Genomic DNA, 72,089 nt, shown 5'->3' with positions numbered 1-72,089 from the left:
GGTAATAATATTGACATTTATATGAGATTATTGTAGGATTGACTAATATAAATCACAAGGTTGATGAAGAAAGATAGGCCATCATTTTGTTGAGATCGCTCCCAATCGCATATCAAGAAATCAAAGCTGTTATCAAGCATAGCAGGGACATGATTGCATTGGAGGATGTTCTTGTTGTTGGGTTTTATGCCCTAAATAAAACTCTTTACAATCTGATTAGTTATCAATATAAGAAATTTGAAGTGATTGATGTTTGCATGAATTTTACATGCTAATGGTTTAATATGTTTATTACATTCACACACACAAAATCAGTTAAATCCAGATCATATGTTTATTCACAATTATAGTATCGTCAACACAGTGGAACGTGATTGTGATCATATGAATCAAAAGACTTGGTCCCTGTTTCATCAGTGTTATTGGATTTACACTAATGTGATAATCAGCGATGATGTGTACTTACACTTGGAGTAAGTATTATGTTCTTTCCAGGACATTAGTAAAGTATACTAGTTTCGAATGTATGGAGTATACATTGGACTGGACCGATATTGCAACTAAGTTAAGATATTACAAACTTACCGTTATATATATATATCTTTCCAAGTCAATATGAGTAGTTGATCTTAAGATTAAAAGAATCTAAATCCTGATATGCTTAGGCTCAACTCAGGAGTGCTATTCATGTTCTTTGATTTATTAGTTAAGCCTACTTTTAGGTCAGGGTGATACGTATATTTTGGGAACATGATAGTATGATTGAGTGGGAGTGCTAAACATAAATATGGAATCTATAGCTTCTACTGGTGTATAGAAGTCAAGTGATGATTCCCTTCGAGCTTAGCAAATAGAAGTAAATGGATGAGCTCTTGTTTAACTGACTAATTATTAGATCACTAAACACCATTTACAGGTAGCTAAGTGTTTTAAGGGGCAAAATACATTGAGGGGTGAGAACGGTAAAGAAATCCTATCTCGATGTAGATCATCTATATAGAGGATCTTTAAATCACAATAAGATTATAACAATGGTTAAATGAGATAGCATATTGAGATCGTGGAACATATAATATGCTTTATATAAGTCTGAGAGTGCAATTCTAAGTTCTAAGAGTGGATTCAACGAAGAATTAATAAGTAGGAATTTACTTGGTAAATTTGGTTCCTTTATTGGAAGCTCAGCATATAGATCCATGGTCCCCATTCTAGTTGAGAACATTCTGCTTGTAAGACTCATTAATTGATTCGTGATTGATCAATCATAATTCTAAAGTTAGACTATGTCTAATTTTATGAATTTTCACTAAGTAGGGGTGAAATTGTAAAGAAAAGAGATTCTAGGTTTATTTATTTATTAATGAAATTTATATGTCTAGTTAATAATTAAATTAAATAACAATATTATTTAATAATCTATTTTAGTTATTAAATAATTAGTTTTGGCATTTAAAAGGTTAGAATTAGAAAATTGGCATTTTTGAGAAAATAGAAATAAAATTTGATAAAACTGCAAAATCAAGTGGGGTCCACTAACACACCATGGCCGACCACTATTTGTGGAGTTTCAAATTGATTTTTTCATTATTTTAATGCCAAATAATTCCTAACCTAAACCTAGTAGTTGCCTATAAATAGAAAGTGATGGCTCAGTCAAAATACATGCTTTCATTAGTTATCTGACAGAAATTTCTCTCTTCAGAAAAACTGAGCCTTCCCCACTTTCTATACCTGGCCGAAATCATTCTTTTCTTTTTCCTTTCATCAATTTCGAACCCTAGTGAAAGAGTAAGTGCCCACACACAGCAAGCAGTAACTCAATCATAGATTGGAAGACTGTGAAGGATCAAACTTGAAGAAGAAGGACATTCAGGCTCAGATCTTGATTATACTCTGCTACATAAAGGATACAAGGGTTAGAAATTTGAGCGGAAGGAGACATTAATTCCGCTGCATCAATGTAAGGTTTTCTTAACTTTATACGTGTTTAATTTATCGTTTTAGAAAGTTCATATTTAGGGTGTTTAAACAACATACTTGTGAGTAGATCTAAGATCCTGGTAAAATAAATTCCAACAACTGGCCTCAGAGCCATGGTAATTAATTTACTTGCATGAAATTTGAAATTTAAAACGATTGTTTGTTATTTGTATAGTTTCATGTTGTATTGAGTGTTATATGATGATTGATTGATGTTTGTGAATTTTCGTGAAACATAATTGAAATTTTGTTTCTGTAATTATTTTTATTGGATAGTATGGAAAAAGTTAAGCAAGTTACTTTTTTACAGAGCTCAATTTCGATTTAATTTGAATTAGTTATGATTTTTTGAAGATTCGAAAAAGATAAAGGGGCTGTGCACACTCACGCGCATGCGGATTCAGACAAGCTTGCTATCTGAACCCTTCATGCGCGCGCGGATCTCATGTCTGAAGCCTCACTACGCGCGCGCAAGAGGCTGCAACCTCCCCTGTTCCGCCGAGGTTTCTCAGCTGTCACCCAGGGATGCGCGCGCGGACAATATGCTTGACATACTGTCCTTACAGCTCCAAAAATTTTCGTTTTTCTTCGTTTTTTCATGCTTTTTCATGGAATTAACTTCCGATTTTTTGTGTAGTTTTGTATTTATAGATTTACTATTCCTAATTCAACTCTAATTATCATAATGAATTAATTTATTTTTTTTAAATTTAATTCATGATATTAGTGTAATTTGAATTTGAAATTAGTAAATATCTATTTTTTTGCTTAATTGTTTTTCTTATTTTTAAATTTGATTATATCTTATCTTATTTTTAAATTTAAGGTCAGATAATAAATTTTTTAAATTAATTTTTTTAAAATATTTTGACCTTATTTAAATTTAAAATAAGTTAACTATAATCATGTAATTTTAAATAGATGTAAGATATTTTGCTAACTTTTAAATTTTGTTATTTTATTTATTTAAATTAAATTTAAAATCTGAAAAAGATATTTTATTTATCTTTTCTAATTTTTATTTATAAAATAACATTTAATTTTTAAAAGTAGTTAGCAAATTTTGAAATGATATTTAGGTTAGTTGAAAACTAATTTTTTAAAATTGTAGGTTTAATTTTCAATATTTTTTTTAATAATTTCAAAATTTAAAATAATAATATATATATATTTTTTTTAATTTTCAAAAATAAATATTTTTTTAATTTTTTTTTTAAAATTAAATATTTATTTTATTTATTTATTTAATTATTTATTTTTCGAAATTTATTTATTTAAAATTAAATAAATCCTACTTCCAACTATCCAGCTAACCTTGTTGCAAGAGTATATGATTTTAGCTTGTGTGTAAGTTTTCAAAACCTATTATTACTTGATTGCAAATAGCCATGGTTAACTTGTTGACAGATCCAATGATCTGATTTTAACTCATGGCTCCCTTGGTCAAGTTAATAATTTGTAACAGGTAAATTTTACAATCTTCTTTCATCTGTGTATGACCTAGCAACATGATAGGATCCATCCAAGTGTGTACGTACCTGTGTGAGCCTATGTGTTTATTTTATTATATAGATGCATATAGGTTGTTGCTAAATAAAATGTCACACCATGATAGATTTTATTTAGGTCCATTTAGTTATTGGACCTATTCAATTAATAACAGTTATTTATTTTAAGGTTAAATTTCTCTCTTTTGGGCCTTGTGTGAGAGTTGGGAGCCATAGAAGTGGGTTCGACATACTGAACCCAGCACCCCCTCACATGGACTACCCCAATTGTGAAGGTATATTTGCCTGATTTAAGTAACTGTACTAGGTTAATTATATTAGTTTGACCTAATAAAATTGAATTAGCAACACAATTAACTTTTAAAATATATGAAATTTATTTTCATTTTAATATTTTAAAGTTAATTTTAAGAAAAACACTTTTAGTTTAGATATTATTTCTAGATAAACTATTTGTATTTTTCTTGTATTTAATTAAATATAGAATTTTAACTAACTAGGTTCTTTCTGGAGCTTATTTAATTAAATATTCCTATTTAAGTTATAAATCAGTTATATCAAGTGATTTTTCTTATCTAACTTAAATTTGAATATTTTATTTAAATTTTAAACTAAGTTGAGGAATCCTAGGCATTAAAGATTCTTAAGATATTTTTTAAGTTAATATCTTTTCGAATATTAACTTAAAATGGAATATTTTAGATATTTTTTAGGTTAATACCTTTTCGAATATTAACTTAAAAAGATATCTTCAAATTAAGTGGTTATAACTTAATTTTTGATATTTAATTAAATCTAAATTTGAAATTATTTAAGTTTCAGATTTTTTCTATATAACTTAAATTAGATATTTTTCAAATTTTTGTTGAAAAAATATTTAGTCAAATAAGATATTTTCTAGATAGTTATTTCTAGACTACTTATTATTTCTAATATTTAAATAGGAAAATATTATAAATTGTGAGTGTTGCCCCTGGTTTTGCCCAATATACGTGGACCAACCGGACAAGGACACGTGGATCAAATAGCTTAACGTTTAAATTATTTGCTAAGTCTTTATGTAAATAAAGCAGCATCCGGGACATGCCTCCCAGAGAAGACATAGGGAGCCCCATACGCTCCCGGAAGCCCAAGTAATACTAAGGCGTCTCCGCGGGGTGTTAGGCTTCCCCTGAGCAATCAAGTCGCATTTAATGCCGCATGGGAGGAAACGTGTTGGAACTGCTACACGCAATAAAGTCTGACGGCACAACCCCCAATCTCCAGCTACAAAGTAATGATCATTTAAGTCTATCGACGGCTACACTGTGAAGAGTCACATCAGTCAAAAGACAATAAGGACATTCCACATAAAAGCCCTACAGCACCTAGGGATTTGACCATGCACTACTCATGGTATATTCATTGGGAATGCCCAACTTTATAGATACTTACAGATATACTTGTACAATAATTCTGGGGATTACCCCACCAAAAATACTATAAATACCCCCTCAAAGCTCATTAATGGGGGTCGAGAATCTTGGGTTGCATAAGAGCAAGAAGAGTAAATACTCACCAAGAACATTCTCTGTATTTATAAGGGTGAAACACTCACCAAATACATTCTCTGTATTAAATACATCCATAAATACGATAGACTTGTGGACTAAGGCTCATTAACGCCCGAACCACGTAAAAATCCTTCTCTAATTTTCTTACAGCTCTATCATCTTATAATATTTTATTGGTTGCTGAAAACCTCGGTCAACATTTTGGTGCTTTCATTGAGAGCTGAAGAAAGCTTCTGCAAACATACACTTCACTATACAAAAATGGTGGAGACTAGAAGTACTCGTCAACCTCGCTCACTAGAGGATGCTCAAGATCCAAATGAGGAGGATGTAGCCTCAAGAGCAGCCGAGGGTTCTAAAGGAGAAGAAGGAATTCTTGATGACGAATACGAGGGAAACCTCGATGAGTATGCCTACAACGAAGGTAGCTACTCGGAGTTGGTGCTTTTAAGGCAAAAAGCTATCGATTACGAAGCCGAGATCAAAGCCCAAAAAGTACAAAACCAAAAAATGCAAGAAGTGATGCTGGCCATGAAAAAAGCCATGGAGGCGGCTGGTATTCACGTGCATCCCAAGGCAGTGACTGCTGGACTCGGCAAGGAACCAGAGGAATCCTCGCCTAGCACCCAACAGCAAAAGTCTAGGGAGCCTAGCCCCATAAGGTATCGCACTGAAGGGAACCAATAGAAAACCCTACCTCTACCCCTGGGCGAAAGAAAAAGGCACAGGACCCGCGAAAGGTCCGCTCAGATTTCCCTAAAGGGAAAGGTCCGCAGAGGGGCAAGCTCCAAAAAGGGAGTCTTGGCCCTCAAGATCGAGAGGACCGAAAAATCGTTTCCGTGCACCAGGAGCCTGGAGGTAGAGGAAGAAGAGGACAAAGATGTCCTTCTATTGATTTGAGAAATCAAATCAATGGAAATCAAGGTGACCTCTGGGATCACCTTGACCAAAAAAGATATGGGCCCGCGGTCTCCACGAGTACGTTAAATGAAGGAATCATGGCGGAACTCACCATACTCCGAAAAGATATCGCCCGAGTCTCCCGGAGACAAAAAGGGGATGACTCTGAGTCAGACTGTGAGGACCGGGAGCCATGTGCTAAGCACATCCTGGAGGTCGAGCTCCAAGAACTTTAAGATGCCCGAAATGGCAGCTTATACCGGGAACTCCGATCCAAGCGACCACTTGTCGCGGTTTAACCGTGTCATGACGGTCATGAGAGTCAGCAATGATGCAAAATGTCTGTGCTTCCCGCTTATTCTAAGTGGGTCCGCGGAGGAATGGTTCAAGAAGCTGGAACCAGGATCCGTGGGCTGTTGGAACAAGTTACAGACCAACTTCCGGAGACAGTTTGTCGCCGCAAGAAAGGTCAACCTGGAGGTCAGTGCCTTGACTAACATCAAGCAACTGCCCACCGAGACCTTGAAAAACTATATAAAGAGGTTCCGAGAGGAAGCCTCAAAGACCAAGAAAGTTGATGACGGACAACAACTTGCCATTCTCCAGGCAGGCATCCATACAGGGACTCCCTTCTGGAACGTACGACAACAAGAGGGGGCTGCTAGCCTTCAGGACTTCCAGAAGAGAGTCCAAAAATATATCGACCTTGAAGAGGCCCAAATATTGGCCTATGGAGGATACTATCCCACCGGAATAGCAGGGTACATGCCCGCAGCACCGCCCTCGGGTACTGTCTCGACTGCGGCTCCGCCGATGAGCGGCATACAGTTCTCTGCCACTCCCGGATATAGTCAGGGCTAGGCCTTGGCGCCCGCATCATCCCATTTTGGAAATCCCTCAGGGATAAATGGACAAGCTCCCTCACACTTCGCTCTAACCGCTAGCCTCGCAGGCCCTTCCCAGGGCTCGAGGAGTAAAAGATCTTCCAAAGGCAGCACCCGGACGGGGGAGAAACGTCAGAAAAGGGGGTACACTCCCCAATACACCCAGTACACAGAGCTGACGGACTCCCAAGAGCGTGTGTACTTTGCTACTAGGCAAAATACGCACTACTGGAGACCACATCCTTTGTACAAGGACAGCTCCCGGAGGGATCCAAGCAAAAGATGCGAGTACCACAACGATATTGGTCATAGCACCAACGAATGCAAGAATCTCAAAGACGAGATTGAAAACCTGATCCGATTGGGCCACCTCTATGAGTGGATCAAGAATCGGATGCCTCACCTCAATCCGGGCCAGGCGACAGGGGTTGTGCCCCAGGGAACACCGGGCGGTGCAGCAGGAGTATTGGCTCTAGTTGCTCCCGCGGGCGATGCCCAGCACATCCCCGGTCTGCCGCCCAGACCTAACGGGAGGGTAGCCATGATCTCCGGAGGACCACATATTGGATGAACCACCCGCAAAGAGCTAAAGCGCTATGCTGGGGCTGTAAAGCACAATGAGGTTTGGGAGGTTACTCAACTCCCAGCTCAAAGGCCCCGGCTGATGGATCAACCCATCACATTCACGGAAGAAGACGCCAAGGCGGTGCGCTTTCCTCACCATGATCCGTTGGTCATCGAGACCCCCATCGCTAATAAAGTGGTGGCTAGAGTCTTGATTGAAAACGGAAGTTCTGTGAATCTACTCTTCAAGGAGGCCTTCACTGCAATAGGCCTAACGGACCGAGACCTCTCACCCAGTGGTTCCCAACTCACGGGGTTTAATGGAACGATGCTTATCCCAATGGGAAAAGTGAGACGTCCAGTCACCTTGTGCCTGGACACCCCCTAGAGCACATTCAAGTACTGCACCTTTGTGGTGGTAGACTGCCCGACCGCTTACAACGCGATCCTCGGCCGACCGGCCCTGGTAGACTTTGGCGCAGTCACATCCATTCGGCACTTGTGCTTAAAGTTCCCTACCCAGGAAGCTGGAATAGGGACGGTGAGAGGAAATCAGGGGGAGGCAAGGCAATGTTACAATGTTGCAACCCACCTGCCCGTAGTGATGGTCCGGGAAACCATTGAGCCAGAAATGGCTGAAAAAGATGAGTTGGATCCCCGAGTGGGGTCTGAAAAAATTGTGGAACCAATGGAGGATGTCGAGGAAATATCAGTGTGCGACCTCGACTCCACCAAAGTACGCCGGCTGGGAAAGAGCCTAGATCCGGAGGAAAAAGAAAAAATAATAAAAACACTGAAGGGCACCATCGACATTTTTGCATGGCGCCAAGAGGACATGACTGGCAGAAGTCCCCACGTCATCACCCACGTCCTCAACGTCAACCCGGACATGCAACCAGTCCAACAAAAGCGACGCCCTCTCGACTCGGTAAAAGCCGAGGCTCTAGAGAAAGAGGTGGATAAGCTTGTGACTAACAGCATGATCCGCGACGTATACTATCCGGAATGGCTATCCAATCCGGTCCTGGTGCCCAAGCCGAACGGAACTTGGCGAGTTTGTATAGATTTGATTGATCTAAACAAAGCTTGTCCGAAGGACTGCTTCCCGCTACCCAGGATCGACCAGATGGTAGATGCCACTTCCGGATTCAAATTACTATCCTTCATGTACGCCTACGCCGGGTATAACCAAATAAAGATGCACACGGCGGACTAAGAGTGCACTAGTTTCAGGACCGATAAGGGGGTATACTGCTACCTAGTCATGCCTTTCGGACTGAAGAACGCTAGAGCGACCTACCAAAGAATGGTCAACCGGATGTTCAAAGGCCTCTTGGGGCGAAACATGGAGGTATACGTGGACGATATGCTCGTCAAGTCCAAAGCATGCAATAGCCATGCGGACGACTTAGAGGAGTGTTTTGAAGTAGTCCGGAGATACGGCATGAAGCTCAACCCAAAGAAATGCACCTTTGGGGTCAACTCAGGGAAGTTCCTAGGCTTCACCGTCAGCCAGAGGGGGATTGAGGCAAACCCAGAAAAAATCCAAGCTCTCCTGAGCATGCCATCCCCCAAAAAGCATAAAGACGTGCAGAGCCTAACCGGAAAGGTTGCTGCCCTGAGCCGTTTCATCTCCCGGACTACAGACAAGTGCATCCCCTTCTTCAACATACTGAAGAAGTGTCAAAAGTTTGAGTGGTCGGACGAGTGCATGGAGGCATTCAAAAAACTGAAAGAGCATATGGCCAAGCCTCCTATCCTATCAAAACCTGTTCTCGGAGAGGACCTATTTCTATATTTGGCTGTCTCCGAGCACGCGGTCAGCGCTGCCCTAGTCCGGGAAGAAGAGAAAACTCAACATCCTGTGTACTATGTTAGTAAGCGCATGATAGGGGCGGAAACAAGGTACCCCATCATCGAGAAACTGGTTTTCTGCCTCCTGATGGCCTCAAGAAAATTAAGGCTATATTTCCAAGCACATCCGATCAAGGTACTGACCAACCACCCGCTCCGGCAGGTCCTCCAAAAACCCGAAGCATCCGGAAGGCTCCTCAAGTGGGCAATGGAGTTAAGTCAGTTCGACTTACACTACGTTCCCCGAATCTCCATAAAAGGCCAAGCCTTGGCAGACTTCATTACTGAATGCAATGAAGCCGAGGCAACCGCAAACGCGCCAACACCATCGGTCCCCACATGGAGAGTATTTGTGGATGGGGCCTCCAATGAAAATGGATCCGGAGCAGAGGTAGCAATGATATCCCCGACCGGACTACGACTCCAGGCAGCCCTACGGTTCGACTTCTCAGCTTCAAACAACGAGGCCGAATACGAGGCCTTGATAGTAGGACTGAGGCTAGCAAAAGCCGTAGGGGCCAAAAGAGTGGAAGTCTACAGTGACTCCCAGTTGGTCGTAAATCAGATATCGGGAGAGTACCAAACACGCGACGAGCGAATGGCTGCGTATGTAACAATAGTCCGAGAGCTGCTCCACGAGTTCACGGACTACAAAGTAGAAAGAATCCCCCGGGAAAAGAACGCTCACGCAGACAGTCTGGCTAAGTTAGCTTCAGATAGTGAAATCGAAGGGCTGGGGGTAGTACCAGTGGAACGCTTGGCAGAGCCAAGCATCAAAGTAAAAGAGGCCATGACAACGGTTGGGCAAGAACCCAGCTGGATGGTCCCCATCATAGAATACATAACAAAAGGTGAGTTGCCCCAAGAAAGGGCACTGTCTCGAAAGATTCAGTATCAGGCTCATCGTTATGTAATGATGGATCAAATTCTCTACCGAAGAGGACTCAGCATGCCTTATTTAAGGTGTGTATCGGACCCTGAAGCTAGACAAATCATGCTAGAGGTCCACGAAGGGTTCTGTGGAGATCATACAGGAGGACCCAGTCTCTCAAAGAAAATATTGAGACAGGGATACTTCTGGCCAACAATGAAAAAAGATTGCATAGACTACGTACAAAAGTGTGATTCGTGCCAAAGGTTCGCGAACATACCGAGAGCTCCTCCCAATGAAATTACTCTCATGACTAGTCCCTGACCCTTCGCGGTTTGGGGAATAGATCTTATTGGGTCCCTGCCAACAGGAAAGGGAGGAGTAAAGTATGCAATAGTAGCAGTAGACTACTTCACCAAATGGACGGAGGCTGAGCCCATGAAGACTATAACTGCTAAAAAAGCACTAGACTTTGTTATCAAAAACATAGTGTGTCGATATGGCCTGCCTCACAAAATAGTCTCTGACAATGGAAAGCAATTTGATTGCGAAGAATTTACTGACTTCTGCAACCAGCACGGAGTAGTGAAAAGCTTCTCCGCGGTGGCAAGGCACCAAACAAACGGTCAAGCAGAAGCAGTCAATAAAATCCTAAAGGTCACCCTAAAGAAAAAGCTGTTGGCCTGCAAAAACAACTGTCCCAAAGAGTTGCCAAGAGTGTTATGGGCCTACCGGACGACCCCTAGAACCACGACTGGCCACTCACCTTTTTCAATGGCGTACGGTTGCGAAGCGATGGTCCCGGTAGAAACGTTATTCCCGTCCCACAGGAGAACGACTTACGATCCAGCCACGAATCAAGCTTTACTTCAAGAAGCTCTGGATCAAGTTGAAGAACTCCGGGACGAGTCTCAAATACGGATGGCAGCTTATCAAAAGAAGGTGACCAAATATTTTAACTCCAAAGTTAAAAACAGAAAATTTGCTATTGGGGATATGGTCTTAAGAAGAGTCTTCCCAGCCACCCAAGAACCCGGAGTGGGGGTACTTGGGCCAAATTGGGAAGGACCATATGAAATCGAGGACGAAATCGGTTCAGGCACTTACAAGCTAAAAAGGATGGACGGAACCATTGTGCCAAGGGCCTGGAACGCCGATCACCTCAGAAAATATTACCAATAGCCAAAAATGTAACTTAGACTTTGTTTAAAGAGTTTGTACCGTCTAAGTGTATACAGCCTCCGCATGTTAAATAAAACTGAGTGCCTTAAAAACAAAGTTTCTATGCCCCTCAGGGGGGTACTAAGGTATACCACACGGACAGACAAAGAACAGGCTAAGTAAAATATCCTGCCCAAAGGGCAGGTCGAAAAGCTAAGTAAAATATATTGACCCAAAGGGCAGGTCAAAAAAGAAATATGCACAAAAAAGAAAAAAAAAAGCATATGTATAAACATCCTGACCCAAAGGGCAGGTCCAAAAGAAAGATATGTGCATCAAAAAAGATCACATATAAATAAAAATCCTAGCCCTAAGGGCAGGTCAAAAATATATACAAAGGGCCCGGGGACAGGCCTTAAATATTGTCTCCCCTTTAATAAAAACAGCTATGTAAATAGAAATTGTCTCAAATACAAGATAATTGGCTGTAATAAAAAAAAAAGAAAAAGAGAGTGAAATGCTGGTTGTAATGGGTTGAACTCAGAGCGGCCTAGTCAATGCGAGGAGGAAGGCGAGGACCAATGCGCGCCTCCAGCATGGGATAGAGCTTCTTCTTATTCTCCTGGAATTTTGCAATCATCTCTGCGGGTTTGGGGTAGAAGTTAAGCTTGATATTATGGTCATTTGTAGACCAGGCCATGTAGACGCCATCGTCGAAACACTTGACGCACCGACTGCAGGAAACGGGAGAAAAGAGCTCATCTCTCTTTGCCTTCTTCAAGGCTTGGTCTTTGAAGTCCTTAAGCTCCTTCAGCTCCACGACCAGGTTGGCATTAGACTCCAAGTCTGCCTGGTGAACTTCCTCTAAGGACTTCACCTTGGCAGCCATTTCATCCAAGGCTTCCCTAGCCTCCCGAAGCTCACGCTTGGCCTTAGCAGCACCCTCGCCCTCTGCCCTTAGCTCCTCCTGGTGCCTGGCCTCTACCCTATCCCTCCGAAGGGCCTCCTCCCGGATCATCGCCTCCGCTTGTGCCTCCCTCCGCCTGGCCTCTTCCTCACTGGCCTTGACAAGGGCCTCCCGGCGCTCGGCATCCTCCTGATAAAGCCGCCTTTCAGCAGTCAAATCCTGAAGGATCTTCATGACTTCGTCCATGCCCCCAAAGTCGGACAAGATGAAGCCATGGTTGATTAGGTTCTTGGAAAGGAGGCCAGCCTCAACATCAAGCTGGAAAATGATACAAGTATGAGTGAAAGTCCTTAAGAGAAAATCTTGAGGAAAAAAGCAAACTACGAAATACTTACCACAGTGAGAGAGTGGCTGAGATCCTGAGCTTGGAAGATGGAGTTCAAGGATGCACAAGCATTGAACCGCTTAGGTGCACACCGGGTAAGTTGAGATGCAAACTCGCCAGTCATCTCCGCGGCAAAGGGAGCTAAGGTGGGCCCGAGGAAACGACCGAACCAATCCGACAGGGGGTCCAAGTTGAGATCCCACGGATTCTGGTAGTTCAGATCGTTAAGGGTATTTTGCATTTCAACTCGCAAAACCCTCCTCAAAGCCTCCACGTCAGCATGCCCCCGGGAGTATTCATCCATGGCGTAGTTGTGCTTAGCTATCCGGAGTTCCTGTCTCGCCTCATCTCCAGGAACCGGAGTCAGCACAATGTTGGAAGGGGCTGTGTGTTCCTCCATCTCGGGAGAGATCCCGCCATCAAGACCAGGGGCCGGAGTATCAGCTCTCCGCTGCCGTTTGGGCTCTTCCTGGGCAACCATCTTGCCCTTGCGCTTGCGAATTAGAGCAACTTCTTGCTCTTCTTCACTTTCTTCAACTTCCTCAGGAATAGCACGTTGCTCTTCTTTACCTCCTTCAACTTCCTTAGAAAAGCCCCATTGCTTTTCTTGACCTTCTTCCGGAAGCGCCTCCTCCTCATCCACTAAGTCAATAGTGTCTGGAGGGGCACTGGAAGAAGCTTTCAAGGGGGTGGCCATCTGGGACGAAGTTAAAGGAAGGGGAGCATCAGGAGTGTGAGCCCCGGCAAGCTCGGCCAAAATGGCATCCATGGAAGTACCTGCTACAATAAAAGAAAAAAAGGCAAGTGTTAGAATATCCATGGAAAACAGTAACACTTGAATAAAGCAATCAAGCTAGTCCTACCCTGACTCTCTAATTCGGCCCTAGCAAAGTTCGGATCTTAAGGCTGGCAGCATCGTCTCCGAGATAGCTGTCCGAAGGCCGGAACCAACTGGAAGAAATGTAAGTCGAAGGGTCTAAGGGAACGGGCTCCAGAGGACCAGAACCCATCCGGGACCGACCTAAGAAATCTCCTAAGTTGGAAAAATAATATTCGTTCATATGGTCTCCCCACCGGGTCGAGGGCATCCTAAACCTATGGAGACGCTCATCGAACCCTACAGGCCTAAGACTGGCATATTTGCCAACAGAAGGAACGTAATGTACTGCTAAAGGAGACTTACCAGAGCCGGAAGTGCTGGCGCCAGTAGCCCCAGTGTTCGGCACCTGAATCGAAGGTTCTGGCCTGGGAGCCCTCCTCTCAGCCGAGTCCCCAATGCGAAGGGGCTTCCCAGCGATCGCCTGGCTTCTCCTCTCGACCGGGCTCCCCACGCGAAGTGGCCTCTCGGAAGCAGCTTGAGCCTTGGAATAAGCCTTCTCCTGGGCCTTCCGGTAAAGATATTCCTGGTACTTCTTCTCGGCGGTGGCAATGACTTCGTCTCGGAAGGTCTTCTCCGCGGCGGGAACCCTCACATTTGGATAGATAACCTTAGAAAGGTTAGAGTCCTCCACTGATTGGTGCGGCAGGATGAGCTTGGCCTTCCGGCAATGCTCCGTCGTGACTAGGCCCCCGACGTCAAGTTTCGCCCGGTCATAAGTTGCAAAGACCTGGGCCCTCCGGAGAAAGACCTGAGTAGGCGCGGTCCGCTCATAGGGGGGAATCCTGACCCACTCTGTGAGAAGCTCCGGGTGCTCTACTGCTCGGAACCCGGAGGAGAAGAAGAAACGGTGGCGATACTCCTTAACATGAGTTTGCCTATTATAAGGGACCACCCCATCATTGGAAGGGTGGGACCGGAATCCGTAAAAACCATCTTTAAATTTGTCCCCCTTCTTGGGGATAGAAACGAGTTCATAAAATACAAAATCTCTGTCGGAGTGGGAGAGCCCCATCCCCGGGCGGAGTAAAAAATAAATAAGCCTGACAGCCGGCGGTATGCTTGTGGAATCAGTTGGTATGGCGCAAGGCCGAAAAAAACTAAAAAATTAATAAAGTAGTCTTGAAGAGGAAGCATGGCCCCGGCCATCAGGTGCGTCTGGCTCCAAGCCGCGAAGCCGCCATAGTTGTGGTTGGGCGTCTCCGCATCTCGGGGCGGCCGGTGATATGTCCCGGATGTTGAGGGTTTGATTCCAGCCACCTCTAAGATGTTCTCCAGCTGGTGGGGGCAGGTTAGGGTGGAATGAAGCTCAGCCAGACGCTTACCGCTCTTCTTCGACGACTTTGAACCGGACGCAGACATGTTTTGATTCTGAAAAAAGAGTTAAGATTCCAGCAGTTAGGCCCCATACCAAACTCTAAACCAAGAAAAAGGGAATGGGGGTCCCCTAGCCGCTGGAAAGAGGCCCCCTCCGGACGTTTGTCAACTAGAAAACCCTAGAAGGATTTCTTGGACAAAGGTCGGGTGCAAAGAACTCACAGAAGACAACATTGTGCTTAAAAGAAAAAGAAAGGGCAGAGAATCGAGAAAAACAAAGTCTTCTCTAGGCCCTAGAAGGCCAGTACACAAAGAGCGTATGGTCCTTTGTAAAAATAGCAACAAATACGTGACAAGAGTAACCCTAACGCCAAAAATGGTGAATGTAGACCTGCTACGTGAAAACCCAAGAGAATACATTCCCAGAAACTTCAAATACCAAATCGAGAATAACAACAAACAGATAAGTAAAGCATGCCATGTACACAAACAGTAAAGCAAGAGATGCGAGAAACTTACAGTGAAGTGTTGAAGCTGGGGGTTATGTTGTCGATCAAACAAAGGAAAGGTAGATTTACAGTGGTGAATGAAGGTTAACTGGGAAATTTGTAAAGTGTTCGAGGGTATTCTCTTGGTCTGAGGATTTTTTCTCTGGGGAACTCGAGCAAAGTTGGCAAGAAATGGGAAGTAACCGAAATGAAGGAAAGGTGGTGGCTTTTATAGGCAAAAATGCATGAGGAACAGGCATTATCACTAACCAATCGAACGGTTGGGAAGACGCACGATTCGAATTCCCAAAGATCAACGGTTGGATTGATTCGTAATTAAGGCGGTGGAAACGTTTGAGTCTCCGTCTGACACCATTAATGCGCCGTATCAATCAATAGGCGTGAAACGAATCGACCTCTGTAAAAAGTGAATCACTGCATTAAAGGCTATCATTAAATACACCCTCACGCGCTCAAAGCTCGTGCCAGGAAACCGAGGAGTCGACCGGAGGCACTTGAGCAAGCCTTGTTTTATTTTTCAAATAAACAAGGCTTGGGGGGAAAATGTTGCCCTTAGTTTTGCCCAATATACGTGGACCAACCGGACAAGGACACGTGGATCAAACAGCTTAACGTTTAAATTATTTGCTAAGTCTTTATGTAAATAAAGCAGCATCCGGGACATGCGTCCCGGAGAAGACATAGGGAGCCCCATACGCTCCCGGAAGCCCAAGTAATACTAAGGCGTCTCCGTGGGGTGTCAGGCTTCCCCTGAGCAATCAAGTCACATTTAATGCCGCATGGAAGGAAACGTGTTGGAACTGCTACACGCAATAAAGTCTGACGGCACAATCCCCAATCTGCAGCTACAAAGTAATGATCATTTAAGTCTATCGACGGCTACACTGTGAAGAGTCACATCAGTCAAAAGACAATAAGGACATTCTACATAAAAGCCCTACAGCACCTAGGGATTTTACCATGCATTACTCATGGTATATTCATTGGGAATGCCCAACTTTATGGATACTTACAGATACACTTGTACAATAATTCTGGGGATTACCCCACCAAAAACACTATAAATACCCCCTCAAAGCTCATTAATGGGGGTCGAGAATCTTGGGTTGCATAAGAGCAAGAAGAGTAAATACTCACCAAGAACATTCTCTGTATTTATAAGGGTGAAACACTCACCAAATGCATTCTCTGTATTAAATACATCCATAAATACGATAGACTCGTGGACTAAGGCTCATTAACGCCCGAACCACGTAAAAATCCTTCTCTAATTTTCTTACAGCTCTATCATCTTATAATATTTTATTGGTTGCCGAAAACCTCGGTCAACAGTGAGATTAATTATTTAAATAATTAATTTTGGTACAATTTTATTTAAGTATATTTTTCCTAGTATTAAACTAGAAATTAATAATTAAGCCTTCTCTACACTTGATTATTTATTTCTTGAATTTAATACATTTAATTAACTTGAAAATTTAAATATTTAAGTTGATTTTCATCATGATACTTAAATATTTATTTTTCATAACACTTAATTAAATAGAAAATTATTTTAAGTTGAAATTTAATTTTCAACTTAAATTTAAATAATTTTCAAAAATATATATTTTTTCTTTATTTTATTAATCAATTTCGAAATTTGCATTTTAATTATGCAATATTTTCGATTTTTTTTTTATTTTGAAAAATAGATTGAGTTGTAAATTAATTATTTATTTTAATTAATTATTGGGCCAACTTAAATCAATGATTTTTTCATCTATTGATTAATTTAAAATAAATGAATTTAATATATATATATATTATTAGAAATTGAATTAACTAGTCAAAAGAAAATCTAGATAGGTGATATTTTTGCTTAATGTATTTCTTTTCTATTTTTATTGTTTTTTTTGAAAATTGTATAATTATACTTAATTATACTTAATTTTTCGAATACAATAAATATATTCTCGAGAAAATTTTTAAGTTGCTAATTAATCTAATTTAATTCAACTTAAATTAATTTTCTTAATATTTATATTTAAGATTATTACTAAGATGGAAATAATTAATTTTATTTCAATCACCATCTAAGTATAATTTTATAAATATTATATTAAATTCTTATTTATGAATTTCAATTCTAAATTTCGAATTTATTTATTAGAATAATAAAGAAAATACATTTTAAAGAATGAGCTTTATTATTATTAAGATATTCGATCTCCATTGTGGGTTTTACATCGCGTTTGTTTTAGTGAGTAATCCTCCCTAATGGAGGAACGTTCATTAGCAATTTTGCACTGTTTAATCTCGAAAGATAAGTAGTTTGTAAGTGTTTTATACGGTATAGATCACCCTAATGGTGGAGACCATATTTGACTTGCAAATTGCGAAACAATGGTAGTAGCTCATAAGATAGAATAGCCTTGACTCTCGCCTAAACGGGACAACGCTAGATTCCAATCTTGATCGAATAAAAGGTTGCTAGAATGTTTAACATTTTAGATGAGCTGACAACTCTATTCAATGGATGGTATCTTTGACTCTCGCCTAAACGGGACACTGATATCAGTTTATTGAAAACCTTGGAAATTATTTAGGATTGAATTTTTTAAGTATTTTCTCATATCATTCCTAAATTCTATGTGCTTATAATTTCTGAATTGATTTTGTGTTAAACCATTATTAATTTCTATTTGTTGATTTTTATTATTTTGTAGTATCCTGTATTATCAAAATGAATCCCATGTTGTCACTGTTGACTGAAAACAAGCTGAATGGATCTAACTTTAATAAATGGAATGAGAACATTAATATTGCTCTCATAGGAGAAAGTGCCTTGTTTGTTTTAACTGAGCCGTCACCTGAAGTGCCTGGGGACAATGCTTCAAAAGCTGTGAAAGAAAAGTATGAGCGTTGGCAGAAAGCAAATGACAAAGCTCTATACTTTATGCTCTCTAGCATGGTAGACACCCTCAAAACTCGGTTTTCTAGAACCGAGAAGGCTGCTGAAGTTATGACGAAGTTAAATGAGCTATTCGGTAAGGCATCACTTCAGTCACGCTTTGACGCGACTAAGAAGTACATTAATGCACGGATGGAACCTCATCAAAACGTGCGTGACCATGTTCTCCTAATGTCAAGTTATTTCCAAGAAGCCCAAGATCATGGTGCTGAAATGGACAGTGCTACTCAAGTAAGTCTTATCTTGAATAGCCTGACTCTAGCATTTCTACCATACACATCAAATTATGTCATGAATAAGAAGGAAATTGACTTTCATGAATTAGTCAATGACCTTCAAACTTATGAAAATTTGATTAGAAGACCCAAGAAGAAAGGGAGTAAACCTCACAATCCTGGGAAAGGTAATGGGACGAACAAACCTGAAGCAAATGTTGCCCCTGCTTCGAAGCCCAAATCGAAGAAGATTAGGAAGAACACCAAGAAGCGAACAAAAGCCATGAAGAATAAAAAGGCTGCTCCTTTAGGTGATGCTACACTTAAAGGAAAGTGTTTCTACTGCAATGAAAAAGGTCATTGGAAACCCCAATGTCCTAAACTTCTTGCAAAGAAACAAGGTATTTCTATTTATAAACTTTAAGAGTTTTAGTGAATTGTTATCCAATTGGATTTATGATCCTGGACTAACTTTGTTTATTTGTTTTCTTCTTCTTATAGGCCAAGCTACTTGAACTCAATTGAGTAGGATCAGAAAGCTGGACCATGGGTGAAATCGTCTAGATGAAGATGAAGCTCTTCAATTTATTTTTTGAATTAATTGTTTTACTTTAAAGACAATTTGGATTTCAAATTTAGTTAGGGATATTTATCCCTGTTTTTCTCATATTGTTGCAATACATTTTTTTTTAATTTATTATTAATAAAGTTTCTTTATTTTCGAAATTCAACATTTCAATTTATGAGAATGAGCTTCATTTATTTATCTTCATCAATAATGACCACATTATATTTATATGTTTGTATGTGTAAGTGTTTTTATTATTGATGCAAATTCTATAATATTTACAACTCTTCATAGAGTTATATTAAATAAACACTAGAAACTATTTCTATGTTTATTAATAATTGTTCATTATACTACAATTATTAAGAATTTGTTTAATAAAAGGATCTATTGATCTGATAGGGGTGGAGAAAAGTTAAGAAAACTATGCAGTTCAACGATCTTTTATATCTAATGAACTCTGGATAGTATTCAACTCCACATAAACTCTATCACACTTAGAGAATAATGATCTTTACAACCTTTAGGGGTGGATCATAATCTCTATATACTTAGGGGTGGAGGTTATCCACAGGTACCCTATATGTATATTTTTAGGGGTGTAGTCTATTCCACAATTCCCTATATGACACATATTTTCTTTAAACATGGAAGTAATATAATGAGTTAGCTATTATCAATATAAATTCTTGATCTTGATTGTATGTTCCATTTCGATTTTACTGTTATAAGTAAAAGTTTGATACCTATGAAAGTTCTTTGAAAAAGTTTCACACTACCTTAATTGAGTGGGAGAATTTTAAAGTTCTACACCCATCTTCATCAGGTTGATATTTGTGATAGATACTTAAGAATATTACTGAAAAGCAAATCTAACCATTCACATTGATAGGAATGGCTTATCATAATTATGAGAATAAGATAAAGAACTCTAGTTCAGTCCATTCGAATGACTTGAACCCAGAATTCTTAATCCTCATAAAATTTTATGGTATCTTAATTTTGATTACTTTATCTCTGGCATGTATTTTTCACTTCAAGTACTAGTCTGCTATGTTGATGACTTAGTCTTAACGTAAAGCTTCAAACTAATACAAAAGTCACAACTAGGTAACTCTCTAAACAATCAGAGGTTAAAAGTATTATTTAACCAGACACCTGCAATTGAGTGGGAGCTATCTGAGATGTAATCAAATAGGGAACATTAGAAGATATTCAAGAAAGATTTATGAAAGTGATCTATATGTTAGATATTAAGGAACTGTGTATCAGTTGTCCTGGTATCTCACCAACTCATTTCGAGATTTCATGAGATGGTGCTTACTTTGGGGGTGGAGGAATTATTGTATAATAATTCAAGCTCTACTAGAGAAGAACTATAACTTTGTGTATTCGAAAATCCAAGAAAGTTATATTGCTGAAGAAAAGTCTACACTGCATTATCTCAATTACATATTTTAAAATATGAGAGATATGTCTTCTGTTTATCCAGATGTACTTTTAAAACAGTAAAGATTTCAGTATCCCTTGATAAGTAAAGTATATAGTAAAGGATGTTTCATAAGTGAATTTATGAACTAGTTTCTAGAAGTTTGGGTGGATTCAAATATACTACACTTGATCTGAAGATCAAGACATCAGATTGACCTATTTGCACAATTTGTTTTATATTAGTGCAAGTGGGAGTTTGTTGGGTTTTATGCCCTAAATAAAACTCTTTACAATCTGATTAGTTATCAATATAAGAAATTTGAAGTGATTGATGTTTGCATGAATTTTACATGCTAATGGTTTAATATGTTTATTACATTCACACACAAAAAATCAGTTAAATCCAGATCATATGTTTATTCACAATTATAGTATTGTCAACACAGTGGAATGTGATTGTGATCATATGAATCAAAAGACTTGGTCCCTGTTTCATCAGTGTTATTGGATTTACACTAATGTGATAATAAGCGATGATGTGTACTTACACTTGAAGTAAGTGTTATGTTCTTTCCAGGACATTAGTAAACTATACTAGTTTCGAATGTATGGGGTATACATTGGACTGGACCGATATTGCAACTAAGTTAAGATATTACAAACTTACCGTTATATATATATCTTTCTAAGTCAATATCAGTAGTTGATCTTAAGATTAAAAGAATCTAAATCCTGATATGCTTAGGCTCAACTCAGGAGTGCTATTCATGTTCTTTAATTTATTAGTTAAGCCTACTTTTAGGTCAGGGTGATACGTATATTTTGGGAACATGATAGTATGATTGAGTGGGAGTGCTAAACATAAATATGGAATCTATAGCTTCTACTGGTGTATAGAAGTCAAGTGATGATTCCCTTCGAGCTTAGCAAATAGAAGTAAATGGATGAGCTCTTGTTTAACTAACTAATTATTAGATCACTAAACACCATTTACAGGTAGCTAAGTGTTTTAAGGGGAAAAATACATTGAGGGGTGAGAACGGTAAAGAAATCCTATCTCGATGTAGATCATCTATATAGAGGATCTTTAAATCACAATAAGATTATAACAATGGTTAAATGAGATAGCATATTGATATCGTGGAACATATAATATGCTCTATATAAGTCTGAGAGTGTAATTCTAAGTTCTAAGAGTGGATTCAACGAAGAATTAATAAGTAGGAATTTACTTGGTAAATTTGGTTCACTTATTGGAAGCTCAGCATATAGATCCATGGTCCCCATTCTAGTTGAGAACATTCTGCTTGTAAGACTCATTAATTGATTCGTGATTGATCAATCATAATTCTAAAGTTAGACTATGTCTAATTTTATGAATTTTCACTAAGTAGGGGTGAAATTGTAAAGAAAAGAGATTCTAGGTTTATTTATTTATTAATGGACTTTATATGTCTAGTTAATAATTAAATTAAATGACAATATTATTTAATAATCTATTTTAGTTATTAAATAATTAGTTTTGGCATTTAAAAGGTTAGAATTGGAAAATTGGCGTTTTTGAGAAAATAGAAATAAAATTTGATAAAACTGCAAAATCAAGTGGGGTCCATTAACACACCATGGCCGGCCACTATTTGTGGAGTTTCAAATTGATTTTTTTATTATTTTAATGCCAAATAATTCCTAACCTAAACCTAGTAGTTGCCTATAAATAGAAAGTGATGGCTCAGTCAAAATACATGCTTTCATTAGTTATCTGACAGAAATTTCTCTCTTCAGAAAAACTGAGCCTTCCCCACTTTCTATACCTGGCCGAAATCATTCTTCTCTTTTTCCTTTCATCAATTTTGAACCCTAGTGGAAGAGTAAGTGCCCACACACAGCAAGCAGTAACTCAATCATAGATTAGAAGACTGTGAAGGATCAAACTTGAAGAAGGACATTCGGGCTCAGATCTTGATTATACTCTGCTACAGAAAGGATACAAGGGTTAGAGATCTGAGCGGAAGGAGACATTAATTCCGCTGCATCAATGTAAGGTTTTCTTAACTTTATATGTGTTTAATTTATCGTTTTAGAAAGTTCATATTTAGAGTGTTTAAACAACATACTTGTGAGTAGATCTAAGATCCTGGTAAAATAAATTCCAACACTTGTCACACTGAATTCAAAGGATTTCAAATTAAGGTTGGAGAAGGAATGTAAGATGAAGTGTATTTGGCAAGAGGAAGATCACCCAAGAAAGTAAGCTTGAAGAGTAAACATCAACACTCCCAATAAAAATTGAAGTCTAGGGAGAAGGAAACTTGTAAATGTTACTTCTGTGGAAGTTCCGAACACTTGGAAAGACTTTGCAAGAAGTACATAGCAGCAAGGCTTCAACAAATCTCACAATGGAGATAGGAAGGACAACTAACATCATCATCACGGGAAGGACTTTGCTGCAATCGCAAAGGATAGTGATGAATTCTAAATAGATGGAGAATTGTTCTCTATCTCAAAATCTTCAATGAACAGGGAGTGGATTCTTGACTCTAGATGCACTTATCACATGTGTCTGAGTCCAGAGTCATTTTTTGACTATAAATCAATTAATGGAGGTAAAGTTCTAATGGAAAATGATCATTCATGCAAGGTTCATAATCTCTCAAGGGCTTGCCCCCAATTTTAGGCTTATATCCTCCAGGGGACTTGCCTTGCTTGCCAGTGCTGTATGCTCTCTTTCCTCCATTCAAACCTCCCTTTTTCCCATTACCCTGTGCCTCAATAGCAGGGGCTTCAGTGTCTAGTGCCTTCTTCTTGCCACCCTTTGAGTTGTTAGCTCGGGTGGTGGCTTTTTCAAGTTTGATAAAGTTGTCTACTCTCTCTAAGAAGTTAATCCTAGTGTATACTGCCTTGAGATGAAGGTCTACCAATAGAGGACTCATCCCCTGAAGCTTGGCTGCGAGTGACATAACCCTTGCATCCTCGCTAAGACTTTTGGTCTTAGCGGCTGCCTTTAAAAACGGTTGGATATAGTCCTTAAGAGGCTCGTTTTCCTATTACTTAACGTTCACCAAATCATTGGACTCCATCTAACACAGCCGGGAAGGAGAAAGCTAATTACCGAAAGCATCCACTAGATCTTTCCACGAGTCTATTAATCTAAGAGAACTTAAGGTACCACCGTTGTGCTAGGCCTGTCAGTGTAGGAGGAAAGATTCTACACTTGACTTCGTTTCTCACACTCTTCACTTCAAAGTAGTGGATGTGAGACAGTGGATCTTCCTTCCCAGTGCATTGATGCTAGGAAAGATTCTTGAACTTTGGAGGAATGGGAAGGGCTTTGATTCTTTCACAGAGTGGTGAGCGTTGTTCTCTATCGAGCTCAAATTCAAACAACTTAGGTGTTGTGATCCCCTTCACTGAAGCAGTCAAGGTGTCAAACTCTGCCTAATTGACCCTGTGAATGGTGGTCTGCGTCCCAGATGGAGATTCCGCCACCCAGATAGGGTCTTCTCTAGAAGTTCCCACGTCCACCATTCTTCTTTTATTCAAGAGTTCACGCATGTCTCTTTGTCTTCCAGGTCGATCATGAACTTAGAATCTTTTCAGGACGACCCACTGTGAGATTGTTCATTTGGAACATTATAGTGGCTACTTCCCTCAAAGTAGTCTTCAGCAGGATCACAAGTGTGAAGAGAATTGAATTTGTCACTCAAGTTTAATTCCTCTCCATGTACGCGAAAAAAGTACTCGTACTATTGGCCATCAGGGCCACAGGAAAAGTAATAGCACAACTCCCCTCTTTCATCTCAAAAGTAACTCTGAGTATGAAGCAACTCATTGGTCCTTACTTGCTGGATTTTGTAGCCTCTAATTTCAAAGCATTGTCTCCTACTACTTCCTTCGGGTTGAGTATCAGGTCCCTTTCCCCTTGCAGGGTCTCGAGGCCTGGTCTCTTGAGAATGTTGAGGAGGACTTGGTGGAGGAGTGATATTGGTTCTCTCATTGTTGCGAGGTCGTTCAACATCAGGTGGAGGACCCATTGGTTGGCGCCCTCTAGCTTGACTCATTTTGAGCTCTTGATCGAAGGTACTTTCCCTCCCGAGAGCTCTCTATTTGGTGTTTCCTTAGTGCCTACTCGGTTACCAGGTGTAGTGGTCGTATTCTGAGCATTCAAGGTTTCACCTTGGACACTAGTTCCAACGTGACCAGCTGGTCGACGGGGTGTCTCTCTCAATAACTCGAAAATATCTCTCTAGGAATTAATTCCACAATTAGAGCGATAAGCCTGTCAAATTTGATGAGACAGGTTAGCTCTTTGTTATTCCTACTCAACACGTTGGCTTTCAATGTTCTTTTCCGTTTTCCACAAATCAGTGTTGAAATTGTTCGTGTTGCTTATTTAGAGAGCCTCGCAACTGTAGTTGCAAGTTAGCCACAGTTTGGTTGAGTTGAGCTACCTAATGATTGGCATCCTCATGGTCTTCTATCTCCACATGTGGCTCCCCAAGTGGGATCTGGTCATTGGTGCCAGTCTTGGGAGCTACTGGTTGTGGCCTTGTGGAGAGGATGAGAAGATGGTTCCAAGGACAGCTCATGGTTCCTAGGGTGAATGAGTAGTCTTGGGAGCAACTCTATCAACTGGTGTGTCCCCAGTTGACTAGCCAGGTGTTGGAGTCTATCTGTCAATATTTGTAGAACGTGTTGCAACCATCTTGACTTAGTGAGTTTCTTGAGTTGTGGCTCTTAATGAAAGCACCAAAATATTGACTTAAAAATCTGGACTAGACTTCTAAGCCACACATACTCGCTAGATTGGCAAGAATAAGAAGTAAAAAGTAATTACTAAGAGAGACACAACAATTTATAGTAGTTCACCCCCTATGTCGCGATAGTAATGGGACTATGTCTACTTTGAGTTTTAATTCTCACGAGATAATAATTATACCAATAGTTTAAGTATAAGAAACTTTAAACTCTAGAAAGAGAAAGTCTAGAGAGAGAAGCTCTAATCTTGTAGGTAGTTTTCTGAATGTAAAAAAAGAACTAAGGGAGCTCTCCTTTTATAGGTGAAAAAGGCCCACAAAAATAGGAGATAAACAACAAATAAAGTGTTTTTCACCGTTGATGATGATCTAATGATAAAAATTAGCTTTTGGTAGTGATGGCTAATTTTTTATGTCTGGCGGGTCCCGCCGCGAGTTACCCAGAGCTTATTTTTATAAATCCCATGGGGGTAAATTTTGGCGACGATAGAATTTAGACTAGTGTGTGATACATGACTTGATAAAAGGCTTAAATAGCTTCAAAACTCAAGTTGAATCACATAGATCGGATGAAAAATGAGTGAGTTATGGATGTTTAACTCTAGGTAGTTCAAGTTCCAGCACCCAGGTTAACATCTAGCGCCCAGGTTAACATCTAGTGCCTAGGTTAATATCAGATGTGAGCCCGGGCACTATAAAAGTGTAGAAATGTCAAAGGGAAGTCCTTTGAGATGCCTAAGTGATGGTTTTACACCCCTTAGTCCTTTTATATGTTTTGGTGAAGCTGGTCACACATTTTCGGAGATGTTGCTGTTTTGAAGAAATTGAAGACTCGAAACTTTCCGCTTCCGGTTGAGCCAAAATTAAAGTTGAGAATTTGATTAATCTTACTTCATGGATCATTGCTCTTGTGAAAAACTTGATGAACAGTCAAAACGACATCAAATTGGATAAGCAGGACCCAGCGAACCAAGCCAAATGTTGACCTAGGCACTGGGGCCTTTAAACCAAGCTCCTGTGATTTTATTTTTGATACTTTCAAGGATTCTAAACTTGAGGACAAGGCCTCTCCCCCCATTTTTGACCATTCCAAATTCAATGGTTGCATCAAATTTGGCATTCGAGGAATTGAAGGTTGCTTCTCAGGTTGATTGTCAACCTGGGGGCTAGGCCCAGCACCATGTCAACTTGGGTGCTGGGACCTGTTTCTAGGGACTCGAGTTTGTGTTTTTCTCCCCAAGTTTACTTAGTTCTTCATTATTACTGATGACGGTGAAGATGCCCGGAGCAATTTTCGTTGATCTGAAAAAGAAACAGCCCAGGTTGAAAAAATGTCAACCTGGGTGCAAGGCCCAGTACCAAGTGTCAACCTGGGCGTTGGGTCCCTCTTTTTCCCCTTTGGAAGTTCCATTTGGTCCCTGAAAATAGTTGATCTCAATATTTTTCTGAAAACAGAGATGATGCTCGAAATAATTCTAGGAAAACTCCATTTTTTGTGGCCTAGGTTGACAAATTGTCAACCTGGACGCAGGGTCAGCCCTAGGTGTCAACATGGGCGCTAGGCCCTATTATTTGTGCCCTGAACATGTTGTTTTTCCTCTGGAAGGACCTATTTTCCTATTTTTGATGAAGATAGATTCAATTTGAAAAATTGGATCTCTGATCAGATGATTTGAAGGCGCCCAGATTGACTGATTGTCAACCTGTGTGCTGGGGGCTCAAGGCCCTGGGTTCTCAAAACTCAACTTACTTTGAATTTGATTCTAATGCCTCAAATATGTCTGTGGTATGTCAAGTCCATGTTTTAATGCAAGTTTTGGCCACTTTTCACTAAGACGGTCCCAGAAACTAAAATCCTAATTGAGGATGTCAACCTAGGCCCCGGGTGGAAACCCTAAGTGCTCAGATTGGCTTCTAGTTTTGCAGGTTTGTGTAATTTCAGCTCCCGCACCTTGAATTAGGTTGCTCCATGTCTTCATGGTATAAAATACTAAAAGATAATGAGTTTGATTCAAGTTATTGAAGTCTAAACTTCCTTCCTACAGCTCCCGGAGTCAAGCTAGGCGTAGGGCTAGGCTCCCCTCCCAAGTTGATTGCTATGACTCGGGTCTATTTAGCTGACGTCATCTTTCATGTCATGTGTCAAATATTAATGTCCATGTCACTAGAAAAAGTTTTTAGATTAACATAAACTTTGCTAAAAAAAATCATTAAAAATAAAAATTTTCCAAATTCATTCTCATGAATAATATGATAATGTTTTGTACTGTTTTGTTAATGCACTTTGTACCCAATTGTATTTAATTTGTTAACTTTACGCAATTATATTAGCTTTTCTATAATTTCACTAGAAGAAGGGAGTTATGAGTTTGTGAAATTTCGTGAGTTAAACACAATTAATAATTGTTTGCATAAAAGTTATCAATCTAATCACATCAACTTCCAAGTTCCAAAAAGTTGATTTCCCAAGTTCAATCCACACTTTTCTTCACAAAATAATAATAATAATAATAATAATAATAATAATAATATATAATTTAGTCTATATATAGCTAAATAGCAAATATAAGCTAGCTTTACATTATTATTTTTTAGGGAAAGGTAGTACTATATGATTGGTAGGTGTTGATCATTAATTATATCTATGTATATTAAATATCTGAATTATGGTTCTCATAATCATAGTTATGCCATCTTATAATATCTTTCACTGATAATACTTTTTATATAAGCACAAATATTATATATTGTCTTTTTCTGAATAAGTGAATTGGGAGAGATGAAGTATGTACACTGAAGATTATTTGGTTTGATTAATATATAATAATGTATACTGTATCATATATAATAATGGTAGAAGAATATTAATAATTAATAGTACTTGTGTGTATGTAGCCAACTAATAATTAGTCATTTGTACTGTTCTATGTACGGTAAATATAATGCAATGTCTTGATTAGGGTACTTACAAATTATTGTGCAAACTTGCAGTATCTTCATAAATAATCAAGAACATAGATATATATAAATATATATTATATATATGAATCATTTTTTAATGGATATTATTGTATATGCATGCATATATAGCTAGTGTTTTTGAGCAAGCTTGGAATTGTATTATAATTACTACATAAAAATAATAAATCTTACCAATTTAATTATAACATTACAATATTAAATCTTACCAATTTTATTAATTGATAAGTTGGAGAAAATTTATTACATGATAATAGTAATAGAGCCGAATCAGATAAAAAGGCAATAGTGAAAGAAATCCAATTGAAAGACCGAATTTCTAATTTCTATCTAGCTAATCAATAATTGGGTAATTACTTCAGAAAAAAAAATGGGAATTACCAATTATCTTTTTACTAATAAATTGGAAGGCTCGGTTTTCAAAAAAAAAAAAATTGGAGTGCTCAAAATGATGTTCTTTGTTCCAAAAATGAAAGAATTGAGAAATTAAATTAAGAGGAGTGCTAATTATAAACTCCTATTATAATCTCTTAATTAATTTTTATGTTCGAAATTACATGTCCGAATATTTTTTTTCAAATTTTTTTTATAGCGATATTCGTTATAGTTATAATATCATCCCTGTAAATTTTTAAAATTTTTTGAATAGTTTACAGTGCCGAAAACAGAGTTCCTAATATTCTAGTTTACCACGCGCGTTTAAAATACTTTAAACGTATTTTCGGCACTGTAAACTATTTGAAATTTTTCAAAAATTTATAGGAATAATGTTGTAAGCATAGCGAACACCACCGTGAAAAAAAAATTGAAAAGAAATATTCTGGTATGTGTTTTTAAGCGTGGATGTTGTAATAGGAGGTTGAGAGTAGCACTCCTCTTAAATTAACACAAGAAATTGTTAAAAATAAAATTATAGAGATATGGCCGAAAGTTTACTACAAAAAATCTTACTTTTAAAAGTGAAAAAATTGTGACTAATTATAAATCATAGTTCCTATGCTGTAACTAAAATGTCAGTGGCTAAAAGTATTAGTCACAAAAATTACAATTTGTTGTGACTAAATGTATTTTTAGTCACAATACTTATTGCGACTAAAATTAAATTAGTGACAACTTGTAGCAAAATATTATGTTTTAGTCATAAGTAACATTTTGTAGTGACCAAAAATCACATTTAGTCACAAAAAAATTATGTTGTGACTAAAAAGTTATCACTAAAAGTATCAATTTTTTTTTATAGTGGTTCTTAGTCAGATTAACATTGCTAAGTGGTTTGAAAAATTGTAATTGTACAAATCTGAAAAGTGAAATGTATAAAATATGTATACTCAAACCTTATTATAAAGTGTTGTTAAGATGTAATTGATTTAGTGGTAATACAATTACGAGAGAAGTTGAAAAATAATTTTTTTATATATATAAATATGTATATATATATATATATATATGGATTATTTCTTAATGGGTAATACCCATTAATGGGTACTAAAAAAATTGATGAGGTGGCAATTTAGTGACTTGCTAGAGTAGGTTACCAACAAGTTATTTTATTTTTTTTTTTAAAAGAAAAAAATATATTTCCTTTTTTAATTATAGAGAATGATGATTTTGAGAAATTATTTTTAGAAATTACTTTATTTTACTTAATAAAAAATAAAAATATTTAATCACAAATTATAAAATTATAAAATTATTATTACAACAAAAAATCATACTTTTAGCCACAACAAAACTTGTGACTAAAAGTAAAAAAGTTATAACTAATTATAAATTGTCATTTCTACGTTGTGACTAAAAAGTTTATGACTAAAAGTATTAGTCACAAAAATCACAATATGTTGTGACTATATGTATTTTTAGTCACAATACTTGTTGTGACTAAAATTAAATTAGTGACAACTTATAATTAAATACTATGTTTAATCACAATATTTTGTTGCGACTAAAAGTCACATTTAGTCACAAATTTTTTTTATTGTGACTAAAAGGTTGTCACTAAAGATGGTCTTTTTTGTAGTGATATTGTATTTGTGATTTGGTTGTTGGCTAAAAATTGTGTCAACAAACATCATATTTTATGAGAGAGAAAATAGTTATCTACTAATGTCAAACTCTATGAAACCAAATAAGAAAAGTTAAATAAAAAAAGTAAAAGACATTTGTTGCTATTACAAATATCCAATATACGATGATCCAAATTTTATAGCACTGCCACTTTTATTTTATTCCTCTCTTTTGTACTTTTTTTTATATATATAAATTCTCTTTTTTATAGTTTACCTAAAGCAATAATTAATATAGATTACCAAATAATGATGTAAGACTAACCACCCCAAAAATTACAAACTCTTAAAATTTTCATTTAATACAAGAATTACTTAATTATAAAAATAAGTAAGAAAAAAAATTGTTTTCATATCTTATAAAACAAAATTAATTATAATATTATTATAGAAACTTAAATTTTTAAAATTTAAACTAAAAAATTATAAGAAAAATATGTTATTACAATATAGGCTAAATAATTAATTGTAATTAATATTTTTTTATATTGATAAATTATTATGTATTTTATAATATATGTTATGCCTTTTCAAAAAAAAAATATATATTTTAGAATGGAAATATTTGTTGTGGTGAGGTTTAAAGGTGTAATTAAGTTTTTAAATTACCATAATTAAATTGTAAAGTATTAATGTATTAATGTATATATGGAATGAGGACAAAAATAGAAAGAATAGATATAAAAAATGACTTCCATGTCATTAGGTAATAGGTTAAAATAAAAAATATTTAATTTAAAATTTTAATTTATAGCTATAAATATCAACCATTAGATTTGATCCAATGGCTAATAATAGAATGTCCATTCATAAGTAATACCCATTAAGAGCATGCCCATATATATATATATCTTAATCAAATTTGATTTTAAATAAAATTTAATTAAATATATATATTTTTTTTATATAATTATTGTATCTAAATTATTCTCACACATTCACATCATTGATATATAATTTTAAACATAACAAATTTATATTTTTTTTAGATGGATGTGTAGGTTTGTGAAAAAATACTAAAGGCAAAATTTTAATTAAAAGAAATAAAAATAAAATTAAAAGAGATATGTAATGAAATTTTTTCAATAATTCTCATGGTTTACCAAAAAATGTTTAAATAATAGTACATTCGTTTGTTGGCGCTAGACATGAATTAAGACATCAAAATTTGATAAAAATTCTTATCCTTTTTCAATAAATTTATTTAATCCTCTGGCTAGCTACTAGTGCCATGGGCTCTTCTATATAGTTTACCTTGAGTTATAACTTTTTTGATGGATTATCTTGAGTTATAACTTACATTGATAAATTTGGTCTTTTAACTATGACATTAGGAGATTCAGCAAATAAAAAAAAAACAAAAAGAAGAACTTTGAGATTAGGAGACTAATTTGTCAAAATAAATAAATAAGAATCAAGTTGCAAAGTGTGTATTATAATTTCAGAGGCTATTTAAAAATCCATTGTTTTGCTGTCAATTCGGAGAGAGAGAAAGACGTCCACGTGGGAGCAAAAATAGACTTATATAACATCATTTATTCCAATAAATAAGTTATTTCAATGGATAAATAAAATGAAAGTGTAGGAGAAAATAAACATAGGGTAAAGCTATAGAACTACCCATATGTTAGATAAAGAAAGTTTATATCAGTTTATTAAAAGATCATCATTCTCTTTAATAATATTTATTCAGGTAAGATATATAAGGCAATAAGAAGAAGAATAAGATTGAAACACAGTTATGAGCACACACCGTTTTGTATTTATTACAGATGGTCCATTTCATCCAGCCACAGATGTGAAAATTCAATGTTGAAATTATATTTCCAAAGAATATAAACGAATGTGTTTTTAGTGAGATGGTCCAGTTTCATGTTTACGTATATAGCTACTTAATTATATGATTCTCTCTCTTTTTTTTTAATTTCCTCTTTCTGCCCCAATATTTAGCCAGCCACTTCAAATTCTTCCAATATAATAGAAAATTTAAAACTACATATAGGTAGGATAAGGGTAGGGTACGGTAGGGTCTGGTTCAACTTTCAATTTTAATTTTTTATTTCACGTACCCTCATAATTAATCTCATCGACGAGCTTGGCCTCTGCCAAGTGCCACCAAACCCACATTTGTTAAAAGGAGCATAGAGTAAAAAATGGGAAAATATGGGTGCGATTTTTCGACACAACATGAAATTGGGATGAGCTCGGAAGGTACGAGCATGACTAGCTAGGCACAGAAAAATATAGGTTTGGATATAGGACACTATATGATGCTACAAATTAGTCCAATACGGTACGAAAAATATGTCTTTAAGCACGACACGCGGTATGAAAAACACGAAAGGTACCACATATAAGCACGGATAAACTAGCAAGAAAAGCATAACACACAATAAGCCAAAAAAACACGACACTACATATTAAAAAACCTTATAATTTATTCATAATAATAATAAGATATAAATTTATCAATTATAAATAAGTATAAAATAATAATAAAACTTATAATATTGAATACTATAATTCTATAATTAAGACTATTAAAACACGAAAATTAAAATTATATATTAATTTATTTATAAGGTGTGATATAAACATTTGAGTATTTACAATAAATATTTTAGTTCATTAATAATTTTTTATATGATTATCTAAAAAATATTATTCGAAAGTTATATACATATAATTAAAACTTTGAAATATACATATAATTTAGTTACTGTAAAAAAAAAATATATATATATAAAAGTAAAGTACGAATTTAAGTTTGGATATAAAAATGGGTTGACCTATTTAAGAAATACGGGCCGATAAGAATAAAACACAACACGAATCTGAGCACGACACGAAAAATACTGGGTCTACAGGTCATGCCGGGCCTACCCTTTAAAAATATTGGCACAATACAGTACGACTCATATTTTATAGTAGCACGGCACCGCATGACCCGTTTTTAAAAAAGCACGAATAAATACGAGTCGGGCCAGCACGACATAGACGAACTTATAACACTAGTGTACCTTAAGAACATCTCCAACGAAGTTGCTTAGTGGAGTGATCTTATCACATGTACAATTTGGTCCAAGTTCCTATAATATCAATTTCATCAATATAGTGTTGCTCAAATAAGACCACACCCATGTGACATTTCTTTTTTAAAAATATATTTATATATATATAACTTTTTACAAAAAAAAAAATAATTAATTTAATTGTGAAATTTTTACATGAAGAATACAAAATCCAACTTTTATTACAATTTTACCTTCACAATGGTAAAAAACTTTTATACCCATTTTATTGTTTTATTTACCAAAATACATGTTACACACATAAATCATAAAAGTATTGATGACATTGTTCTACAATGACAAGAACAATGGAACTCAACTATTTTTTTCCTCTCTTTTCTATACCTTTTTTCTAGTTTATTTCAATTCTTCTTTTCATTTTTTTATTTTCAGTTTCATTTTAAATCATTTCACCACGATCAAAATAATATTCCTCTCCAAAAAATTGCTCCCCTGTGATCTCTAACTTCCATTGAAACTCCAGCCCACGTTTTTTCATTCAATTTTTTTTCCTATCAAATTCTATATAATTAATAGTTGTCACCATCTCCATCTGTGAAAAAATCCACTATCAAGAAGCCTATTTATAAAAGTTCTAAATCTATAGTAATGGGTGTGAAATCTTTGGCAAAAAAAAAAATAAAGATAAACGGGTTATTGTGGAAGATGATGACTCCGACGAAAATTTTGTTGAACTAGTAACAAAATATGAAGGTTGTCCTTTGAAGAAAAAAGTGAAGATGAACGAAGGTAATAAGAGTTCTATACCAAAAGTTAAAAAAGGGAAGAAGAATGTCAATGAAATTCTTAAAGTTTCGTCTCAATTTTTTTTCTATTTTTTCCTAATTTAAAAATTGTCTCTGTTCATTTTAGTATTTTTACATGTGCTTTTGATTCTAAGAATTTATATATTATATTTATTTTGTTGTAATATTGGTGGTAGGTTTACTGATTTAGAATATTGTTAGATTTAGATTATTTTTTAGTTTTTTCGACATAAATAGTTGTTCGTTGTTGTATTTTTTTTTTCTATTCATTTTAGATTTTATTTTGTAATGAGTAATTCTATTGTTTTAGGTTTAGGTTTGGTATGGTATTATTTGTTAATAGTTGTATTGTAGTTTGTTTACAACGTATTTACCATTTACTTTTATTTTGATATTTTTATTATTTAATTTCTAGAATGGGAATACAAGTACCCTGAATTTGATCACCATAAATGGAAAGTGGCCTGGAGTTGCATGCACTTACAATGTCATTGAGAAGCTTAATGTTACTCTTTCAAAAAATGTCAAGGCTTTGTTTCATGCTACGAAATTTGGTAAATTTTTAGACATTCTTTTGTGTAAATTCTACCTTCAAGTGGTTCATGATCTTCTATTAAGAGAGGTGCAATAGTCCAATGTGAAGAAATTTTGGGCAAACATTGCTAGTCATTACATTCATTTTAGTGTTGAATAGTTCACTTTGATTATGAGTTTTGATTGTATGGGGGATTGTAATAAAATGAATTTCACTCAAGATTCGAACTAAATTATTGACACTTGTTTTTGTAGTGTTAAATAGATCACTCAAAAATTTATATTAAACAAATTTTACTATATTTGTTTGAGACAAGGTATTATATGATATTTTTTTGCTTGTGTTTTTGTACGTATTTTTCGATTATGCCGATATATATAATGTTTGATTTAATTATAAAACAACTATTATGCAACCTAACTAATTTTTTTTTGATCAATCAATCATGAATTTTATTACTCCAAATAACAATTTACAACCTATTAGGACTTTCAAATGAAGACCTGAATATCAATCTATACATTTCCTTTGTGAACTTTTCAAACACCTATATTAGTTACAAAATTATTTCTATAATCTCAAAAACAAATCTTCATCCGCCGGCTACACTTTGTTTGGCCAAGTGCAGGATATTCGGTTCTTCATAGCCACCTTGATCGAGTTTGCTACTTGTTCTGGTGTTTGTTGTCCTGAATTCCACAATACATCATTTCGGTTCTTCCACAGATGGTACACGAGAGCAGCAACTGAAGCTGTGTACATAGCTTTTTTAAACTTGTTGAATTTTGTTCTTTCCACCACCTTATCAATCTTATAAGTGTTGAAGTTTCAGCATTCCATCCCAACCATGATTTCACAAAGGGAAGACAAAGAATAGAGAAAGGACAAGAGAAGAAAAGATGTTCAGAAGTTTCAGTTTGGTTCTTGCAAAGCAAACAGAAATCTTCATCAATAATCTTAAATCTGTGTAACCTGTCTCTTGTTCTAAGCCTATCCTGTATAGCTATCCATAAGCAAAAGCTATGTCTAGGTATATTCAATCTATTCCATACGTCATGGCTCCAATTAACTTTGGGAGGATTGGGGCTGTAAGCTTTGTAACCATTGGATATTTTGTAGTTAGCAGCAGCAAACTGTTGTATATCCATAGTAGCTTTGACTTGATTTTTCACATTAATCAATTTCCTCCAATACCAGCTTGCTTGCATTGGCGCTTGGTAATCCCACCAGTTCTCATCTTTGATGTATACACAGTGAACCCATCTGATCCACATGTTATCTTGTTTGTTCGCAATTGCCCAAACATACTTTGTCCTTGCTGCAGTGTTCCACTCTGCTATTTTCCTCAAACCAATCGCCCCTACTGCTTTTGGTTGACATACAGAATCCCATGCAATTGGTCCAGAGCCTTGTGTCACATGATGTCCTTTCCATAAGTAAGCTCTGCATATAGCCTCAATATCTCTAAGTGTTCTCTTTGGCAATACCATGATCTGACTCCAATAGGAATGGATTGACATTAGTACAGAGTTTACAAGAATAGCCCTTCCAGCTAAAGACAAGGTCTTGGAGCTCCATACTTTGATTCGGGCTGTCATTTTGTCTGCTAGCACCGTACATTCTTTCCCTGAAATTCGGTTAGCACATATAGGAATACCTAAATATTTGAAAGGTACTTCCTTCTCGCTAAAGCTTGAACAATCAACAATACGTTGTACCTCATTGCCATCCATACTACAATAGTAAAAAGCTGATTTATTAGGGTTCAGATTCAATCCAGAAGAGGCTGAGAAGAGCTTTAACCCTTGGACCATATAATAGATACTCTTGTAATCACCATGACAAAAGAGTATGACATCATCAACAAAGATCAAGTGATTCAATTTCAATTCAGCACATCTATTATGAAATTTGAAATCAGGTCTAGCTCCTATCTTCAACATTATTCTTGAAAGATACTCCATACCTAGCACAAAAAGTAATGGAGACATGGGGTCCCCCTGCCTTAGCCCTCTCTTCCCTTCAAAATACCCATGCATTGAGCCATTGAACATAAGAGAGTATCTCGGAGTGCAAACACAAATCATAATCAACTAGACAAATTTATCAGGAAAATGGAAAGCATGAAGCATTTCTTCCAAGTAGTCCCAATCCAGAGTGTCATATGCTTTCTGCAAGTCAAGTTTAATCATACATCCTGCCTTTGAGTTTTTCCTTCCATAGTGCCTCATTAAATCATGGCAGATCATAATGTTATGAGCAATAAATCTGCCAGAAACAAATCCCCCCTAAATCTGCGCTATAAGCTCAGGCAAGATGACTTTCAATCTGGAACAAATTAGCTTAGTAGCAACTTTGTAGATAACATTACAACATGCAATAGGTCTGAAATCACTAACTGAATTAGGACACTTACATTTGGGGATAAGTGTTAAAACAGTAGTGTTAATTTCTTTAAGGATCTGACCTGTATGCAAAAAAGAGAGGATAGCCTCTAAAATGTCATCTCCAATTAAATCCCAATTGTCTTGGAAGAAGCAACTAGTAAAGCCATCTGGACCAGAAGCCTTCACAACAGGAATTGAAAAAACAACCTTCTTAACATCTTCTTTGAAGAACTCCTTCATCAAGAATTCTGCCTGAGATTTAGAGACAAGAGGACCAAGTTTCATAACTCCTGCCTTGATCTTGGACTTGTTTTCCATTTTAGAACTGAGTAAACTGTAATAAAATGAAAGAAAGGCCTCAAAAATTTCCCCTGGATTATCTGTTCTTACTCCTCTTTGATCTTCAATTGATAGGATGTTGTTTGCTCTTCTCCTCTCTTTGATGATAGCATGAAAAACAGATGTATTATCATCTCCATTTGTAACCCAACTTAGCTTAGCTTTTTGATACAAGAATGAATTGAGCCCCTTCAAAAGCTAAGCATATTTGGATCGGGTAGCAGCCTCCTTGTTAATAAGTTCAACATTCAAAGGATCATTTTGGAGCTTCATTGTACTTCAAGCAACTCTTTCCTTGCTTCATCTGTTGTCACCTGAATATTGGAGTAATGCTTTCGGTTAAGATCTTTAAATGCCACTTTGAGTCCCTTCAGTTTTCAAACAACTTGGTACATTTTATTGCCTTTCACTCTTTGATTACAAACACCTTTAACTATCTCAGAGTATCGTAGATGAGAAGTCCACATGAAATACTTAAAGGGTTTTTTCCCATTAAGTGTTTCATGATACAAAGAGATAATTGCAGGGGTATGATCAAAGAGTTTTTCTGCTAAAAACAATGCTTCTGATATTGTAAAACTGTCCATCCACCGTTGGTTAGCAAGAACCCGAGCAATCTTTGAGTAAATCCTCTCATTTCCTTGTCGTTTGTTATTCCAAGTATAATAACTCCCACTATACTTGATATCCTCTATTTGACAAGCCTTAACACAGTCCATAAAATCATTTGCTGCCAAAAATTTAACTCTTTTTCCCACCCTTTCCTCCTTAAACAATATTTCATTAAAGTCTCCCAAAACCATCCATGGTTCTTGGGTGGCTAGCAACTTTAAATCTGCCCATAATTCCTTTCTACCTTCTATCTCATTGAAAGCATACACAAAGGTAGTAAAGAAGCTGACCTCACCATACAAAGTTGATACTTGAAGATGGATAAGTTGGCTTGTACATTTGAGTTTGTTCACCGAGAAGCTACAAGGATTCCATGCCACGATATTTTGACCTCCATCATGCCAAGATATGTTAGATGTGAAACACCATCCCTTAAACATATTTACATACAAGGCCCCAAGTTTTGGAGCCTTAACTATCATCTCGAGGAGACCAACAAGACCGGCTTTATGAACATGTACCATGTTCTTGACTAAATTTTGCTTGCTATGGTCATTGATCCCTCGGACGTTCCAACTAATTATTCTATTCATTTCCTCGAGGAGGATCTCCCCCTCGTCTTGTTTTTCTCTACTGTGGCAACTTGGTTGAGCCCAATCTTGATGAAATCAGCTGTTCCTTCTTCAGTTGTAGCCATAGCCTGAACATTTGGTGCTTCTGCAGTGGAAACTGCTTCAAAATTATCTGCTTACACTTGATACGGATTAGTTCTACTTGGTTCTTCAGCTATTGAGATACTTCTTGACTTGGGCCCCTTACTAACTTGTTGAAAACCTTCATTGTCTACCTGTTGTTTACTGCTGCCTGCTTCATTCACAGCAGGCTTTTTATTGTTTTTCACCACCCATTGCCGCTGACCTCCTTGCTTCTTTTTACAGTCTATTGTGGAGTGTCCTAAACCTTTACAATAGTTACATTCTATTGGTTTCCACTCATATTTAATTTTAGCAAAAACATCAAAGCCATGCTCATCCTCAAAAGAGACACGCACGGGAACTCCTGCTGAATTGAGACCTCAATGAGAACTCTCGGGTAGTTCAATTTATGCTTTTCCTTTGTCATGGTATCCACTTGCAAGGGCTTTTCCAATTGCCCACTATTTTGAACAAAGATCTCTCACCCCAATACTTAAGTTCAAGATCCGGCAATTGAATCCAAATGGGAATTGATCTAATATCCTCTGTTTTGAAATTAACATCAGGATCCCATGCTTTCATCACCACTGGCCGATTGTTGAAAAACACAAACCCCCATTTAGAATCTCATCTCTGGTTTCTAATGAGTCGAACCGCACTAGGAAAACCCCATATGACAGTGTACCTACTCTATCAACCTTTTCTTTCCAAATTCTTCTGATAAATCCTTCTATAACTGTCAATGGTGGGTTAGCACCAAGGACATAACAAACTATAGAAGAACTCCAGAAATGAACTTCATCCTCAATATCTTTTATAGTAATTTTGACCTTGTTATTACTCTCAGAGTTCTTGAAAGATGAATCTAAATTCCTCACCACTGAATCAGAACATAAAATGGGAGGAGTTATAGGATTACCTTGCTGAACGCTATTATAGCATTTGCAATTGGCCTGTAGGAAATAGTCAAAATCCCTGCAAACCTCTTCTTGTCTTATGATCTCTTGCAACGATGACTTTGGGGAGAGAGGCGCCTGAAACATATCTGCACTACTCTGCTCCAGGCCAGAATTCTTTTCCACACTGTTCGATTCATTGTCCTGTTCCTTTTCACCATCGTTTTCCTCATCCGAAAACTCAATTGGTTCGACACCAATAACTGCATCAATGGATTTAGTCATTCGCACATCCGCTGTAGAGGTAGGTCCTCTCTTTCTAGGTTTCTTTAGCTTCGATCGAAGCTTTCCCTACCTCACCCTAGTTTTCGCCATAGCACCAGCCCGTGAGCTGAACGAGAGAGAGAGAGAGAGAGAGAGAGAGAGAGAGAGAGAGAGAGAGAGAGAGAGAGAGAGAGAGAGAGAGAGAGAGAGAGAGAGAGAGAGAGAGAGAGAGCCTTGGATGCTTATCGTAACCTAACTAATTATTAATCTAAGAATTTAGTTGAATACATTACTTGAATTTTGCATTAATATGTTATGTATATATATGTTATACAACTATCAATCAACTATTGAGAAAATATTGAAGATTCAACTGTTTTGTTAATTTAATAAGAAAGCTTTTAGAAATTTACATTAATGTATCAAATATAATATTGCTAATGCTTTACATTTCTGTTAATATTTATGATATGACATACAACTCTAAATCAAGTATTATACGACTATTTAAAAATCAATAATATAGACAATGTATCAATGAAAACATTTCCGCAAATGTGAACTCTGAAAAAAGTTAAAAAAAAAATCAAATAAATTTTCTTTTATTATCTAATTGCCTGGATGTAGAAAAATAGGCTTGGATCGTCTTTTATCCTCAATAGCTGGTAACCTTCTTTGACTTGGTATTTTAATTGCAGTTAGTGTTTTCTTTATTGCATTCCAGTACTTGTTTCAACTTTCATATTTGCAAACCCTTGAGATGAATTCACCACTAGTTTAATAATTTACGTAATTCATTCCTTGATCAAACCGCCCGTTGAACTGTATCAGAAATAGAATTGCATCCATTTCTTTAAATTTTAAAAATTCAATCATGGTCAGTCAACTATGAAAAAACTATAAAAAAATTGATCCCGATCAAGGTATTGAAAATAATACATATGTTGTTAAGAATCTATTTTACAACCTTAAAGCAACTAATAATCTCCACTTAATATAAATAAACTTACCACAACAGAGTTTTCTCTATATGAGTCGTGCATTGCCAATTTTGAACTCCAATTTTTTACATAATAATATTTCAGTAACACAACTATTAGGTAACTCATAAACAACGTACGTGCAACTATTTATGAACAATGTGCTTGGACATCGTTAAGAAAAAAAATTAACAAAGTATTAATGCATTGATGAACAATGAGTTGTTGTTTAAGAATATTTTGTGAAAAAACAACTGTAAGAACACTATAAACTAATGTGAACTCAAACAATGTTAAAATATGAACAAACTGACCAATTAGAATTATTTTTTATGATAAACTTGTATTGTATTGTCTACATAAAATACTTGCAAATAAGACTAAAAATAGTGTAGCCTTCTTAGTGTGTCATTATTAATACATCAATTATTAGAGCGCCAATAAAAATGATAGCTAACTGTAATGCAACTACATAGAAATAAAAAATCAGAATAATATTGTCAGATATATGACACGAGATGAATGCAAGTTTAGTTTATTGTCTCGATTTGTATTGAATAATTTCAAGATTAAAATTCAAGAAAATAATGTTAATACAACAATTAGAATATTAGCTACTCTAGTGATACATATTTTTTAGGTTATACTTGATTTAGATTGATTAGAAACTCGAGATCTATTTGTTACAGGTCTACATCTTCTAAATCTGTACATTGAATTAAGGAGGAATTAGTTTTATAGAATTTAAATTATTTTACAGGATTGAGTTTATGTTTCAAACTAGTTTTTTTTCCTATTGAATCGTTCATCAATAGGTATTGGTTGATTTTCGGTTTGTTATTTTTCTTCTTCTCAGGTTGATTCACAAAATTAATGGTGTTTCTTTGTCTATTGACGTTGCTTCATTATTGTCGAGCTCCTTCCGTCGCGGTTGGCTTCGTTTCTCAGATGCAATTCTGGTGCAGCTTCAATTGTAAAGGCAGAGGTTGTTTTTTTTGGATTGTATAAATATTTATATAGCCAACCCATAGTATTTTTGTAATATTTTTACCCTTGGGCTATAATAGAAAAAAGTTCTTTAATTTTTATATATATGTGTGGGATCATAGGGGACAACTTTTAGAGTTGTCAACTATTAGAGTACTTTTAGCGGAAAAAATATCAAATTTTATGTGGATGAGAATAAAAAAAAAAAATAAAAGAAAGTAATATTTTGAGATGATGAGTGTACATTTAACAACTATAGATGATGCCTCCCATTGAAGATGCTCTAAGTGCACTAATGCACTTATTCGAGTTTTTGACATGGGGATAATTTTAATTTTAATTTTTTTAGATGATCTTGTACAACTTAGTTATTTAAGATATTCGGTAGATTTTTTTAAAATTGTAAAAAATTTTAAAAAATTTAACGCGTCAAAATAAGGTTCAAACTATATATTGTACGCGTGTCTCTTTTATTTGATACGAGTGTAAAATAAATTATTTGAATTTTACTCTCTAAATTGTAAATTATTTTGTATTTCTCAAAACTTTGTAAGATGACTTAAGTAGATATATTGCGAACTGTGATCTAAAAAATTATTATTGAAACTATTTGAATATTGAAAACACAAAAATTGTGCACTGGTGTACCACTATTTTGGAGTGCAATATAGAAGCACCCTTAAAAATAATTTTTTTAATAAATAAATATGATTAATAAAAATATTAATTATACATATATCTTTTATGAATAAAAAGATAATTATGTGAGAAATGCTAACACATTATTAATGTCTAATATTACCACAAGGTGTCTTACATACATTACTGCAATTAAGTATATCAAATCTTATTTATTTTAATTTAATAATTATATATAGAATATCACTAACTTTTTATGTATTATAGTGTTAGACAACATTAATTAATGAGCTTTTTTATAAATAAGCATAAAAAGCTCATTTACAATATTTATATGTATACACAAGTTTTTCAATATTTATACAGTCTAACTTTCTAACATATAAATATAAGACATACTTGTAGAACTCTCTACCCTCTTCGACTCATTCATATCGTGAAATCCAAAATAATAGAAGCCATTGTTACTATTATCTGTAATTTTGGATAGAAGACATGTGTAATTCAAAGATGGTTCAATTCAGCTACAACATACCCAATTATAGGCCCAACCAAGATATTGGACCTGATCCGTAGAGAGGACAAGCCATCTGGATGATGGATAGATGTCTCGTCCAGGCGAGATAAGCATCCAGCACGACAACTCTTCAAATAGCATCAAGCAGTGCTTCTAGGAGAATGGTTAATAAACATCCGAGTATCTAGCTCTGTATCTCACTCATTTATTACTAAACCCTACAATATCAGGAATTTCCAAGATCATGTCCGAAAATCAAATATTCCAAATAAGGAAATGAACTAGTCACCAATCAAGCATTTATGTGTCTTTATTATCCACAATAGTAGGTATCAACATGATATGGCATCCACGTCATTAGAAAAACAATATCTCATGGGTCAGGCTTCACTAGATGAACCCAAAGTCAATATGTTTTTTGTATTTACTTCATCAGTGGGCAGGTTTTACGCACTAGAATTCTAGCTCTATAAATATAAGAAAACTCACTCATGCAAAGGGTTATATATGAATACAGGAGAACAAATTCTTGAGTTTAGAGTCTTGGCAAAACACTTATGTAAATCAAATAGGCTAACCATATAATAATATTAACTCGTGGACTAGAGGTCTTTAATCCTTGAACCTCATAAAAACTCTGCTCTCACTCTTCATTTTTGATCTATTTCTTTAGCTTTATTATATTTTATATCGGCTTGCAAAAATCTCGATAAAGATTTTGATACTTTCATTAAGAGCTAAAGAAAGAATGGATACTATAATTTTACACTACAATAATGGTAGCCATGAGAACCCCTGTCAAAAAACCTGGTGCTCGTAATGGGGACACTCCCATGGATAACGTGATCCTCTTACTATACATGTGAAAGCATATGTAGTAGGAGATACATCAAAAGTGACTAATCATCTTATCAAGAAAAATCAACATAATGAGAAGTATGTTGATGAGAATCCCATCGATGAAGATGGTGAATTAAAAGATCAAGATGATAATCATGAGGACAAAGATCTTGAAGGTAATGGTGACAATAAGGAAGAGGAAGGTTATTACTACGAGCTAGGTCTCGAAGTTATTCGAATGGTCAAAGAACTTGCTAAAACCAAAAAGAAATTGGCAAATTAGGAAGGAATTCTCGTCAAATACAAGAAACTTCAGACAAGTTGGCGGCCAAAATTGAATCAGGGAACGTGGCTCCTGATGAAAATATTCTTGATGAACCCACTCCTCAGGAAAATAACACCATGAAGAAAGAAAACGCTAAAGATCCTAGAACTTCTGATCCCACAAGGGACAAAGGAAAAGGTGTTATAAGGGAACTTAGAAAAAAGACAGCTCCAACTGCTCCATGGAACAACATGAATCTTGTTAACCAACCTTTGCAGAAAAAGAAGGCAGCTAATGCTCTAGAGAAAAGTTAGCCAATTGATCCACGAGGCAGAGTTGCGAGGGGCGATAGGCCTGGTACTCAGATACAAAGGCCTACCGTATGAGGATAGAAAACTTGCCTTGTAATTCTATTCACTAGAGTGATGGAGTAGACAAAGTTCACCTAATTATAGAAGATAGTATGTCAACAACGGACCTCTGGGAATGCTTGAATGCAAAGAAAGATTGAACCAGAGGCAAGAAGGCAATACCTTGCGGAAATGACCTCAAAAATCACATCCATGATAGAGTTTCTGGGTGCAAGTTCCAGGACGATAACACTAGGCATCTGGAAGACCAAATAGCTAAATTAACCAAGTTAACAAAGCGTCTTTTCCAGAAGCAAAGTGGGGTCGTATTTGATTTGGAAGAAGAAGATTCATATGTTGGATATTATTTTACCAAGATCTTAGATCTACTTACAAGTATGTTGTTTAACACCCTAAATATGAACTTTCTAAAACGATAAAATAAACACATATAAAGTTAAGAAAACCTTACATTGATGCAGCGGAATTAATGTCTCCTTCCACTCAGATCTCTAACCCTTGTATCCTTTCTGTCGCAGAGTATTATCAACATTTGAGCCCGAATGTCCTTCTCTTTGAGTGTGATCCTTCACAGTCTTCCAATCTATGATTGAGTTACCACTTGCTGTGTGTGGGCACTTACTCTATCACTTAGGTTTGAAATATAGAAGAAGAAAAGAGAGAGAGAGGTTTCGGCCAAGGTATAGAAAGAGGAAGGCTCAATTTTTCTGGAGAGAGAATTTTCTGACAGAAAAAGATTATTCAAAGTTATTATTTTGACTGAGCCATCACTTTCTATTTATAGGCAACTACTAGGTTTAGGTTATGAATTATTTGGCATTAAAATAATGAAAATATCAATTTGAAAAACTTAAATAAGTGGCCGACCAAGGTGTATTTAATGGGCCCACTTGATTTTACAGTTTTAACAAATTTTATTTCTATTTTCTCAAAAACGCTAATTTTTCCAATTCTAACCATTTAAATGCCAAAACTAATTATTTAATAACTAAAATAGATTATTAAATAATATTGTCCTTTAATTGAATTATTAACTAGACATATAAAGTCCATTAATAAATAAATAAACCTAGAATCTCTTTTCTTTACAATTTCGCCCCTGCTTAGTGAAAATTCACAAATTAGACATAGTCTAACTTTAGAATTATAATTGATTAATCACGAATCAATTAATGAGTCTTACAAGTAGTATGTTCTCAACTAGAATGGGGATCATGGATCTATATGCTGAGCTTCCAATAAGTGAACCGAATTTACTAAGTAAATTCCTACTTATTAATTTTTCGTTGAATCTACTCTTAGAACTTAGAATTACACTCTCAGACTTATATAGATCATATTATATATTCCACGATATAGATATGCTATCTCATTTAACCATTGTTATAATCTTATTGTGATCAAAGATCCTCTATATAGATGATTTACATCGAGATGGAATAATTTTTACCGTTCTCACCCCTCAATGTATTTTTCCCCTTAAAACACTTAGCTACCTGTAAACGGTGTTTAGTGATCTAAGAATTAGTCACTTAAACAAGAGCTCATCCATTTACTTCTATTTGCTAAGCTCGAAGGGAATCATCACTTGAGTTCTATACACCAGTAGAAGCTATAGATTCCATATTTATGTTCAGCACTCCCACTCAATCATACTATCATGTTCCCAAAATATACGTATCACCCTGACCCAAAAGTAGGCTTAACTAATAAATCAAAGAACATGAATAGTACTCCTGAGTTGAGCCTAAGCATATCAGGATTTAGATTCTTTAAATCTTAAGATCAACTACTGATATTGACTTGGAAAGATATAACGGTAAGTTTATAATATCTTAACTAAGTTGCAATATCGGTCCAGTCCAATGTATACTCCATACATTCGAAACTAGTATACTTTACTAATGTCCTGGAAAGAACATAACACTTACTCCAAGTGTAAGTACACATCATCGCTGATTATCACATTAGTGTAAATCCAAAACACTGATGAAACAGGGACTAAGTCTTTTGATTCATATGATCACAATCACATTCCAATGTGTTGACGATACTGTAATTGTGAATAAACATATGATCTAGATTTAATTGATTTTGTGTATAAATATAATAAACATATTAAACCATTAGCATGTAAAATTCATGCAAAAATTAATCACTTCAAATTTCTTATATTGATAACTAATCAGATTGTAAAGAGTTTTATTTAGGGCATAAAACCCAACAAACTCCCACTTGCACTAATATAAAACAAAGTGTGCAAATAAGTCAATCTGATGTCTTGATCTTTAGATCAAGTGTAGTATATTTGAATCCACCCAAACTTCTGGAAACTAGTTCATAAATACATTTATGAAACATCCTTTACTATATGCTTTACTCATCAAGGGATACTGAAATCTTTACTGTTTTAAAGTACATCTGAATGAACAGAAGACATATCTCTCATATTTTAAAGTATGTAATTGAGATAATACAGTGTAGACTTTTCTTCAGTAATATAACTTTCTTGGTATTTTCGAATTTACAAAGTTATAATTCTTCTCTGGTAGACCTTGAATTATTATAGAATAACTCCTCCACCCCCAAAGTAACCACCATCTCAAGAATTTCGAATGAGTTGGTGAGATACAAGGATAACTGATACACAGTTCCTTAATATCTAACATATAGATCACTTTCATAAATCTTTCTTGAATATCTTCTAATGTTCCTTTTTGATTACATCTCAGATAGCTCCCACTCAATAGCAGATGTCTGGTTAAATAATACTTTTAACCTCTTTCTTGTTTGGAGAGTTATCTCGTTGTGACTTTTGTATTAGTCCAATACTTTAAGTTAAGACTAAGTCATCAACATAGCAGACTAGTATTTGAAGTGAAAAATACATGCCAGAGATTAAGTAATCAAAATTAAGATACCATAAAATTTTAATGAGGATTAAGAATTCTTGGTTCAAGTCATTCGAATAGACTGAACTCGAGTTCTTTATCTTATTCTCATAATTCTGATAAGTTATACATATCCATGTGAATGGTTAGATTTTCTTTTCAGTAGTGTTCTTAAGTACCTATTACAAATATCAACCTGATGAAGATGGGTATAGAATTTTAAATTCTCCCACTCAATTAAGGTAGTGTGAAACTTTATCAAAGAACTTTTATAGGTATCAAACTTTTACTACAATAGTAAAACTAAATTGGAACATACAATCAAGATCAAGGATTTATATTGATAATAGCTAAGTCATTATATTACTTCCATGTTTAAAGAAAATATGTGTTACATAGGGAATTGTGGAATAGACTCCACCCCTAAGTATATACATATAGGGTATTGTGGATAAACTCCACCCCTAAGTATATAGAGATTATGATCCACCCCTAAAGGTTGTAAAGATCATGATTCTCTAAGTGTGATAGAGTTTATGTGGAGTTGAATACTATCCAGAGTTCATTAGATATAAAAGATCGTTGAACTGCATAGTTTTCTTAACTTTTCTCCACCCCTATCAGATCAAAAGATCCTTGTATTAAACAAATTCTTAATAATTGTATTAGAATTAACATTATTAATAAACATAGAATTAGTTTCTAGTGTTTATTTAATATAACTCTATGAAGAGTGTAAATATTATAGAATTTGCATCAATAATAAAAACACTTACACATACAAACATATAAATATAATGTGGTAATTGTTGATTAAGATAAAGTAAATGAAGCTCAATCTCATAAATTGCAATTGGTTTGAATTCGAAAATAAAAATAAACTTTATTAATAATAAAAAGTATTGCAACAATATGAGAAAAACAGGGATAAATATCCCTAACTAAAATTTGAAATCCAAATTGTCTTTAAACTAAAACAATTAATTCAAAATTAGATAGAAGAGCTTCATCTTCATCTGGACGATTTCACCCTTGGTCCAGCTTTCCGATCCAACTCATCTGAGTTCAAGTAGCTTGGCCTATAAGAAGAAGAAAAACAAATCAACAAAGTTAGTCCAAAATCATAAATCCAATTGGATAATAATTCACTAAAACTCTTAAAGTTTATAAATAGAAATACCTTGTTTCTTTGCAAGAAGTTTAGGACACTGGGGTTTCCAATGACCTTTCTCATTGCAGTAGAAACACTTTCCTTTAAGTGTAGCATCACCAGAAGCAGCAGCCTTTTTGTTTTTCATGGCTTTTGCACGCTTCTTGGTGTTCTTCCACTTCTTCTTCGATTTGGGTTTTGAAGCAGATGCAATATTTGCTTCAGGTTTGATCGTCCCATTACCATTCCCAGAATTTTGAGGTTTACTCCCTTTCTTCTTGGGTCCTCCAATCAAATTTTCATAAGTCTGAAGGTCATTGACTAACTCATGAAAGTCTATATCCTTCTTATTCATGACATAATTTGATGTGTATGGTAGAAATGCTGGAGTCAGACTATTCAAGATAAGGCTTACTTGAGTAGTGCTATCCATTTCAACACCATGATCCTGGGCTTCTTGGAAATAACTTGCCATGAGGAGAACATGATCACGCACGTTTTGATGGGGTTCCATCCGTGCATTGATGTACTTCTTAGTCGCGTCAAAGCGAGACTGAAGTGATGCCTTACCGAATAGCTCATTTAACTTTGTCATTACTTCAGCAGCCTTCTCGGTTTTAGAAAACCGAGTTTTGAGGGTGTCAACCATGCTGGAAAGCATAAAGTATAGAGCTTTGTCATTTGCTTTCTGCCAACGCTCATACTTTTCTTTCACAGCTTTGGATGCAATATCCCCAGGCACTTCAGGTGACGGTTCAGTTAGAACAAACAAGGCACTTTCTCCTATGAGAGCAATATTAATGTTCTCATTCCATTTAGGAAAGTTAGATCCATTTAGCTTATTTTCAGTCAACAGTGATAACATGGAATTCATCATGATTATACAGGATACTACAAAATAATAGAAATCAACAAATAGAAATTAATAATGGTTTAACACAAAATCAATTCAGAAATTATAAGCACATAGCAAGTAGGAATGATATGAGAAAATACTTTAAAAAAATTCAATTCTAAATAATTTCCAAGGTTTTTCGACAAACTGATATCAGTGTCCCGTTTAGGCGAGAGTCAAAGCTACCATCTATTGAATAGAGTTGTCAGCTCATCTAAAATGTTAAACATTCTAGCAACCTTTTATTCGATCAAGATTGGAATCCAGCGTTGTCCCGTTTAGGCGAGAGTCAAGGCTATTCTATCTTATGAGCTACTACCATTGTTTCGCAATTTGCAAGTCAAATATAGTCGCCACCATTAGGGTGATCCATACCATATAAAACACTTACAAACTACTTATCTTTCGAGATTAAACGGTGCGAAATCGCTAATGAACGTTCCTCCATTAGAGAGGATTACTCACTAAAACAAACGTGATGTCAAACCAACAATGGAGATCGAATATCTTAATAATAATAAAGCTCATTCTTTAAAATGTATTTTCATTATTATTCTAATAAATATATTCATTAAATTCGAATTTAGAATTAGAATTCAAAATAATAATTTAATTTAATATTTATAAAATTATACTTAGATGGTGATTGAAATAAATTGAATTATTTTCATCTTAGTAGTAATTTTAAATATAAATATTAAGGAAATTAATTTAAGTTGTATTAATTTAAATTAATTAGCAACTTAAAAATTTCCATATGAATATATTTATTGTATTCGAAAAATAAAGTATAAAACTATACAAATTTTCGAAAATATTTAATAATAAATACTTAGAAAAAATACTTCAAGCAAAAATATCACCTATCTAGATTTTCCTTTCACTAATTAATTCAATTTCTAATAATATATTTAAATTCATTTATTTTAAATTAATCAATAGATGAAAAAAAAAATGATTTAAGTTGGTCCAAGAATTAATTAAAATAAATAATTAATTTACAACTTAATCTATTTTTCAAGAAAAATTCAAAAATATTGCATAATTAAAATGCAATTTTTCGAAATTGATTAATAAAATAAAGAAAAAATATATATTGAAAATTATTTAAATTTAAGTTGAAAAAATAAATTTCAACCTAAAAATAATTTTCTATTTAATTAAGTGTCATGAAAAATAAATATTTAAGTATCATGATGAAAATCAACTTAGATATTTAAATTTTTCAATTTAATTAAATGTATTAAATTCAAGAAATAAATAATTAAGTGTAAAGAAGGCTTAATTATTAATTTCTAGTTTAATATTAGGAAAAATATACTTAAATAAAATTGTACCAAAATTAATTATTTAAATAATTAATTTCACAATGTATAATATTTTCCTATTTAAATATTAGAAATAATAAGTAGTCTAGAAATAACTATCTAGAAAATATCTGATTTGAGTAAGTATCTTTTCAACAAAAATTTGAAAAAGATCTAATTTAAGTTGTATAGAAAAATCTAAAACTTAAATATTTTCAAATTTAAATTTAATTAAATATCAAAAAAAAAATTAAGTTGTAACCACTTAATTTGAAAAATATTCCATTTTAAGTTTAAAAAACTAACGTAAAAAATATCTTAAGAATCTTTAATAACTAATGCCTAGGATTCCTCAACTTAATTTTAAATTTAAATAAAATATTCAAATTTAAGTTAGATAAGAAAAATCAGTTGATACAACTAATTTATAACTTAAATAGGAATATTTAATTAAATAAGGTCGAGAAAGAATCTAGTTAGTTAAAATTCTTTATTTAATTAAATATAAGAAAAATACAAATAGTTTGTTTAGAAATAATATCTAAAACTAAAAGTATTTTTCTTAAAATTAACTTTAAAATATTAAAATGAAAATAAATTTTTATATATTTTAAAAGTTAATTATGTTGCTAATTCAATTTTATTAGGTCAAACTAATATAATTAACCTAGTACAGTTATTCAAATCAGGCAAATGGGCCTTCACAATTGGGGTAGTTCATGTGAGGGGGTGTTGGGTTCAGTATGTCGTACCCACTTCTATGGCTCTCAACTCTCACACAAGGCCCAAAAGAGAGGAATTTAACCTTAAAATAAATAACTGTTATTAATTGAATAGGTCCAATAACTAAATGGACCTTAATAAAATCTATCAGGGTGTGACATTTTATTTAGCAACCACCTATATGCATCTATATAATAAAATAAACATATAGGCTCACACAGGCACACATTTGGATGGGTCCTATCATGTTGCTAGGTCATACACAGATGAAAGAAGATTGTAAAATTTACCTGTTACAAATTATTAACTTGACCAAGGGAGCCATGGTTAAAATCAGATCATCATATAACACTCAATACAACATGAAACCATCCAAATAACAAACAATCGTTTTAAAGTCCAAATTTCTTGCAACCAAATCAATTACCATGGCTCTGAGGCCAGTTTTTAGATATTATTTTACCAGGATCTTAGATCTACTCACAAGTATGTTGTTTAACACCCTAAATATGAACTTTCTAAAACGATAAAATAAACACATATAAAGTTAAGAAAACCTTACATTGATGCAGCAGAATTAATGTCTCCTTCCACTCAGATCTCTAACCCTTGTATCCTTTCTGTCGCAAAGTATTATCAAGATCTGAGCCCGAATGTCCTTCTCTTTGAGTGTGATCCTTCACAGTCTTCCAATCTATGATTGAGTTACCACTTGCTGTGTGTGGGCACTTACTCTATCACTTAGGTTCGAAATATAGAAGAAGAAAAGAGAGAGAGAGGTTTCGGCCAAGGTATAGAAAGAGGAAGGCTCAGTTTTTCTGGAGAGAGAATTTTCTGACAGAAAAAGATTATTCAAAGTTATTATTTTGACTGAGCCATCACTTTCTATTTATAGGCAACTACTAGGTTTAGGTTAGGAATTATTTGGCATTAAAATAATAAAAATATCAATTTGAAAAACTTAAATAAGTGGCCGGCCAAGGTGTATTTAATGGGCACACTTGATTTTGCAGTTTTAACAAATTTTATTTCTATTTTCTCAAAAACGCTAATTTTTCCAATTCTAACCATTTAATGCCAAAACTAATTATTTAATAACTAAAATAGATTATTAAATAATATTGTCATTTAATTTAATTATTAACTAGACATATAAAGTCCATTAATAAATAAATAAACCTAGAATCTCTTTTCTTTACAATTTCGCCCCTGCTTAGTGAAAATTCACAAATTAGACATAGTCTAACTTTAGAATTATAATTGATTAATCACGAATCAATTAATGAGTCTTACAAGCAGTATGTTCTCAACTAGAATGGGGACCATGGATCTATATGCTGAGCTTCCAATAAGTGAACCGAATTTACTAAGTAAATTCTTACTTATTAATTCTTCGTTAAATCCACTCTTAGAACTTAGAATTGTACTCTCAGACTTATATAGAGCATATTATATGTTCCACGATATAGATATGCTATCTCATTTAACCATTGTTATAATCTTATTGTGATCAAAGATCCTCTATATAGATGATTCACATCGAGATGGAATAGTTTTTACCATTCTCACCCCTCAATGTATTTTGCCCCTTAAAACACTTAGGTACCTGTAAACGGTGTTTAGTGATCTAAGAATTAGTCACTTAAACAAGAACTCATCCATTTACTTCTATTTGCTAAGCTCGAAGGGAATCATCACTTGAGTTCTATACACCAGTAGAAGCTATAGATTCCATATTTATGTTCAGCACTCCCACTCAATCATACTATCATTTTCCCAAAATATACGTATCACCCTGACCCAAAAGTAGGCTTAACTAATAAATCAAAGAACATGAATAGTACTCCTGAGTTAAGCCTAAGCATATCAGGATTTAGATTCTTTAAATCTTAAGATCAACTACTGATATTAACTTGGAAAGATATAACTGTAAGTTTATAATATCTTAACTAAGTTGCAATATCGGTCCAGTCCAATGTATACTCCATACATTCGAAACTAGTATACTTTACTAATGTCCTGGAAAGAACATAACACTTACTCCAAGTGTAAGTACACATCATCGCTGATTATCACATTAGTGTAAATCCAAAACACTGATGAAACAGGGACTAAGTCTTTTGATTCATATGATCACAATCACATTCCACTGTGTTGATGATACTGTAATTGTGAATAAACATATGATCTGGATTTAACTGATTTTGTGTATAAATGTAATAAACATATTAAACCATTAGCATGTAAAATTCATGCAAACATTAATCACTTCAAATTTCTTATATTGATAACTAATCAGATTGTAAAGAGTTTTATTTAGGGCATAAAACCCAACATCATAACCATCTGTAAAAATAATAATAGAGGCACCCTTGCTAAAACACTTTAGAATTCCTTAAATATAATTATATGAAGGCAAGACAAACCTTACGGCCCACCTATCTAAATATATTCGATTTATTATGCAAGTAGCGAAGGCAAGTGACAGTGCAAAATGCCTCTATTTTTTATTAACTTTATCAAAGTGTACCGAAGGTTGGTAGAAGAGACTATCTATTAGGGTTTATGCTCTAAAAGCAAGTATTAAATTGATAATATATATTACAGAATATATGAAATATAAATATAAGATAAATGAATATGTTAATTATAAATATCTAAAAATTTCATATTCATATAGAGTGGGTATATGATCTTGTAAGGAAGTACAAGAAAAATAAGATTATACAATATGAATAAAAAAAATTGGTAGTGTATTAAATTATGGAAATCTTTAATATAGAATTACCAAGTACAATTTACTAAGCACTATACTCTAGTGTGTGTGATTTTAATTCAGATCACATATGTGGATAGATATTTAGTAAAGGTAATATGTATAATTTGATTATGCATGAGTTGACCAATATGAACTAACATCTTTTATGAACGTGTCGTTTATCATAAAAAAGTTATTCATATCATAACGATGATCATTAGTAGATCTGTCTGAATCTTGAGTATTCATGAACTTCTATTTTTGTTCACTAAGTTCTTTGATTTACTCATTAAAGCATGGTGGGCCCATAACCCACAGGCCAAGATCAAAACCTGGCTCTAGGTAAAGTTATTGTTGAATGGCAGTGAGTTTGGAGCTGGATGAAGATTGTACATATCAAGACAGGACCTAGAGTGTTAGATCTTCGAGACATCTAGGGCTCACAATTTTGTAGTCGTTGTGCGACATCTTTTGATTTTGTACAGTTGAAAAATGTAAATACAGGATCCTAGATTTTATAAATGTAATGCATTTTATGTTTATTTATTAAAGTTTAAATTTTATCACTTTTTTGATAAACCCTTTAATTAGCAAAGGTTACATAATAACTATGAAAAGTAATGTAGCACACCTAAACTAGTAGGGTGTTACAACTTTGGTATCAAAACAACCAAGTTGACTACCGAAGACCATCAAGAGATGTACAATCATCATTAGAGATAATCTTGATTCTCAATTCAATAAGCCTTTACATGTTTTAGTATCTTATTATAATTAGAAAAGCATGATAGAAACATGTTAGTGATATATTAATTGATTGTGTGCGTGTCTAAGATCCCATGTATGCGGTCTTAAGTTTATTATGTTGACCACTGCCTGATTAAACTAACTTATGGGTTCGTAGGCTAGTATCATATCAATACTACCCGAAACCCTGTATTACTTCAAGAATTGTTAGATTTAATAAAAAAAATAATCACAAGTCCAGCTCAAAATGTACCAAGTAAAGATCGCCCGACATTTTAACTGAAAAGTCAAAAGCTAGAGGTTTGACGTTGGTTAACTTTTCCTAAGAAGAGTGTTCTTGGCCTCTCAAGAACCGAGAGTGAGAGTTTTTGGACCTAACTGGGAATGACCATACGAAATACAACATAAGGTGCGTGATGGAACGTACCAGCTTAAAAGACTCGACGGATCCGGGATTCTACGAGCATGGAATGCAGACCATCTGCACTGATACTATCAGTAAACTAGGGGTGTCTGAATCCAATTTATCTTATTGCATTTTATTTTTTTTCCATATACGCCTCAGGGTAGGAAATAGTTGAATAAAAATAGAATAAATTTCAAAGCAAAAATACAGTATTTTATAATTTTTAGTTGCATTATAACAAGTGACTAAGAGTCCAAACTCTCAAATAACTTAGGTGGGTATTGTGTATTATGACTTAAAAAAATTAGTGTGAAAATTGATCAATTAAGGTGGGAGTAGAAACATAAATCGACGTCTAAAAGGTTCAAGCCATTGGAAGCAGAGCCTCATGAATCTAGGAGTAAGTTATTATGTTACCATGCTTATGATTAATAATTCACCAAGTCAATTCAAGTTGTTAGATCACGAAGAACTAGGAAAGGCACACAACACAAAAAGTTACACACCTTTTTGTCCAATGTCTACTACTCTCACATTTCTTTTCTTATTATTATTATTATTATTATTATTATTATTATTATTATTATTATTGTAAAAATAATCTTTTTGTACTATGTTTTTTTTTTGGTAGTCAATTATTTTTTATTTTTTTATGGATGATTTTTTTATGAATGATATTTAATTGTTTAATATCATGAAAAATAGATACATTAGCATTTTTCTTATTAATATGTACATATCTTTATTTAATCTAATAAGAATTTTTTATTTTTTTTGAACAATAAACAAATATTTCATTAAAAAATAATATGAGTAATAAATTATGAAGAGATAATGGAAAAACCATCCATACTAGTGCACCATCCACCCTATGTGCATCCACTGCTAATTCATGATTATGAACATGAATTAGAGATGCCTTAAGAAAATTAGTAAGTAAACTAGTCAAATTCTCTAACAAAGATCTTAAAAATTTAATACAACAAGAGAAAATAACATACAAATAATAAAAAATCAACAACAAATTAATAAGAGTATAATATAAAAATACATCAAAATATTATATTTTCTGTAAATAAAATCACAAAAATTGTAAAAATATTTAAAATTCTGTACAACCGTCCTTTTGTATTTTTATTTTTTTTTTTGTTATTTTTATTTATTTGTGAAATAATTTCTTTTAAATTTTTGTTTAATTATACATAACTTTGTAATTTAATTTTTTTTTTTTTTTGTCTTATTTATATTATCTAAATTAATTATATATATTAGTATCGAGGCCCAAGGAAGATAAAAAGAATGAGTTTGAATAGAAAGAGGGAAATAAAAAGTAATACTAAATATAAATATATATTTTAAATCTAGTGTAAAAAGTGAGGGAGAGAGAGATTTTTAATTAAGTAGTAAAATTAAGCAATGAAAACTCTAATTTTTCTTTTATAATCGGTCGTGAGATTAAAATCTTATTTTTAAAATTTAACATTTTTAAAATTAATATTTAATTATAATTATTTTGTAAAGGTTCCATTAATGAGTAATAACTATTGAAAAATAATTCTTATACACATATCCTTGAGATATGTGAATTTTATAATTTAATTATTCTTTATTATTAAAGTTTGAATTAAATTTTTACATCAAACATACAAAATGTTAATTTTATTATTAAAATACCACTACATGGTTACCCAAACATTTATACCCTTTTCCTTTAATTTTTTACATTTGTACCGCATGCACACACAATAAATGATTTGTTGACACGTGAGTGATTGATGTATTACATCATTCTTTCTATATATCATTTCCCTCTTCTTTTTTTTCTCTTCTTTTTTCCTTTTATTTTTCATTTCTTTTCAGTTTTTTTTTTTAAAAAAAAAATATTAACCTCCATAGCTAAACACTTCCCCCTCCACGATCCCAAGTCGATTTCCCTCTTCTTTTGTTATTCAATTTTTTTTCAACTCTTATTACCGAATCCTATAACTGTTTTCCCTCTTTTTATTTTTCTCTTAATCCATATATAAATATGGTTGTAACTCGTCCTTCCTTTGTTCAAAAGAAAAATACTAAAATGGAGTTGAGGAAGATGACTCTAATTTTGCTCCTCCATCGTCGAAACGTAGGTGAGCTCCTCCAAAGAAGAAATCAAATGTGGTTGCCAGGAAAAAATTCATCAAGATGATGCTCGAAAAATGATTAAGATGGAGCTGGTCTTTGATCTCAGGTTTGTTTTCGGTTTCTTTTTCGTTTCTCCCCTTTTTGAAATTTTTTTCGTATTTGACATTAGTGTGTTTTGTGTTTATCGATTTTACTATTTTAGGTTTTTCATTTTAACATTTCTTTTAGTTTTGTTTGGTTTTTTAGGGCTTCTATTTTTTAGTTTAATTTATTTGTTCTTTTTATGAGTTTTTTATTTTCGTTTGTTTAGTCTTAATTTCTGTTTTATTTTGTTGTTTTTTATTTCTGTTTTTGTTTTTTTTAGATGTTTTATTGTTTTTCATTTCAGTTTCTTCATTTGATTATTTCTCATTTTGTAATAGTTTTTTCATAGTTTTTTAATAGTGTAAACACCTTCTGTATGTATTTTTTTTAATATATTTTTTGTCTAGTTGTTTCTTGTCCATTTTTATATCATCAATGGGTAACAATGAGATTTATCATGGATGTTGATGTTCAAAGAGTTTTTCCTGTATTTTAGTTTGTATACAGTTGCTTTGTAGATTTATTATAGTTTTGCTACTTGCATATATTATTTCATTATAAAACTAATATGCAACTATTTGTACAAAACTTACTATGTATAACTTACTATATAAACTATCATAAAACGATAATGTAACTATAAGGCAACCAAAACAAAAAATAAACAGACTTATACGTAATTGGTTGTACCTTAATTCGAATTTGCTCTTCTTATTGTGTTTTAAAAAAATATATTCCACATTGGAAACCAGTAATCAATCAAAATGCAACTGTATATAACGTAGATCTATTATTCATAAGATTTTTTTTTAAAAAAAATCACAGCATATTGTTTTGGATTCAGTGGGAGCTCCAGATCTATTTGTTACAGATCTACATTTCATGAATCTGGATTTCGATATTAGGGGGAGTTGTTTTGATCGAATAAAACAGAAAATAAATGTGTAATTTCAGTTTCTTCACAGTTTTTCTGATTTTTTTTCGTCATTTTCTGTTTAGATCATTGCAGGTCTTCTTTTCCAATTGATTTCGCCAGAATTAATGGTTGTATTTTCCTCGTTTTGGTTTTATTATGGTTGTTTTGCGGTTTTGAAACAATCGAGGTATGTTCACCTTCAACGTTCGCTCTGTACAGTTGAAGGCTTAGTGCATGTGGTATTTTTATAAATATTTGTATGTGGACTGTATAAATGTTTAATGGGCCGGTCCATAGTATTTTTGTAATTTTTTTTCCTTTTTTGTATTTTTCTTTTTTTTTTCTATATTTTTTTTGTTAAAATAAATTAAATAATTTAATTAGTTAGAAAATTATATATATTAAAAAAAATTCCAAATTATAAGTAATTTTATATAGTCAATTTTATAGGGAATCCTCTATGACAATACTTGAATACAATAATATTAATATTTCTGTCACTTTCCTCTCTTTCTTTCTCTTGAACTCTCACATTTTTTTTCTTTAAAAATCTCTCATTTTTTCACTCTATTTATTTTTTTTAAATACTTTTTTAAAGTCTTTTGTATATTTTTTTTTTTACCATTTTTTTCTCTCGTATTGTTTTAATAATTTTTATTAGTTTTTCTTTTTATTTGTTTTTAAGTAAATATATAATTATATAAAAGACAATACGGGCATACATGTGATATTAATTTTTTTTATGTTGTTATTCTTTTTTTTTTATATATATATATATAAATTTTTGTTAGTCATTATTTTATTTTTTTTTTCTAAACTTTACTTATTAGTATATAATAGCAGAGAAAATTAGATTAGCTTACTTTTAGACATGCCACTAATGACCTTACCTTCAATTAACAAAATTAGATCACATTATGTCCTTATTTAAATTCTTTTTTAATAATTATTTAAATATAATTGTTATATATATTACGAGCATTGCTATTGCGCACTAATAGTACCTAGCACTTTTTAAACGTGTTGTCTTGTGATTGGTTAGCCATACTATTTAAAAGTTATTACATTAAATTATATGAGAATGAGACTGATACTTAATTACACTAATAATAATATTGATATGTAAGAGGGTCCTAAGCACACTAGTGCATTTTAGTATTTCTCGTGTTTTTTTTTTTTTTTGTGAATATTAAGGGTGGAAAAACGTGTCATCATGTTGTGTTTATATCATATTTTATGTGACCTGTTTCTATATTTTGTGTCAGGCGTGTCAACTCGTTTTTGACTTGTGTCTAATTTTCTCAACCCTAACCCCACCCGTAAAAAATTATGTCGTGTGCATGTTGACCTACTTTAATTCGTTTTGCTATTATTGAAACTGAAATTATAGAGAAATGATAGATATATGTTGATTAAAAAACTTATATAAATATATCTATTCTATATAAAGTGTGCCTATATAACTGAAATTCTTGGTTTATGAGAAATTCATGAGCGACTTTTTATTTTTATTTAATAAAATAATAAAATATTATTTATATATAATAAAATAATAATAAAACAAATCTTATTAATATTTGAACTGATATTTAGTATATTTCAACTCTATATATAATCACAACTATAACTCTAGAAATTAAAAATATATATATAAAATAAATTGAACCTTAAACCGCATATACAATTAGTTTGTTGAGAGAGATTAGGAAAAGAACGAATTATATATGAAATTTTTTTTACCAAATCGTTTAGGTTTCCTCTAGCTATTTATCTTCATTTATATATTTTTTTTCAATCGCAGTCCACTCCCACTATTCAATGAACAGAGCAAGCAAATTCTTATTGCCGTCTAGATGGATGAGTGAATCTGCGAAAAATAGAGGATCTGACGCAAATTCGCTGTGAGAAATTCAAAAAAATCGTCCCCCAATTTCAGGTTCTGATCCAATTGGGTCTTCTTTTTATTCGTAAATCATCCCCCAATTTTTAAGATTAATTTTTCATTTTCTAACATTTTGAGATTTTTGTCTCCTTATTGAATCTTTTCAAATCTGCATTGTTTCTATCAAAATTAATGAGCTCACATCGTTGTTGTGTTATACGGAGACTAAACTATGCCATTTGTTATGTTTAACCTTCACATCAAAAAACATGTTATATTCTATATTTGGATTATGTTAAAAATTTGATCTTATGAAGAATACGTTTAATTAGCTTAATGTGTTTTACTATGCAGTATATTCATATACAGTCCTTCTTTTTCTTTTCTATCTTCGAAAAGATAGTTAATAAATATAATATATAACTTTTTTTTTTGAAATAATATATAGCTTTTTTTCACTCTCTCTAATATGAAATAACAAAAAGAAAAAAAAAACTGAATTATCCATGCGCGTTGGGTCCACATGAGTCAAAAAAATCATAAAATTATCCTTTACAAAAATGTACACTGATATTTTTTAAAATTTTTTTTGATGATCTTAAAAAATATTATAAAAATAATATCAAAACAAAAAAAAAATTACTTACCCTAATTTCGTTTTATCTTAATAAAAAAGAAAATTAATTTTATACACAAAAAAAAAAACATCAATTATCAAAAGCAATAAGACTAGCAAAAAAATGGACATGATTTTCACTTTTTGTCGACACTACCATATTCAATTTATCAACGAAAAAATGGACAATCCAAATATATGCGGACCCGGCAATAATGAAAAAGTTCAAAATACAAAAATTACACTATTGTTTCTATCGAAGCAAATGAAGATTGAAATCTACCAATGACTATGATTAGTTTTCTTATCTACAACTTTTAAACAAATGCTATCTTCAATTATCAATAATTTAGAGGATTTTTAATTTTCTTTTTATCTTACACCCATTTAAGTAATGTTTCTTTAAGTATTGAAACATTAATTTTTAATTTATTTTTGGATTAACTTAAGAACATATTTAAATCATCAAGCTTTCTTAAACACTAATATATTGCATTTGGTATTCACTTTTAATTGACAACATTATAAAATATAATATTTAGATACACATAATAATAATCTCACCTAATAATTAATAATATTTTTTCTTTAATTTTTAATTGTATCACTTTCAAATAACATAGAAAAAAACTAGCATAAATTTAGTATACGTGCCTCGCACGTAGTTTTTTGCTAGTATATATATATATATATATGTATATGTAGTTTTTTTATATATATATATAATAAAAATTAAATTTTTAAAATATTTTTAAAGAAAATTAAATTTAAATTTTTTTAATTTAATACTAAATTATTAAATATATATTTTTACATAAATATATTATTATTATTATTTTATTTTATTTTATTCAGAAAATTATATTAAATGTGTTAAATTTGTGTTAAACGACTTGTATCGTGTTTGACTCATTTTTATTTTATGTTAAATTGTGTCGACCCACATGTAATTTTTCCGATTTTAATCCATGAAATTTTTATTTGGATTGGTGTAGCTTGTCCCGTTTTAATGTTTTATCACTCTTAAATATATAGTATGGTGTGGTTGGGTAACCGTAGTTTGTCCAAATTGCAGTCGTGTGTGAGCGTACCCAATATAAATAGTATTATTGAATTAAGGGCAAAAATATCATTACACGTGTGTACACTTATCTTTTACGATGAAAACAAAACTTTGTAACTTAAATTGTTAAGGGCTGACGTGTGAAAGTTCAAACTTTCAATAGAAAGGTCATAAGAAGAGTACTAATAGATCTAAATCCACTAATTTTTTATCAATATCTTTTAAATTATTGTTTCTTATTATGTTTTTTTAGATAAATTATTGTTTCTTATTCGTTCATTAGTAAATTGTAACATCTCTTTTTTTTTTAAAGTATGTAACATCTCCTATTAATTAATATGTATAAATTTTTGGTATATTTATTAATATTAGAAGAACGTGTGTTGCTTGATACATTGCGTGGCTTGTCTCCATATTTCATTAATACACGAATCTTGATTTTTGAGATTCCAACCCCTCGTTAGTTTCTTTTTATTTATTTTTTAACACAATTTTAACGTTAATCAGTTTAATTAAATCTTCTTGCAAAAAAACAAAAAAGTTTAGCTGAAAAAAATAAAAATAAAATTAAAATTAAAGGTAAGAAAAAGCTTAATGGTGCTGAGGTGAGTAATTGCAAAAACGAAATATGAGAGTTTCCCTTTCAAAAATAAATAAATAGAACTTAAGATGGGTCCCACATTAACAATTAACAGAGGAGCATAAATGTTGGTACGTACAAGACAAAGCTACAAAAATGAGAGAAAAACATGCATAAGCATCCTGATCAAGAAAAAAGAGTTTAGTGTAAAGGCATATATATTTACGGGTTGTAATAGAGAAGAGGGTAAAGTAGCTAGCAAAGAAGAAAGAAGAGAAATATAGAATGGCAATTGGCAAACAATCAAGTAGCTCAAAGGAAGTGCCAAAATAACCCTCTTAAGTAGTCACCATCAATCAAATGAGGTCACAAAGCTTCCTTTTTCAGGATTTTATCTGAATCAAATGCTCTTACATCTTTCTCCTAACCAACAACTAGAAAAGAAACCGGATTAAGAAGAACATCAACAACTGAAAAAGCTGTTTATATACACATTTCATAACAGAAAGAAAAAAAAAACAACCTATGTATAAATAACAAGTTTTACATACATTCAATGGTAGAGAATCCATACACAAAGAGGAGCAAGTTCCTAACCCATTTGAAAGTGGCAAAGAGGGGGAAAATTTTTTGGGGGGAACTGAGAGAAGTGTTTTTTGTCCACCTTCTTCCTTCTTTCTTCTTTCTTCCAAAGAATTTATGGAGAAAAAAAAAATTGGGGGTTCCAACATGTTTTCTTGCTTGTTTGTTCTCTCTTTTTTACTGCTTGTAGCTTACTTCTGAGCCTTCTTTTATGCTCATCTCTACCATTTCAACTGAGCCAAAACCTCCATCATCAGTGGCAATGGTGGATTGAGAATCAATCCCTGAACCTGCTTGGATTTCCTTGAACATTGCCATTACCTGAATCATTGTTGGACGCCGCCATGGCCGATCATCTAAGCATGCACTGGCTACTTTCAAGTGTTGTAAGAGCTCAATCTCGAGGTTTGGATCTTCCTTCATGAGTTCTGGATCGAAAACATCACTGATCTTCAATTTAGCGTGCTGTTTTACCCACCCCACAAGATTGTTATCACCAAAGTCAATCGAATTCGTAGGCTGCTTCCCTGTAAGTAGCTCGAGCAAAACCACACCATAACTATAGACATCGCCTTTTGTAGAACATCTGAAACTCTGATAGTACTCTGGAGGGACATAACCTGGTGTCCCGGCCAGAGTGCTGACACTCAAATGGGTGTCCATTGCACTCATTAGCCTTGCCATTCCGAAATCAGAGACTCGAGCTTCCAAGTTCTCATCAAGAAGAACATTGCTCGATTTCATATCACGATGTATAATGTGAGGGATGCAATTGTGGTGAAGAAAAGCCAGTCCTCTGGCAGCCCCAATGGCGATCTTCCTCCTTGCAGACCAACTCAACTTGATCCCAGATTTCTTTGGGTCGTGCAAAACATCATCTAAGCTTCCAAACTTCATATACTCGTAAACCAAAAGCCTTTCTTCACCTACTTTACAATACCCAAGTAAAGGAACCAGATTCCGGTGCTTAATTTTCCCAATTGTTTCCATTTCAGCTGTAAATTCTCTATCACCTTGTCCGCTTATATGAATCAGCTTCTTGATGGCTACAGTGCTTCCATCTTTTAGCTGGGCCTTGTACACATCCCCAAAACCACCTTTTCCTATCAAGCTATCATTGTGGAAGCCATTGGTGGCCTCAAGGAGATCGGCAAAAGTGAGTTTTCTCAGTGGCTTGTCAAACGTTGCAAGGTGAATGCTCAAGGCTTCGCGGGTACCAGTTAGGTTCCAGCTCACATGACCAGGGCCCGAATGTGATCTACTATCAATATAAACGTCAAGACTGGATTCCTTCTTCTTCCTCCTTTTCTTGGTTTCAATGGCAACTATGATAAAACCAAGTATACAGAAGAGCGAAATCAGAAGGCCCATTGCCACACTTCCGGCCAAAGACGCCAGCCGGTGAGACTTCTTCCGGTGAGAATTTGCACCATTCCCAGAGTCAGCACCACAAAGAGGAAGAGGGTAGCCACAAAGTCCCGAATTGTTCACGAATCTGTATGGTGGGAAGGTCTCAAACTGACCCGACTCGGGAATACTACCGGTTAAGAAGTTGTTGGAGAGATCAATCTCCATCAACATAGAGAGCTGAGTCAAAGTCTGAGGAATCTTCCCATCAAGCCGGTTGTTTGACAGATCGAGAATGTTAAGACTTGTGGAGCTTCCCAGCTCTTCAGGGATACCCCCGGAGAGATTATTATGGCCCAAATTCAAGATCAAAAGATACCGCATTTTCCCCATTTCCTTGGGAATACTTCCAGATAACATATTATGAGAAAGGTCAAAGAAAATCATGGACCCGTCATGGTTAAATGTTGGCTGGATACTACCTCTGTATACTCGTGTGAAGTTGCAGGGGTTTCTGGTTGAAATTCTGTTCAGTTGCTCCGGTCTAATTCCTGCAAACTCGAGCAAGTTTCCAGCTCCATGGCACTCCTTGCTTCCATCGTTCTTGATATAAACATAAGTCTTGGACGTCATGAAGTTAACGGCTATGTTCCCAGACTGTTTGAAAAGCGCCGGAGGAATTGATCCATTCAAAAGGTTAGTATTGAGATCCAACCATATCAGGCTCTTACAGTCCCCAAGCTCTGGCGGAATGCTTCCATTGAAAGAGTTGTTGCTCAGCTTAAGTATAGAGAGACTTGGAAGCCGGCCCAGTCCTGCCGGAATCTCGCCACTCAACCGGTTATTCGACAAAGAAATCCAGTTCAGATTAGAGCAGTTGCTTAAACCCGAAGGAATAGGCCCGGTGAGTTCGTTAAAGTCCAGAATCAGATTCTCCAAAGACTGCATTTTGGAAAGCTCTTGTGGGATTTCACCATTAAGTTGATTCAACCAGATGATCACGTCTCTGAGCTTGGTCAAGGACCCGAAGCTTGGTGGGATTTTGCCGGTCAAATAATTGAAGCTCAAGTCTAGAGAAACAAGGTTAGAACAGTTACTTAAAGTTTCTGGAATAGTACCCGTAATAAGGTTGTTCTGAAGGCTAAGCTCCTTTAAACTGTTCCCAAGTCCCTCACAGAGACCAACTGGAATATACCCAGAAAAATTGTTGGAGCTCAGATCCAAGGATTCCAAGCTCGGGAGGTTCGACAGTGAATCTGGCAGCTTCCCGAAAAATCTGTTGTGAGAAAGAGCCAACGACTTCAACTTGGGAAGCTTCATGAAAATGGCCATGGGCAACTCACCGGAGAAGTTGTTCTTCGAAACGTCGAACGATTCAAGAGACGAGCAAGAGGTTAGTGAGTCAGGGATCATCCCAACAAGCTCGTTAACTGACAAATCGAGCTCGAGTAAAGTCGAGCAGGAATCAAACAAGCTCTCCGGAATCCCGCCACTGAACTTGTTGTCAGCAAGCAAGAGGAACTGCAAGTTTTCCATCGGGACATTCGGAACAGGACCTTCGAACAAGTTGATGGTGAGGTTTAAGAAGGCAAGGTTCCGACAACTGGAGAGAGCTCGGGCGACGTCGCCGGAAAACCTGTTGCCGGAGATGTCGAGGTGTTTCAGAGCCAAACAATCGCCAAAAGAGGGAATACCAAGTGAGATATTGTTTGACGAAAGGTCTAAATGCTCTAATTTCTTACAACCGGAGAAGCTCATCTCACCGTCGTCGGAGCCGGTGATTTTGTTCCCTTTGAGAGACAAATACTCCATCTCATTACACCCACCACGAGATAAGATCCAAGAGACGACGTTGGACCCTGAAATCTTATTCCACGAAAGATCCAAAGTCTGAAATCCAAACTTGAGGCCGGCCGAGCCTTTCGCCGAAAATTCAAGCGAGTTGGAAGATAGATTAAGAACCTTCAAGCTCGAGCAAGAACCCAAGTAAGAAATATCCGAAATGGGTCCATACAAGCTGTTCTGAGATAGATCTACGGAGGTGAGTAGAGAGCTACACTTGGATCCGTAAGGGAAGGGAGTAATGGAGCCGGTGAGGTTGGCTGATTTCAGAGTCAGGGACTGAAGACCATCGAGGCTCATGAGAAAGGAGTAAACGGCGCTTAGATTCGTGCTCAAGTAGACGAAAGTTAAATCTATGGCGGATACTCTGGTCCCACGACAAGTGACGCCATTGAAGGTACATGGGTCCTGGTTATGTAGCCAGTTGGAGAGGACGGTTTGGTTGGGGAGAGAAGCTTTGAAGCTCAACAGCTTCTGGATATCACTAAAACCGGCGGAGGAGGAGGCCACCGCCAACGGTGACTGGGGAGATAACAAGGTGATGATGGCGACAAGGAGAGAGAGTAGCGAAATGGCAGTAGAAGAGTGGGGTTTCATTGTTTTTCTCTTCTTTCTTATTTTAGTGTTTGTCGCTTCTCTCTCGATTGAGATTAGATTGAAGTAAAGTAGAAGGTTTCGGTTTAGGGCCGGATGCTTTCTGCCATTAGAGAAGGACAGAGGGAAAAGCTTTGGCTTCTGTATAGAAGGAGAGAGAGAGAGAGAGAGAGAGAGAGAGAGTCAAAAGTCGGAGTAAGGAAGATGAGAAGGGTATTTATCAAAGAGGAGAGAGAGAGAGAGGACTGACTACGAGGGAAGGAGGGGGCAATGCACACAGCTGTGCTCACATGCCATGTGACCCTCTCTTTCTCTCTCTTCTTTCTCTTTCTATATCTATCTATCGATCTATTTTAATATATATACTCATCTCAATCCTTTTTTTTCTCTCTCTAGAAAACCTTCACTTTCTCCCTCTAAAACCCACTTTCTGTTTTAATCTTCTCTTCTTTTCTTTTCTTTCATTCACAAACAATCATTCTCTCTTTATTTTTTTTGGTATATATAAAAAACTTGCTTTTCCAAAATAAAAATTTTGACTCAAAAATGATTTCTTTTGTTTTGTCTCTCTAAAGATTGAGCTTTGAATTTCTTCTTCTGTTTCTTTCTTTCTTCTTTTTTGAAGATTGAGTGAGTGGTGATTAGTAGTGTGAATGAGATTTGCTTTGTTCTCTTAATTAATCACTTTCCTAATTATAATTATTATTGTATTATTTTTCTCTCTCTCTTAAATAAACTTATTACCTTTTATTATGATGCTTCTCTCTCTAAAAAGGGAAATAATATTAACTGTTTGTCTCTCGTAGTCATTGCTTTCTTTTCTTTTTTTCTTTTACTTTTCTAGCGTACGTGTGATGAAAGATAGATAGATCAATCACTATCAATTAATTGTAGATTCCATCCTTATTATTAATTTATTATTGGAGACCTCTCCAGTCTCTCCTCTCTCTTGGGTTCATCAGATTCAAATTTCTTTTATTTAATACACTAGGGAACTAAGCCGCGCTTCGCGCGGTATTGTCAAATATTTTTAATTTTTTTTATATATATTTTATTTTCTAGTGAGTGATACAATTTAAAATATAATATATTTTTATGTATGTATGTATTATAAATAAATTAATTGTATTAAATTTAAAAACATAGTTTGCTATTTTTTTAAAAAAAATTTAAACTCATAGTTTGTTATTTTTAAAATATATAAAAAGATAAAAATTTTGTGATAAATATTATCGTTATTATTATTTAAAAAATATAATTTATTATGATTTTTTTTATTGTATTTTTTATTTCAAAAATTCATAATTTAAGTAGTTATTAATATGTATACTATATAAGTAAAATATTATAAACCATGATCATTTACTTTTTTTTAATGAAAATATAATAATTTGTTAATTCCTATTCTATTACCTTAATTTTTTTTTCTTATTTCATTTAATTATTATTAGATGTTGCTAATCAAAAAGATAATTAATTAAAACTTACACATAAATATTTGAAAAGAAAGAAGAAGAAGGCCTTGATTAAGACGCCCAAACTTTTTTTTTCTTCAGATGGTACAACTATAAACCCAAACATATTTAAGTCAAATATATAAATTTACAATAAGCATATCCATACTTTCAGTAGTTTCATGACAATAATTTTTTATTAAAAAACCAACTTGATCAATATTATTATGATTTAGGTTGAACATATGTAGTGATGATAGAGACTGCAGCGGATCTAGATTAGAGATGAGAAGAAATGTGAGAAAAATATCACAATAGCAATTAGAGTATCAATTAGCAAAAGAGAAAAAATAGCCTTAAGAGTATTAAGTTCTTTAGTACAAAACTTTATAACTCTAAAATAGTTGGCCAATAATGATTATTGTTAGTATATATACATATACATGAACAATAATATAAAGAGTCCAACATTTAATTTATTTTTAAGCAAATATTATGAGAATATAAAAAGATATAGTATAATAGATACATAATAATGCATATATTTATGTGTGGGAGTTATAAAATTATAAGACACTACCATAATGTATATATTTATGAGTGGGAGTTAGAAAAAGAAAATATTATATCATCATTTTTTTTATTAATTATTAATAAATCTTAAAAATTAAAATTATTTAAAATAATTATAACATAGATAAATTAAAAAAAAAAAAAACATGCCACATAAACTCTAAAATGCTTTTCTTTATATATTATACCACTTTTTTCTATTTATATGATAGTGGTTTAGTTAATAAATAAATATTAATAAATTTATAATTAATTAGAAAACTCTCAAGGACTATAGAATTACTATATTATTTGATGAAAATGATAATATCCATAATATTAGGTTAATATTGTTATATATATATAAAATAGTAATTTTGTAAGTTTGTCAAACCTTGAGTAATAATTATATTGCCAATAACAATCTTAAAACTATTTCACTTTTTTTTTTATCTCAATTTTTTATCATTAATATTATTATAAATTACTGAGTATTAATACTCATAAAGAATAATAATTGTCAAAATTACAAAAAAATAAAAATGGCATATAACTAATACTCATGTGCATATGTGCATTACTTACAATTCATATGTATGTGCACTACTTATTAAATTATTATAGGATAGATCATACTTTTCAATTTAAATTAATGTGCAATTATGTTACTTCTATAAATTAAGTGAGTTTACACATATTATAAATTATATTAGTGAAAAATTTGTAGAAAATTAGAATTAATTTAAAAATTAAACTACAAATTAAAAAAATTATAACATTAGAGCGTCATCTCGCTAACCCTATATATATAAATATATATAAACTATTTAAAGACTAAGAAGCATATATATTTATAGGGAGGACATATATATTTATAATAAAAATAAAAAAATTATAAAAATATAATTGATCTCTAATAAAATCTAATTTTAAACTTAATAATATATATCAATTGTATTAAAATTATTATTCTTTACAAATAAAGTTATTACATGATATATTAAATATATAAATATAAATAGATAGTATATATATTACAAATTATATATATGTGAGAGACTAATATTTTAAAATAAATTCCACAAAAATAAAACTTGAGTAAGGTTATTAACTACAAAAAAAAAAAAAAAAATCAAAACAAACTCAAGACTTCATAAGAAGTTTCAAGATTTACCTAAAATAATAAAATTAAAGAGATGTATATATAACATGATATATTTACCTTTTTGTTAAGAAAACAATTTTAAGATTATTATTTCTCCACTCACGAACTCACCAAATGAAATGCCAATAATATATAAAAGCAAGATTATTAACTACAAAGAGCTCAAAACTTCTTGATAAAATTAAAGAATTACTCAAAATAATAAAATTTAAATGAAAAAAAATAAAAGATTTACCTTTGAAGAAACCAATTTTAAAATCCTATATAGTTTCTTCACTCTAACAATGAAGTGCCAACAATATGAAAACTAAATTTCATATCATCAAATTGAAAGCTATTTTTTTTTGTATGTGATTGTAATTTTATGTGTGCTTTATATAGAGTATTAAGTTAGCAATAGTTAATTGAGAATAATTATATTTTGGCAGTTTTTTTTTTTCAATAATAATTGTCTTCTTAATTAGTGAAGTGGAATTTGAAACAAATAGTCTTTTGCATCAAATCCTATTTTTTTTTTAAAAAAAAAAAAATTGATTTAAATACAAATGATTAATAAATTATGATAAAATTAAAATTAAATTTGAATTTAAATTACAAAAATTCAAGGTTTTTCACGGTAGAATTTGGCCATAAAAAGAATTTTTTTTATTTAATACATGTATTATATATAATTTGTTCAATAGTAGAAATAGAATAAAAAAATGTTTGATGCTACATAGTAATTTTAAATTAATTTATATATATATATTATGTTAAATCATTAAAATAATATTTTTTTGACAAATTACTATTAAATTACAATGTATATAATTAATACAATTAAAACGTTATAAATATATCAAATAATTATTATTACAATCAAAGGTCACTTAAAAATTAATTGAAAAATTGGTTATGTAATAAAAAATAATTAATTAGCATAATATAAAGTTTTTTGGCTGTTACATAATTTTTGTTGTTACATGATTAATGTAATTTATGTATGTTTTTTTTTGGACAAAATATGAAAGCTTCAAAAAATTAGAAAAATAGAATAAAAGAGTTATAGAATGCCACATAAACTTGCTTGTGCATTCCTTTATATATATATATAGAATGCCACATAAACTTGAGTAAGGTTATTAACTACAAAAAAAAAAAAAAAAATCAAAACAAACTCAAGACTTCATAAGAAGTTTCAAGATTTACCTAAAATAATAAAATTAAAGAGATGTATATATAACATGATATATTTACCTTTTTGTTAAGAAAACAATTTTAAGATTATTATTTCTCCACTCACGAACTCACCAAATGAAATGCCAATAATATATAAAAGCAAGATTATTAACTACAAAGAGCTCAAAACTTCTTGATAAAATTAAAGAATTACTCAAAATAATAAAATTTAAATGAAAAAAAATAAAAGATTTACCTTTGAAGAAACCAATTTTAAAATCCTATATAGTTTCTTCACTCTAACAATGAAGTGCCAACAATATGAAAACTAAATTTCATATCATCAAATTGAAAGCTATTTTTTTTTGTATGTGATTGTAATTTTATGTGTGCTTTATATAGAGTATTAAGTTAGCAATAGTTAATTGAGAATAATTATATTTTGGCAGTTTTTTTTTTTCAATAATAATTGTCTTCTTAATTAGTGAAGTGGAATTTGAAACAAATAGTCTTTTGCATCAAATCCTATTTTTTTTTTTAAAAAAAAAAAATTGATTTAAATACAAATGATTAATAAATTATGATAAAATTAAAATTAAATTTGAATTTAAATTACAAAAATTCAAGGTTTTTCACGGTAGAATTTGGCCATAAAAAGAATTTTTTTTATTTAATACATGTATTATATATAATTTGTTCAATAGTAGAAATAGAATAAAAAAATGTTTGATGCTACATAGTAATTTTAAATTAATTTATATATATATATATATATTATGTTAAATCATTAAAATAATATTTTTTTGACAAATTACTATTAAATTACAATGTATATAATTAATACAATTAAAACGTTAT

At 33.5% G+C, this 72,089-nt stretch overlaps 2 protein-coding genes across 2 annotated transcripts; both read right to left on the bottom strand.

The window, feature by feature from the left end:
• Window positions 1–36,894: 36,894 nt before the first annotated feature.
• LOC133036937 (uncharacterized) lies at window positions 36,895–38,468 on the bottom strand. The gene is made up of 2 exons (XM_061113717.1): window positions 37,736–38,468; window positions 36,895–37,493 (listed from the first exon to the last, which is right to left on the bottom strand). Exons 1-2 carry the CDS (start codon window positions 38,466–38,468, stop codon window positions 36,895–36,897), a joined length of 1,332 nt encoding a protein of 443 aa, XP_060969700.1.
• A 24,430-nt stretch (window positions 38,469–62,898) lies between these two features.
• Window positions 62,899–67,512, bottom strand: LOC115715238 (systemin receptor SR160). The gene has a single exon (XM_030644076.2). The coding sequence runs from the start codon at window positions 66,903–66,905 to the stop codon at window positions 63,297–63,299; it is 3,609 nt and encodes a 1,202-aa protein (XP_030499936.2). The 5' UTR covers window positions 66,906–67,512; the 3' UTR covers window positions 62,899–63,296.
• Between the last annotated feature and the right edge of the window lie 4,577 nt (window positions 67,513–72,089).

The sequence above is a fragment of the Cannabis sativa genome, chromosome 4 (genome assembly GCF_029168945.1).
Source record: "Cannabis sativa cultivar Pink pepper isolate KNU-18-1 chromosome 4, ASM2916894v1, whole genome shotgun sequence".
Taxonomy (NCBI): domain Eukaryota; kingdom Viridiplantae; phylum Streptophyta; class Magnoliopsida; order Rosales; family Cannabaceae; genus Cannabis; species Cannabis sativa.
The sequence above is the reverse complement of the archived record's forward strand: the minus strand, read 5'-3'. Positions and strand labels throughout refer to the sequence as shown.

Coding starts and splice junctions, on each gene's coding strand:
- LOC133036937 (XM_061113717.1), bottom strand. CDS start 38,468: ATGGTACATGTTCATAAAGCCGGTCTTGTTGGTCTCCTCGAGATGATA. Junction 37,494..37,735: donor TTGTAATCAAAGAGTGAAAG/GCAATAAAATGT, acceptor TGTATCAAAAAG/CTAAGCTAAGTTGGGTTACA.
- LOC115715238 (XM_030644076.2), bottom strand. CDS start 66,905: ATGAAACCCCACTCTTCTACTGCCATTTCGCTACTCTCTCTCCTTGTC.